Source organism: Meles meles, chromosome 17, assembly GCF_922984935.1.
Source record: "Meles meles chromosome 17, mMelMel3.1 paternal haplotype, whole genome shotgun sequence".
NCBI lineage: Eukaryota > Metazoa > Chordata > Mammalia > Carnivora > Mustelidae > Meles > Meles meles.
This window is the reverse complement of record NC_060082.1, coordinates 20,844,344-20,916,432: the sequence shown is the minus strand read 5'-3', so window position 1 is coordinate 20,916,432 and position 72,089 is coordinate 20,844,344. Positions and strand designations below refer to the sequence as shown.

Here is a 72,089-nt window from a genome sequence, read left to right as displayed (position 1 = left end):
ATTAGATGTGTAATAAATAGTAGATCAAAAAAGAATGTAGTTAATGCAAGGGGTAAAATAGTTGCAGATAACTAAAACACTGGATTAAAAAAGTCTAGATGAAGACACTGGAAGACATTGAAAAGTAAATAGAAACCTGTGACCAGCAGCATTTGGAAAGCCTGTAACAGGAATGTGTAAGAATTGCATTTGCAGATTTTGGTCCCAGGATGAGGTCCAACTCAAGCTGATTTGGCTGTGGAAGATGGTGGTTGGAATACACTACAGTCTTACACTACAGGAAGTGAAATCAAGATCAGAGTTTGGGACTGAAAGCAGCTAGATATTTAAAGGAAAACTCTGGCAGCACAAAGCTCTTCCAAAAAGACACAAATTCAGACCATAAACTGTCCAAATCCATGGTTGACTGCTGAGCCACATATGTATAGACAAGAGGCTTGATGAAAATTAAGCAGATGCTAGAGCGAAATCTGAAATATGTAAATATATATATCTAGATCTGTGAATTGGGGAATTGGGTGTTTTTCTCAACTGAGTGCAGTTTTCAACTGTGCACAGCACAGGTGACAGAAAGCTAAAGCTGGATGGATTGGAAGTATCATGGTCTAGAACTCTAAGGCAGTAGAGCCACTGGAAAATAGGGAAGGGTCCCTAGAACAAGAAATCATAGAGCATGAGCCTTTTCCCTGTCCAGATTTTTGGCTGATCATAGAATTTTGTAGCAATAGGGAGTCTTACAGGGTTCAGGCTAAAAAAGAAGTCGTAAGAAACTATAGGCTATGTACCATAGCGGGTAACTAGTTTTGGTTGAATCCAGGCAAGTTAACTGCATAGTAAAATAAAACTCCAATAGTTTCTGGAAGAACAAACCAGAACTGTGAGTAGCTATGCCATATTATCTACAATGCCAGTTTTCAACCGAAAATTTATAAAATGCCCAGAAAGGCCGGAAATTGTGACCCATACTTGGCAAAGAAGGCAGCCAATAGAAGCTGACCCTGAGTTGGCCCAGGTGTTGGATTTACTAGATAAAGACTTCCATGTAGCTTTTATAAATATGTTTTAAAGATTAAAAGAAAAAAATGGACTCCTAGGTGGCTCAGTCATTTAAGCATCTGCCTTCGGTTCAGGACATGGTCTGGGGTTCCTGGGATTGAGCCCCACATGGGGCTCCCTGCCCAGAGGGGAGTCTGCTTCTCCCTCTCCCTCTGCCAATGCTTGTGCTCACTCTTTCTCTTTTTCGCTCTCACTCAAATAAATAAATAAATAAAATCCTTATAGTTCATACAACTCAACAAATCCAAGGCAAAGTAAACACAGAGAAAGTTACCCCAGAGCCTTTCAGAGTCATGAAGTATAGGGACAAACAATAGTATTAAGAATGGAGGTTATGGGGCGCCTGGTTGGCTCAGATCGTTAAGTGTCTGACTTTAGCTCAGGTCATTCTCTCCAGGTCCTGGGATCGAGCCCCGCATCAGGCTTCTAGCTCAGGGAGGAGTTTGCTTCACCCTCTCTCTCTGCCTCTCCCACTGCTTGTGCTCTCTCTGTCTCTCAAATGAATAAATTAAAATAATCTTTTCTTTAAATTTTTTTAAGTTTTTAATTTTTTATTTTTTTAAAATTAATTAATTTATTTTTTCAGCATAACGGTATTCATTGTTTTTGCACAACACTCAGTGCTCCATGCAAAACGTGCCCTCCCTATTACCCACCACCTGGTTCCCCCAACCTCCCACCCCCGCCCCTTCAAAATCCTCAGGTTGTTTTTCAGAGTCCATAGTCTCTTATGGTTCGCCTCCCCTTCCAATTTCCCTTAAGTTCCTTCTCCTCTCCATCTCCCAATGTCCTCCATGTCATTTGTTATGCTCCACAAATAAGTGAAACAATATGATACTTGACTCTCTCTGCTTGACTTATTTGAGGACGTGGAGATGCAACATGGGGTGTTAGGGGGATAGGAGAAGAAATTAAAATAATCTTAAAAAAAAAAGAATAGAGGTTACATAACCCAAAACTAATATAACATGGTATGTCAACTAATGTAATATTGTATGTCAACCATACAAAGACCTTCAAAGAACAAAAAAAGAAAAAATGTTAATTTTATGAAGGCCTTTACCTGCTGTTTTACAGTCCTTCTTAAAGGTTAAGAAGCAAAAGTGAGGAGCGTAAGAATCATAAAAATACCCCCAGCCCTAACACTGTGAACTAAATTAAAAAAAAAACAAAACCAAAGATGCTACAAAATATCGACGAATACTATGGAACAGAAAAAGCACTAATTAAAAAAAAAAAGAAGAATGGAGGGTACCTGGAAAAAAAATGGAAAGATGAGGAGAGATATCAATTTGCCTATATGCTATTTTCTAGTTTCCCTAGTGTCCAAGCTAACTGACATTTGCAAACTAATAACACCTAGGGTGTGGAACACCGGAAGACTAATTGCTTAGAGTTCATCACCACATTTACGTCATGTATTAATTAGCTAAATTTAACTCCTCTCTTTCTCTGTACATTAATGTATATATGTGTGTATATATGTGTCTGTGTATGGGTGTGTTTGTATATTATTGGTAGACTTAAGAATTGTGATGCTTTCTTAAATTGTGGGGGAAATTACATGTCTTTGGTATGTAAATATAAATTATGACATATATTTACATATATTTCCTCCATAATTTAAGAAGTCATCATAGTTTCTAAAGGTTACCAAAAATACAACTCTTCTAAAGAAAGCTTGATGTTATTAGTAAATACTAAAATATGTGAAGGGCCGATTAGCTATTATTTGAATGTAATTATATGACTTTGTATAAAAAAAGCCACATAAGTACAAATCCTGACAATAATATAATAGTTTGTTTGTATATATAACCTAAAGTTATAAATGCACTGTGAATTTTTTTTCAATCTATGACACTAGTACAGCAATATTTAAACATATAAAAATTTTAAAATATTTAAAATTAAAATATTTAAAAACCTTTTAAATATTTATGTATTTTAAAACTCAACAGGAAAATATTTAGAGAAATATAAATATTTAGCATGTTTAGAATTTCTTACTAGCTCTAAATTCTTTTCCTAATAACTGTTTAATATTGTATTGTCTTTATAGGGTACTGTGCCAGACTCTTGGCAGGTTTGAAAACTATAAACTGTGATTTTTGTTTTTAGGGTTGTTAAACTTATTATGGGAAAAACATGTATTCAAAACAATTAGGAAAGTTCAAAAGTATGTCTAGACAAGCATTTGTTTCAAACAGGGAGTGCTTGGAGCACCTGCATCAAAACTACCAGGGGCACTTATTAAAAACACAGATTTCCTGGCTCTAACTTCTACCTATTGAATGCCAATCTCTTGAGGTGTAGTTTTAGGGTTGGAAAGTTTGAAAACACCCCCAAATGATTCCAGTGCTCATCAAAGTGTCAGCACTGGTGATTCTAGAATGGTAGGGCAGTGAGAGGTTCCTTCCATCTGGGACTATTTAGTGGTCAAGATGGTGCTTTACCTGGACCACAAGTGGAAGCTCGGATTTTAAGAAGTTGAGATGAGGGGCACTTGGGTGGCTCAGTCAGTTAAGCTTCCGACTCTTGATTTTGGCTCAGGTCATGATCTCAGGGTCATAATCTCAGGATCGTGAGATCGAGCCCTGTGTCAAGTTCAGCACTGAGCATGAGCCTGCTGGGAATTGATTCTCTCTCTCCCTATGTCCCTCCCCTGCCAAATGAATAAATAAACCTTAAGAAGGAGAAGGAGATGTTGAGATGAGGATGAGGGTATTCCAAGAGGATGTGGGATGGGAATAGCCTGAAATTTTATCATTTTGTGAAAGAGTGAGTCACAAGTATGATTTATATCCAGTATGGTATATTAGAAGGATAAACGTTTTTAAAAATACTGGAAAATTGGGTTGGTGTCCTACTGAAAGAACCTATAGTTTCTTTTCATAGATAAAAAAGGAAAGAGGGGCACCTGGGTGGCTCGGTGGGTTAAGCCTCTGCCTTTGGCTCAGGTCATGATCTCAGGGTCCTGGAATCAAGCCCCGCATCGGGCTCTCTGCTCGGTGGAGAGCCTTCTTCCCCCTCTCTCTCTGCCTGCTTCTCTGCCTACTTGTGATCTCTGTCTGTCAAATAAATAAATAAAATCTTAAAAAAAAAGGAAAGAGTACTTTATACCTGCTAACAAAAACCTTAAAGGATAATAAAGTAGTTTTAGAACTACTTAGTACCCTTGTTTTCAGTAGCTTCTTTCCCATCTAAACCTACACCATAAACTTCTGCTGTATTTGTTTCCTCTTTTATTTAAGATACCTTAAGATAAATACCAACTACCTCTTACATAACCATTGTACCATTATCACACTTAAAATTCATCTAATTTTCTCATATTACTGAATGCCCAGCTCATATTTAAATTATCTCCCCTGTTGTACCATATTGTTTTATACAGCTGCTTTTTTTCCTCTCCCAAAACAAGGTCCAATTAAGAGCTACTCACTGTACTTGGTTCTGAAGTTGCTTTTAATCTAGAATACTACCCTCCCTGCCAAATTGCTTTCCTTTTCCTCTTATTACCTACATGGTAGCTTTTGAATTGTAACCATCAGGATTAGAGAGATTTTATCTTTTTTCCCATTTAACCATTCAGTTATTCATCCATTCTAACTTTTTTTATTTTTTTATTTTAAAGATCTTATTTGACAGACGGAGATCACAAATAGGCAGAGAGGCAGGCAGAGAGAGAGGGGGAAGCAGACTCCCTGCTGAGCAGAGAGCCGGTTGCGGTTGCGGGGCTCAATCCCAGGACCCCGAGATCATGACCTGAGCCAAAGGCAGAGGCTTTAACCCACTGAGGCACCCAAGCACCCCCTAACTTTTTTTTTAAAAAAAACAATTACTTTTTGAGCCACTTTTTTGTGCCCACTGCATTTAAAGGTGGACATACAACAGGTTAACAGTTTCTTCTCTATGGTACATCAGGAATTATTTTGAAGGAAACATATTGTTTTTCTGATGAAAATAGAAGTACTGAGAATGTCATAAAAAATACATGCACGCATGCATCCACATACCCACATGCTAAACAGATCACAACAAACTTTCAGAGTATAATTTCTGTTTATTAAAACTCTTTTTCAGAGTTTATTATACATAGCCACAACATTTTAACTACAAGAGTCAAATGATGTGATTTTCTAAGTTTGCAGCTTAAAAACAGAATCTTGCGGTCAGGACTAAGAATGTGATTCCTCTAACTTAGGCAACTGGATTTGGAATCTAGACCAAACAAGTAATGCACAACAAGCAAGGCTCATTCAAAAATGAACATCATACAAACACAGTTCTGTTCCAAGTGTGGGAAAGTATCAGGAAGCTGGAAGATTTTCTTGTGCTCTTGGAGCCTTCGCTGAGCTTATGAAGAAAATCCAATCGAGGAATCCTGGCAGAGAAGATGGCAGGGACTGATTCAGAAGAAGTTTATTTTTGCTGTTAAATAATCTTGTTTTCATATAAAAACATTTTTCAAGATGTTCAAGAGTGCTTAGGCCTGTCCTGCACTTCCCGTTAGACTGGGAGCTCTTCTACCCCTCACCCATCTGGACTTTTGTGCAGCTGCCTCAGGAATGGGCAATGGGAAACCTTCCCTGGGAAGGCTTTTAAAATTGGAGCTGAGAAAAGTAAACCCGGCTCTGGACGGGCTTCTGGCATTTAGGATATAAGGCTGATATGTCAGCCCCATGTTTCCCGGCACGGTTTCAGAGAGGAGAAAGCCACTTTGCAAAAGAGAAAGAGGAGAGGGAGGCTGTCTTGAAGAAGGAGGGAGAGAATCTGGTGGTGTTGGAGTTGTCTTTGGTTCTACTGTTCACTGAGGCTCCCCCAGCTACCTTCCTGTCCTGGTGTTTCATGAGATACAGCCCTTCCCCATGCTCTCTAAGCATACTTGCCCCTTAAAAGGTCCAATTTGAGTTGGGTTTCTGTAAATTACTTTAGCTTCATCTAGTTCTCTCCTATTATTTGGATGTTAAATGCAAATTAACATAAATATTAGCCAACAATAATAGTGATGACTCATATCATGCTTGCGACATGCCAGCATTATATTAACTTGTTTGATCCTCAGAATGATTCTATGAAGCAGGTGTTGGCATATGTCCATTTTGCACAAGAAGGAAGACGAAGTAATTTGTCCAAGTCTATATATATTAGGTATGGGCGCCAGCGTGAAAACCGAATGGTCTGGCTAACCATTATGTTATAACCATTAGTTATAACCAATGGTCATAACTAACCATTATGCTTCTCTGCCTTTATCCGTACGATTCCTTTCTTCCCTCCTATGCTTCCGTTCCACCGTGACTGCGATGCCATCTCACCATTTTTCAATGAGCCGATGAAGTGCAAGGGGCTGGTTTGAAAGCAAAGCCCTGTTTCATAGATTTCTGTGTTTGTGACCACCATTGCGTTCATTCTCCTCCTCCACACGGATGAGGCCTGTCCCTGCTCACCTCACAGAGCTCTGATACAGACTGTTCAGTCAGGGAGGTACAAGGATAAACTGGGCACAAGAATTCACTCTGAAAGCAGTGCCAAGTGCATATTCTCAGAAAGGTAAACTCATCATCTAGGAATTAAACTTCGGTAGAAGATAATGTTCTCTGACTATCTGGGACTGCTTGGTTCCAGATTAAGAAATTTCCTGAATTGCTTAAAACTATTTTAACTTCTCAAAAAGCTCATCAATCTCACAGTCACGCGCCCACACGCACAAACACACACATGCGTGTGCAAGCACATACACACAGTTAACGCCTCCCTCTATCCCTCAGCAACTGGGAACTGTCACAATTCATGCATCACCAGAGACTGGCTATGATGCCACTGACGTCTTCAAGTAAAGCCTGCATGATCTTGTCTGTATCTTGTGGCCATAACTTTTGTTGCCTGATCGATTACATTGTTTCATGTGATGCTCCCTATAGAAATCATTCTTCAATTTTTATAAGGTCTTTATTTTAAAAACACATGATCATTAGAAATTTGTTTCAAACAAGTCTGTTCCTTGAATATCGAAGTGTTTGGACTCCAGGGAAATATTCTGATATTCACAATGTAATTGAAGGTGTAATGGCTGAAAATTTTTCCTTAGAAGTGATCTTCAAGGAGGCATGCGTGTCCAGAAGGTGCGGTGGTGGGGTTAATACTTGTTAAGTTATTTTATGAGCTATTGAGAAAGGGGTCTGACTGGCCTAGGAACTTCTGTTTCACTGAATATTTGTCAAATTATTAGCGCCTTCTGTTCTAAAATGTCACGATCATAGTATACTAAAAGCTTATGCATAGGTAATTTAGAGAGTTGCTTTTTATTTTGTTTTAAAGGTTGTCTGTGAGGAAATATCTGTGGAGATCCTTCTCTTAGTTAAGCTTCATCAAGACTAAGGATTTTTACTGTAAGGCTATGTTGGAATCACTCCCTACAATGAGTAGAGTCAGTGATAGGATTTATTGTGTAGAAAGTAAAAAAACAAAACAAAACAAAAAACCACAGGACTTTAGGGAATAAGATGATTCCTAATCAAAGCTGGAAGATAAGGACCTTGCTGAAATTTGATTAAGATAACCAAGGTAAAGCCTGAGGTGTTTAAATATCATTTACATACAAAAAATCTGTAATGATGTGACAATTACATGGCAACCTAATTGAAGAAAGAGTTTTTGAATAGAGGGATTGCAAAGGGGAACAAGGAAGTTTTTAGGGGTGGTGGGTAGAAATGTTCATTATTTTGATTGTCCTGATGGTTTCTCAGTTGCATCAATGGGTCAAAATGCACTTATAAACACACTTAAGTATAAATTCGACACTTCAGATGTATGTAGTTTATTGTACACCAATTCTACCTCAATAAAGCTGTTAAAAAAGAAACAGTAGTTAAGGACCTGAATCATAGTGATGCTTTGAGTAAACTGCTCACCAGTGAGTTCTGACCCAGCAACCAACAGGCCTTCCTTTACCATCAGGCCTAGGAAATGAGCCACACTATCCATTAAACAAGAGAGATGTTTATTAGCCCCACAAAGAGGAACATGTGAAATGCAGTGGGAGTTCCCCAAGGAGGATATTTTTCAGAACCACTGCACATATGAAGACTGGGATTGGGGGGATGAGAGAAATTCTCCAAATCTGAGGGAGATAGATTTAAATTTTAGTGACTTCTCTAGGAGAGCGCAGCTATTAATTGGAACAATGAAGAAAGCAAGTGCTTTTGGAGAAGGGGTCTTCGAGCTGCTCTTGAAGTCTAGGTGGGCTTGAAGATGTGTTGCTGGAATACATATTGGGGAAGGGCCTTGAAGCCAGAAGGATAGGAGACCAGGCATAGAAGCAAAAAGGACAAGAAGTGTATGGACAGGACATTTAGTGCAAACACAGAGATGGAGAATAGCAGTGAGGAATAGAGTTGGAAACTTTTATCTAAAATGAAAGAAAAATAAATGGAATGAACTTCTTTCTATGACCAGGATTCTAGAAGATGGATAATTCTTTCCTTATCTGACAGAGATCACTTTCTAATCAAGAATTCATGTTACCAAATAACATATGCACACAAGTGTCTGTAGATAAGGAGTTTTTGTTTTTTGCTTGAACAAACCAAGCAGTAACATATTATGTAATACTGGTATAAATATTACATATAAAAAACTTAAGAACACAGTTTCTGGTTTATATTTTTAAGATTATTCAAAGGGTCTCTAAGAATATGATTGTTTGTTTGTTTTTATAATGCACCAATTCTCATCCCAACCTGTAAACTCTTGGTTTGAATTTAGTGCCGGGAAAAGTTCTTTAAAGGGTTGACATTTTTCTTTCTTGGCAATTGACATAATGGCAGACACGTAATTTACTATTCTATGTATCATTATTGGATCTTATTATGAGGTTATACAAAACTAAGTTTGAATTTTAGTGGCATCAATGTGTTTTATTGTAGTACAAATGTTTGTATCTTTTTTTTTTTTTGTCCTCTGGAAATTTTCTACTTTCCTCTGTTAGATCTTTTCTCGTCATCTATTTTAAATTCTTTTGGAAAGAGGAGGGATGTAAGTCATTTGACACATAAAAGTAATTTGTGTATAAATGTAAAAAGTACACTAATTAATATAAATTTGAATTTGCTTAGTTAGCATGCAGGGCCACAAGCATTATGCATATCTTTAAATGCTAATCAGCTGAACATTGTCTTATGGCATATTTGATTACAGAATTGAATTCTACTCATACTTATGAATTATTTAAAATTCCCAAAGTAAACTGTATTCTTATAACAAAACAAATAGAGCCAACATTTATTATCTGTTTATCTCTAAATGTATCTATCGTTTTCCTTGTTCTTTCGAATAATCTTGGGAAGTAGAAAATATTCATGAGAAAATTGAGAGAAAATTGTCTAGTGTCTTAGAGTTTAGGGCACCAAGTTTGTTGCATTACACTTTAAATGGAGCCAAGATTATTCACTATTTATACCTTTGTGGAGAGACAGAAATTGCTTCCTATCATCATTTGTTCAGAAACAGAAGACATCTGGTAGAAGACTGTGTTGAAATCATTTGGCTGGGGAAAAAAGTGAAAAAAAAATCCATTTTAACAGCCTGCCAGATGGTTAAAAAGAATGCCTTTACTGATTGGTGGGACAATTTTTCTTAACTACTGGGCTGTTTCTGAGAACAAAATGCTCAAATGAGCAAGGAGCTTCAGAAAAAAGCACAGCCGTGCACCACAATGGCTCAATAGGAGCTTCCAAACTTTTCACTCCTCAACTAAGAACACAGGTTTTCTGAGTGAGAGGAGAATAGCGTACTGTAGATTTTAAACTCCAAATCTTGGTAAAATACACTGTTACTAAATTTTAAGGACTAAATTGTCACTACTTTTCATATTTACCTGAAAGGGAATATATCCTGATAATGAATAACCAAGCACATGATTATCTTTTTTTTAAAAATTTAATTTAATTTTTTTTCAGTGTTTCAAAATTCATTGTTTATGCACCACACCCAGTGCTCCATGCAATACTTTCCCCTCCTTAATACCCATCACCAGGCTCACCCACCCCCCCCCCCCCACCGCCTCCAAAACTCTTTGTTTCTCAGAGTCCACAGTCTCTCATGGTTCATCTCCCCTCCAATTTCCCCCAACTCACTTCTCTCCATCTCCCAATGTCCTCCATGTTATTCCTTATGCTCCACAAGTAAGTGAAATCATATGATAACTGACTTTCTCTGCTTGACTTATTTCACTCAGTATAATCTCTTCCAGTCCCAACCATTGTTGCTACAAAAGTTGGGTATTCATCCTTTCTGATGGAGGCATCATACTCCATAGTGTATATGGACCTCATCTTCTTTATCCATTCATCTGTTGAAGGGCATCTTGGTTCTCTCCACAGATTGGGAACAGTGGCCATTGCTGCTATGCACATAGGGGTACAGATGGCCTTCTTTTCACTCCATCTATATCTTTGGGGTAAATATCCAGTAGCAAGCACATAATTATCTTTGATCGAAGTTCCTTTCAGAACATTTTGGGATGAGAGACCTTTCCATATGCAACTTTGGTTGATGCTCTACTTGTATCATCAGCAACTTTGGTTGATGCTCTACTTGTATCATCCTAGATTGATTTAGAAGGGAGAATTGCTTTACAAAGAAGAAGCTGCTATTTTCCTTTGTCTTGGGACTGAGAAAGGCATCTTATTGTGCTTTCTGAAGCCTTGAATCTAGGCATTGTTTGCTTGCTTTCTTCTCTCTTAGAATTCAGCTGCTCTGAGTGCTTTTCCAGAAACACCCAGACCTATCCATGACCTTCTCTATGATCAGGGCAGGGCCAGAGTTTTGTAGTCAGAGCTAGCGTCTAGTCTTGCCTTGAGGTTACTGCTATGTGCCCTGGGGCAATTACCTAGTCTGCCTAAATTTCAGTTTGGCACAGAGTTGTTTTGAGGACTAAATGAGAAAATATTATGCTCAATATTCAGTAAGGGGTCTCAGTAGTAATAAGGATGATCATTATCTGCCATAATGACAGACATTCATCCTTCCCTATTTACCTTCTCTATTAAAATACATAAATATTTCTAAATGTTTCTAAATCTCTAAGTATGGTTTCTTGCTCCTGTCTGAATCTCTTCTATGAAGGCACAGATTTAAGGGTCTGTCCTGTCTTTGTCATTCAGCACTGTCTGTGTCTGTCTTAGCTCGGGCTACCATAAGGAAATACCATGGACTGGGTGGCTTAAAAACCAGAAGTTTATTTTCTCATAGTTCTAGAGAACTGGAAGTTGAAGATCAAGGTGCCAGCATTGTTGGTTTCTGGTAAGTGTTCTGTCCTTGGGTTGCAGATGGCCACTTTCTCACTGTGTCCTCACACATAAGAGGGAGAGAGAGAGAGGGAGAGAGAGAGAGAGAGAGAGTGACTCTCGGGTATCTCTTTTCCTAAGGCATTCATGCCATCATGAGGGCCCCACACTTATGACCTCATCTAAACCTAATCACTCTCAAAGGTCCCATCTCCTAATATTATCACATCAGGGATTAGGGCTTCAACGTATGAGCTTGTGATATTACAATTCAGTCCACAGCAGTGTCTGAGTACAAAGACCATTCTTGTTTTACTTCTGTAAGTTCTTGGTGCTCAGTGCAGTGTTTCCAAGGGAACAGGAAGTTAAACTTGTGCTTTTGCCTAGTTAAGGGACCAGTTCAATCTTTGAGCTTCTCGAAGTGACACAGGAGCCCTGCCAGCACGAACACAGACTGTAAGGCTGAAAAATCCCGGGGCCATAGCGTCACATGAAAAAATAGGATGCAACAACCCTTCCTTTGGTGGTACCTCAGGGAAATGATTTGAGGTGGGACCTCTGATGTGTGTCCGGCTTGGGGAAATGTTCCCTCTGGCAGTCAGTAGAGTGTAGCAGTTAACGGCACAGACCCCAGAGCTCAGATGGCCCGAGTTTACACGCCAGCGCTGCCACTTCCAAGCAGTATATACCCTTGGGCCTTAATTTTCCCTGTAAAATATCCTGTAAAATAAGGATAATTATAGTAGCTTTCTCAGAGGATTGTTGTAAAGATTATATGACACATCCTCATTCACACACAAACACACATGCACAGAGAGTCTCTCCCTCTCTGTCGGTCTCTCACTCTGTGCTTAGAGCAGTCTCTGGCACACAGTTAGAGTTGCAGAAATGTACCTATTTTTCATATTATGTGTTTTGGGAAACAAGACTTGAATATGTGTCCTTGTCATCTGCTTTCCTAAATACCTACAGGAGGGACCAGAACTTGGAATGCTAGGATCAGGCTGACTTGAACTGACGAAGTACATTCCATTTTTGAGCGTCTCTCATCTTCCAGTCTCTTTGGACAAATGAGAAGGAGTTAGAGTCCAACTCTAGACTCTATGATAAAAGCAAATATATGGTTTTCTATTTTACTTGTCAGTGAACAGATTAGGGTATATGCATAACTGAGGTGTTTATCCAGGAGATAAGCCTTTGATTTCAATTTATTCCACCTTTATGAGCTTTGTCTTTTTTTTTTCTTTTCCAAGAATTTATACAGACAGGATAATTCTAGTTACTAGTGAAAATATGCACTGTTATCATTTTATATTGTTAGTCAACACATGATGGGTACTTACTTGCAAATGGAAAATTTCGAGATGGGGAAAAATAAAAAGCTTGATCTGGACTATTACAAAAGTTTGTGTTGTACTGATAGGTCTGATTTTTACACGAGTGTGTGGACAGCCAGGGAAATGGAAATACATGCTGCTTGCTATCCCATGTGGTTATTTCTGTACCTGATTAAAAATCTGCCCAGCAGAATCTGTACACTACGTGATTGTGTTTCTAACAGCAAGATCTACCTTTCATTAAACATGAGAGCTACCTTTCCTCAGTAAATAGTTACATGCAAGCATTTTATATATATTGTCTTTGAAAAAAGACATTTTAGGGGCACCCAGGTAGCTCAGTCAATAAAGCATCTGCTTTCAGCTCAGGTCATGATTACAGGGTCCTAGATCAAGCCCCACACTGGGCTCCCTGCTTAGCGGGGAGTCTGCTTCTCCCTCTTCCTCTGGCTCATGTGTGAGCGTGTGCTCTCTCTCTCTAATAAATAAAATCTTAAAAAAAAAAAAAAGAGACATTTTAGCTGTGCCAGGATATCTTTCCAGAATATAGGGGGTGGATTTTACTTCACTTTTCTGACTTCTGTTAAACTGTGGCGTTTAGTTAGTGCCAGGGGTCATTGGAAGAAACCCTCCATAATGAATTTATCTGTCACCATAAATTTACACAGAAGTAAAGACATTTCCTCTGAGGAAAAGGACCCACACCAATGCCTTCCTTCTGCAATTCAGAAGTGTTACACATTTTTAATTGACCTATGCAAACTTCATTATAGTTTGCTTGTAGGAAAGAGCATTGAGGATCCTGAGAGTGAATTCATCTTGACCAGAGTGGATGTGACTAGTGGATGACGTTCAGCCTGAGGGTCTGGAGATTGAAGGGAAGTGCTGGTGCTGACTGGGAAGTAGCTGACATTGGAAGTACACAATTCTAGTCAAAACACTCAAACCTGAGAGTAGCGCGTGCGCGTGCATGTGTGTGTGTGTGAGTGTGTGTGTTGAGAGAGAGTGTGTGAGTGGGGAGGATCACAGGAGGGAGAGAGTGAAACTTAAGTAGGCTTCATGCTTGGTGTGGAGTCTGACACGGGGCTCGATCTCATGACCCTGAAATCATGACCTGAGATGAAATCGAGAGTTGGAGGCTTGGGCGCCTGGGTGGCTCAGTGGGTTAAGCCGCTGCCTTCGGCTCAGGTCATGATCTCAGGGTCCTGGGATCGAGTCCCACCATCACGCTCTCTGCTCAGCAAGGAGCCTGCTTCCCTCTCTCTCTCTCTCTGCCTGCCTCTCTATCTACTTGTGATCTCTTTCTGTCAAATAAATAAATAAAATCTTAAAAAAAAAGAGTTGGAGGCTTAAATGACTGAGTCACCTAGGCACCCCAGCAGTGTCTGTGATACTAAATCAAAGACCTTACCACATTTGGCACAAGGTCTATTTTGTCATGGAGCACTTCTGTTTGAACCTACCTTATAAAGAAGTTGCATTTATCCAGCTTTGTTGAGAGCTGACCTTTGCAACATCTATTGGTGAGATCCAAATTTCTGCCATCAGCCGCATGGAGCAGTATGTAAGATCTAGATCCTATTCTGACAAGTTCTGCTTATGGACCTTGTAATGTCCAAGGCAGGAACTCTGATTCTGAGTGTTTATAAAGTTGCCTGACTAGGCTCTGGGAAATATTTTCAGATAGTATTCTGTTACTTCTTATATCCTGAAGAAAGATACTTATTTGAGACATCATTTTAAATGTCATTGTTATTTCATTTGCCTTCAAGGATAATTAAAATTCAGTCTATTTTTAAATTGGAGTGCCATTGTAATTCATGTTCACTGATTTTGGCAAGCATTCTCCTACTGTTAATGATTTTCCACTTACTTACTTGGTACTTTCCAAGACGAGAAACAGAAAAAGATTTGGTATTAAATAAACGTGTTCTTAAGTCACATGTATAGCGGGGGGGGGGGGGAATCAATGGAACATTTAGTGGAATGAATGGAACATTTAGAGAAATTGGGCTTGATCAGTTTATAATGGATAATGAAGAGACAATTTAAAGGTGGACAAATACCAAAAATGAGACAGATGACTTATTGGTCCATAACAAAGAGCTTTTTGGTATTGATCAGAATTGAGGAGATCTGCATTGGGTTTTTGCCTGTGACCTTACAGGAGTGATTAAAAACTGAGAAGATAAGCCAGACATTAATTATGAGTGATATTTCCAGATATTAATCACAAGCAACTCTATTTATAGATCATTTAGATTTTTTATTTTGGTTATTGATTTGGAGTTAGTGATGGTATTTAAACATTTTTTAAAAAAGATTATTTATTTGTTTATTTATTTGTCATAGAGAGAGGGTGAGTGAGCCCACAAGCAGGCAGAGAATCAGGCAGAGGTATAGAGAGAAGCAGGTTCCCTGCTGAGCAAGGAGCCGTTGTGGGACTCGATCCCAGGACCCTGGGATCATGACCTGAGCCAAAGGCAGTGGCTTAACCGACTGGGCCACCCAGGCATTCCTTGTTAAATATTTTTATTCTTACGTTGCTTTACCTATTAACTGTCTCAACATTTTGGCTTAATGTATTCAAAGATTAATTAAAATGAATTCCAGGAAGCTGAAATGATGATGACTGGTTTCCATCTTGATTATGATAGAAACCAGTCATCATCATTTCAGCTTCCTCAATCACCAAAATAAAGAGACATGTAAAGTCAAAGAAGAAGGACTTCTGGATAACCAAAAACAGTAACAAAATCCACATGTGTTCTTTTATTTTGCACATATACTCTTTTTTTAAAAAAATATTTTATTTATTTGACAGAGAGAAATCACAAGTAGGCAGAGAGGCAGGCAGAGAGAGAGGAGGAAGCAGGCTCCCTGCAGAGCAGAGAGTCCGATGTGGGGCTCAATCCCAGGACCCTGGGGTCATGACCTGAGCCAAAGGCAGAGGCTTTAACCCACTGAGCCACCCAGGCGCCCCTGCACATATACTCTTAATGATAGATAAACACTCCACCTGTCACATACAGGCGTTTTCCTTCCATTTTGCACCCAGGACTACCCTTCTCTTCTTTTTTTTTTTTTTTCCATTTTATTTATTTTTTCAGCGTAACAGTATTCATTCTTTTTGCACAACACCCAGTGCTCCATGCAAAACGTGCCCTCCCCATTACCCACCACCTGTTCCCCCAACCTCCCACCCTTGACCCTTCAAAACCCTCAGGTTGCCCCAACCTCCCACCCCTGACCCTTCAAAACCCTCAGGTTGTTTTTCAGAGTCCTACCCTTCTCTTCTTAATCCATCCCTCAGGAGGTTAGAAATGGGAAATCAAAGCAGAGGAGAATGAGAGGTGACAGAGGCACACAAAACACCTTTAGTGAAAACGCAATCCCTAGAGCTAAGCAGGAAAATCATCATCACCATCATCATCATCATCATCATCATCATCATCATCATCATCATCTATCTGTGATGACATCTCTCTCTCTCTCTCTCTCTCGTGCTCTAGCAATCATCTATAGGTCTTTGATAATTTTCTGTATCAACTTGACTAGGTCATGGTACTCAGATATTTGATCAAACACTGTAGATGTTCCTGTGAAGGTATTATTTAGATAAGATAAATATTTAAATCAGTAGACTTTGAGTAAAGCAGATTACCTTCCATAATGGTGGGCTTCATCCAAACAACTGAAGACTGTAAGAAAAAAAGACGGACATTGCCTAAGGAAGAGGAAATTCTGTCAGTAGACTATCTTTGGATTCAAGCTTTAATATTAACTCTCTCCAGAATCTCCATGTGTTGATGTGACTTTGGACGTGCCAGTGTCTATAATCACATGAGCCTTAAGATAAATCTTGGTCTCTTTCTCTGTTTATTTACATACATCCTATTGGTTTTTTCTGGAGAACTAACTCTACCAGCTATCCATCCATCCATCTACTATCTATCTATCTATCTATCTATCTATCATCTATCTAAGATTTACAGCAGTCATAGAAACCTAAAAAGAATTTTGGGAAGGTGTTATTTAACATTAGAGCTAAAAAAATAAGAAGACATTTGAAAGCACTAATTTAATTATAAAACACCATTCAAGTTATTAGCAAATAGTTTTACCTATCTCAGAAGGACCTGATGTTATCAATGAATTAAAGCACAGCGTATTAAGCTAATTGTTATAATAAACATCAAACAAGTATCAGTTGCATCATTACTGTTTAAGGAACATCATCTTATGAATATGTACTTGAATTTATTAGAACTGTGGCTTTTATTAAGAAGAAATTAGATTTTTTTGGCTAAAAGTATATGAATGCAAGCATTTTATCTCAGATGACTCACTTTTTTCTAAACAAGTTAGCAATTTTATTCTTATCACTTACAACATTCAAATTAGACTACATAATAAAATAATCCTATAAAATAATATATTTTATTGCAATTTCCAATTGAAGGACTATCATCTCCTGACCTTTCTCCACAAGCTTTCAGTGTCCATGACAAGTTCCTTATAAAATGCAGCGGCTGTCTTCTCTGCCATAGCTTGGGAGAGACTCATTAGGAAGAAGCTTCAGTCACCACATGGCTCTTTCCTGCAATTTTCATTCTCCTAGAGTCAATAATCTTCAGGTTGAGACCATACTCTTGGGAAAGCCTCTATTTCTTCCGGTGTGTACTCATCTAGACATGTGGGTCATTTTTTGGTTGAGGAAGCTCTTCCACTGAATTCTTACGAATATCTCCTGGTACGTCCTCATTTGGGAAAAGATGCAATCTCTGCATCATCATTCTCCTGTGAAGGTTTTTTGGCAGCATGCCATAAATAGCTAGTTTCGCATTTGCTACTGGATCCTTCTCATGAAGTTGAGCAGCTGTTACTTGTTTAAATCCACCTGGATAGCCAATATGTGAAGACTATGCTTTTTGTTCCCATTTATTTCCAGGAAATGCAATGTGCCTTGTGCTCATTATGACCACATGATACGCACAGTCACTCAGTTGATGGTAGAAAGGTTTAATCCAATCCTTGAAGTTTATCTGATGCCCTAACAGCCAGTTTGCCAGGGGGCTGCATTTTCCCACCTAAGAGATATCAAACCTGAGCAAAAGTGGCCCATTGCTGGAGGGCCTTAGAGAAACTCAAAATATTTCCCCACTAGCAGGATTTGTTTTATTTTTGATTTGTTTCATGCTTAATCAATATAATGTGATTGACTGAGTTCTCAGCGCTCTGACATGTAGTCTGCAATCTGCACGGTATTCCTGGCACTGGTCTTTACAAACTAAAATACATAAACATGTATTCACAATGACCACATCTCCCTGGCTGAAGTATACAAGAGTATTTAAAGCTCCTTGAAGAGTTAATGATAATGCTAGTGAAATGAATGTGTTTTGACTAGAAAGCCTAAGAGCAAATTGAAGAAATAAAAGGATAATAGGCAATACTTATGAAAAGACATCCTCTGAGGAAAAATAATTCAAAAACTCAACTTGTCAGTGGGGCAGATGAATAAAAAGAAACAAAATGTTATTCAGCTAGTATTGTGAGATTGTTGATATATAACAAGAATTTTAGTTTCCAACAGAAAAAGGATGTTGCTAAAGGGTTAAGCTCACTTAATCTTTACATGCTTAATCTTAACCCTTACATGCTCTGAATCTTTATTTGATCAAAGCATATAAAAAATGCTCAGAAAATACATGCCTCTTCTCTCCCTTCCTCCCCCCCCCAATTTTTTAATTAAAAAAAAGAAAGAAAGAAAACACATGCCTCTTGAACAAGTGAAAGGGAGCCGTCTCAATGGCAACCTTCACCTTTCCCCCCACCTCACAAAATAGCTCACTATCCAAGAAGCAGTTGCAAACATTTTTAGATTATTAACTTGTTTGAAACTTTTAAAAAAGAATTTTAAAATAAGGAATGACTAAAAAGAAATATCTCTATTTGATTTTTTTTCCACGAGGACTTACTTCTCTAATGTCTTAATATTCAGCTGGGTATGTGGTTTATTCCTGTGGTCCTAACAGTTTCACTCATGGTTAGCTTCTTGGAGAGAACATGGGAGGAAGGCGGGATTCAGTGATTTGATACTCCATCACTTTACTTGCTTCAGCTGTTAAGAATATCAGTTTGTGGCAAAATGTTAAAAAAACATAGGGTAGAGGTTACAAATTGCCTTTTTCTTTTGTTAGTGTACTGAATTAAATGGTGGCCCTTTAAAGTTTCAAAAATATTTAGAATATAATATCTTTTGTGAAAAAATTCACACACAATTTTAAAACTATTTACAATTGTTTAAGTTCCATAATTGTTTAAGTTCAAATCATGTTTGAAAGGTTTAATTGGTTCATGAGTCATGCTCTATTTAGATATTTATTAGAAACGATTTAAGACTATGTGGAAACTTTAGTAACATTGAGTTGATGAAAGTGACAGGCTCGGGGCTATGAGGGCGTAAAGGGCCCCATTGTGTGAGTTAGTCCAAGGCGCCTCCACTGGGCTTCTGGAGCCTTATAGGTACATGGCTCCGGCAGATGGCTCAGGCTGGCTCTTGGTCCCCACTCGCCCCATTGGCTTTGTCCCTTCGTACAAAGAACAACCCATAGATAGATCCTTGGAGTAGCCCTGACCAGCGTCATTTAGAAATGGAGAAATTAGTGTCTCATAAATGTTCTCACTGTCAGTTGGTCTCTTCACCACAAGGATCATCATTTGAACAGACTGCCTTAACCATTCACACAATTTTATTTGCACTATTTTAATGTTTGCAATAGATTGATTTGTGACCAAATCATCTGGTCACATTGATGTGACCAATCACATCAGTTGATTTTATGTAACTATTATAATCAAGATAGTGAATGAACAGAAAATGTCCATTTAGTGGTCTAGAAATTTTATTTATTTTCCTTTAATAATGTATTTCCTCAACCAATGAATTATACAAAGTCAACTGAGAATTTTGACAATGGTAGAGTTGTTACAAACATCCATCCTGGTGTTCTAGTGAGAACATGGTACCAGTGAAGTCTGGTTTCTTTCAAACTTCATATGGGTAGGTGTATGTCATTATTTTTAACAATCCTAGACAGTAATTGCTTAGGCCTAGTCAGTTGGTCAAATGAAATCTTACATTATAATTGAATCACTAATTGGTAAGTTATGTTTAGTTTCACTTACAACTAATTCGTTACACAAGAGTTTGTATTTTGTTCGCTACAGATAAATAAATGTGGTTCAACATTCTTTCTATGGTGTTCATCACGTCATAGGCTGTGCCATAAGCAATGGATTTGTATTTACAGTTGACCCTTGAGCAAAACAGAAGTAAGAGATATCCGCTCCCCTGATGCCACACGGTCAAAAACCCATGTATAGCTTTGACTCCCCAGTAGCCATTGCTAGTAGTCTACTGTCGACCTAGCCTTACTGATAACAGAAATGGTTGATACATATTTTGTGTCTTATATGCATTATATACTGTATTCTTACAATGTAAAGTTAAGTACAAAGTAAGTAACTTACAAAGTAAGTTAAAGAAAGGAAAATGTTATTAAGAAACCCATAAGGACAATAAATTCACAGTACTGTATCATATTTATTAAAATTGATGTGCATAGAAATGGACCCACGCTGTTCAAACCTGTGCTGGTCGAGGGTCCACTGTATTTACTTTTGGTAAGAAATAAGAATGCTATGCATAGGGTGCCTGGGTGGCTCGGTGGGTTGGGCCTCTGCTTTCGGCTCGGGTCGTGATCTCAGGGTTCTGGGATCGAGTCCCACATCGTCCTCTCTGCTCAGCAGGGAGCCCGCCTCCTCTCTCTCTCTGCCTACTTGTGATCTCTCTCTCTCTCTGTCTGTCAAATAAATAAATGAAATCTTTAAAAAAATGCTATGCATATGTATTTTTAAAAGGTCAGAACATTAAACATTTTTTTCATGATCATTTTGGTATAAAGTCATTTAGAAAGATTTTTGGGGACTGTGCTCTCGAAGAAAGCCCAAATTCAGATCTGCATTAGTAAAACACTATGCCGGACACTGAAGAGTATGGATTTTAGTGATTTGATTAATCAAGCTGGATATAGAGATCCAAACTATTAACAACCCCAAAAAGCTGCAAAAAGGAATATTATTCAAGCTGCTTCCAATGTTTTAAAAAACCTGCTAGAATCATGTGCTTACCTGCAAGTGACCACACAGGTTAATTGAAATGTCAAGCTAATTGCACCTTAATGAAAAAATATACTTGGGTACACACTCCCTGCCTGCACATTTTCTTTAATGCATGGGAAAATAATACACATTTTGTCTGATGGACCAAGCAAACAAGCAAACACAATTAGCAACAAATACCTCTAAGAAGGTAGATAATAATAAGGAATAAATTGTGGCAAAACGACTGAGAATCCTTAATTAAGGTCATGTTTCAGTTTACAGGGTGTCGTAATTCTCTTTGGTTATGTGAACCTCACCCAATTAGACTATTATTTTTGCTTTTATAATGTACAGACCATACAAATTATATAGTTTATTTTTTCAGTTATGTGCTTATTTTCTAGTTAGTTTTCTCTGTGTCGGCTTCCCCCTTCCCCCAGCTATTCTTTGGCTATACAGCATATTAATTTCCTGCACTTTCATAATCAAATAATAGAAACTGGCTGGCTTATGTAAAAGAAATTTAATTCTCACACTTCTGTTGTCTGGAAGTCCAAGAACAAGGTGTCAGCAAGCTTGGTTTCTTCTGAGGCTTCTCTCCTTGGCTTGCAGATAGCCCCATCTTTCCTCTGTGAGCACACATCCCTGGTGTCTCTTTGTATATCCAGATTTCCTCTCAGAGGGACACAAGTCAGACTGGCTCCCGACCCACCCTAACAGTCTCATTTTAATTTAGTCATCACTTTAAAGGCCCTATCTCCAAATACAGTTACATGCTGTGTTTTAGGGGTCGTGAGTTCAACACATGAATTTTGAGAAGACACAATTCAGCCCATAACATGCAGTCCATCTATTTTGATCAATCTACTGAATTACTTTAAAAAATTGCATTCAGTAAATATTTACTGTCTGACACACACAATGGTATGTGTGTATGTTGTGTGTTATTGTGTGAGAGAGGGAGAAGAGAGAGAGAGAGAGAAAAGAAGAAAGAGAAGAGGAGAGAGAAAGGTGGTTCTTGCCTTTTCTGGGAAAGGAAGACAAAGATTTACTTCACTGAAACCTTCTCAGTACCTTGTTTGTATCTTTCTTGTGACACAAAATTTCCTGCTTAGTTGATGGTTTAGATTGTAAATTTTTGAGGAGAGATGCTGTCTGACTCATTTTATTTTTCCCAGTACTGGCTGGTACAGGGAAGACCCTTGATAAATGTTTATTGGATTGAATAAAACCTAATCCAATTTAAAGTGATAAGTAATAGGTACCGTGGCAGAGAGGCAAACAAAGTGTAATGAAAACAAGAGGAGGAAGGCAATCATTCTGACTCAGGCAACTGAGAAGAGTTTCAAGTTAGAGGATATTAGAGTAGCTACAATTTCAAAATGGAAGTTAGGGACAGAAGCAATCAATAATGACAGCTGACAAAAATAGAAGGAGTCATCTCAGGCCATAGAAAGTGTGTGATTGGAATCGGAATAATGATTAATTCACAGGAGAGACCAAGAAAAAGCAGGAGACCTGGAGGTAAAACTGAAAAATTGTGTTGGGGCCACACGGAGAGAGCTCTTGAATACCCAAACTAGACACTTGATTCTTATTTTTTGGATGTTGGGAGACGAGCAAATTTGGGGAGGCATGAAAAGGCCAGATCTTAATTTTGGGAAGGTTAACTGTGACTCTGTGAGGGATAAAGGGATGGAGAAGAGGTCGGTGCTCCTGGCAGGATGGATAGTAGGAAATTTGAAGAGGCCAGGCGAGAGGCGATGACTAGGAAAGGCTAGACTAGGAACGGAGGGTGGGGACACTGAGGAAGTGAACTCAGGGGTCGCCGTTGAAATGGAAGCAACGATTAGAAGCAACTGATTGGATGAGGAGGGTGAAGAGGGTGGGGAGATGATTTAAAATTCTGAAGTTTCAGACAGAGGCAACTGGGAGCCCTGTCAGGAGACGGGTACAGGAAGAAGACCCAGTCTGGGAAGAGGAGGAGTTTGAAGATGTGAAGCACCTGATCTGCTTCTGGGAACATTCATATTGCCAAGGTCCACCTGAAAACTGGGTCTGTGGGCTTGGAGTTAAGGACAATACACAAAAGGAGAGATGTGGGGTTAGGAGGTGACTGTGAATGTGGATAAACGGAGAAGAACTTGTTTAGAGAGTTAAAGAGAAAATTACTGGGCTTTAAAAGTATTTAAAGTAGTTAAGTTAGGCAATTAATCGAGCTGTGCTGTGTGGGTCTGCATATGTTTCTGGGCGTGCGTGCATATGAGTGGGTAGGAATATACGGCAGGTAATTACTACAGAGAAGGTTAAGGAGGAGCAATGGATGCGTGCTTTCAGTATTTAATTTTTCACTAGGGGACACTTCAGCTAATAATTTGTAGCTTAGTCAAACCCACAGTCGAAGGCGTGAAAGACAATAGCTCCAGCAGATCCATCTTCAACATAAAGCAAGTAGTCAGCCATACTGGATTCTACTGCAATGCTATCCAGTTAGTGCTAACTAAAATGTAAATTTTAGGTCCAAGATGCTCTAGAAATCTCAGTGTGAGGCCTAAAGTCCATTATATCAGATTCATAAAATAAAAATGCAGGTAGAATTCCATTTTATGCTTATTGATAGATTCAGATTTAAGTTATCAGTATTGTTAAAATATACCTGGTGAGGGGGAAGTAGAATTGTTTACAAATGCAAAAACATTGCATATATTAAAAAAAACACTTTTGCTAAGAAACTGAAGTCAAATCCTTTTGGTTTCTTCCTTGGACAATGACTATTACTCTGCAACTAAAAATTTCCACACATGAAGGTAACGTCTTTACTGCTGAGATAGAAGTTTGTGAGGAGTGTGTTATTTAATAAAGTTCATTATAATCAGACAAACGAACTTTTTTGTTACTATTATACCGGCACATGAAGGACTGTGGAAATGGTCGAGTTTTATAGAACCGTGGAAGAGTCACTACACACAGAATAGCAGGTGGGTTTCCCAAAGTGCAATATGACCATAATCCTCATTCTTAAGTAATGATTTATCTTCATTTTTAAAAGGGGTTGTATGCCTTAGAAAACACACTCTAGTCTGAGGCCTGAGTTGAATTTCCAGGACACACTTGAGCTTTCTGAGTTATTGTTTACCCATTTAGAAAATGGAGGTTATAATAATAACCGTCTCCTCAAGGAATGACTGTAAAGATGAGATATGTTTGTGCATGAGAAAGATCATGTAATATCACAGAGGATCACTGAGTGTTAGAATTCACGTTATATGACACTGGAATTTAGTTAGTATTTTGAAATTTAAGTGGAATACTGCTGTTTGCTTTTTCGCAAGAATACTCCCAATTTTTTTTTTTTAAAGATTTTTTTTATTTATTTATTTGACAGAGAGAGAGATCACAAGTAGGCAGAGAGGTAGGCAGAGAGGCAGGCAGAGAGAGAGGAGGAAGCAGGCTCCCTGCGGAGCAGAGAGCCCGATGCGGGGCTCGATCCCAGGACCCTGAGATCATGACCTGAGCCAAAGGCAGCGGCTTAATCCACTGAGCCACCCAGGCGCCCCAATACTCCCAATTTTTAAAAAGATTTTATTTACTTTTTATGTATTTTATTTGACAGAGAGCTCCAGGCACAAGCAGGGGGCGAGGCAGGCAGAGGGGGAGGGAGAAGCAGACTAGAGTAGAGAAACCCAGCTGGGGCTCCATCCCAGGACCCTGGGACCAGGAAGGCAGACCCCTAACCGACTGAGCCCCCAGCTGTCTGTTTTTGTTTGTTTGTTTGTTTTTTAATCCTGTTTTGTGTGTACCTCACAATTACCCCTTTTAGTTAGTGAATCAATTTTTCTGAGCTTTATCAATTTATGTAAAGAGCAACAATTTGGGGACTTGGCAAATGGTTGGAAAAGGGCACAGTGATTACAAAAGCATAGGGTGAAACAGGAATTACAGGATTTTGAAAATGTAACGATTGACTGGTTTGTGGTGGAGTGTTGCTATGACTTCAGGTGTTTATACAAGTCTGCTTTAATCTCCAAAAAAAGATGGATTTTCTCAATCTATATTTAGCTTTTCTCTTCTTCCTGGCAAGGGTTTTAAAAGATTGTCACTCACTCATTCCATTTAAAAAAAAAAAAAAGATATTAGCACTTCATGTTTTGAAATATCTTCCAGGACAGGCATCTCTCCAGGTAGAGAAAGTATTTAACTGAAAATAGTAGATGTAGTCATCCCATGCCAAGTATGTGGATTTTGGCTAAAATGCACTCGCTTGTCTATTAAAAGTTGTATTGTAATAGATCTCTGATATGTGAATTTCAGCATACTGCTTTATAAATATTTAGGGAAAAAAAACTTGACCAAGTATACAGGGGGTAAATTTCCATGGCAAAATAAATTTTTTGGTGTAAACTTTAAAACAACATTTAATTAGGCTTAAATAAACCAAAAAACAAAAATACCCCTGAGGGGCGCCTGGGATGCTCAGTCGGTTAAGCATCCAACTCTTGATTTCATCTCAGGTCATGATCTCAGGGTCATGGGATTGAGTCCCTCAATGGGATCTGTGTTCAGCGTGGAGTCGGCTTGCTGTCTCCTTCTGCTCCTTCCTTTACTCATGCTCTCTCTGAAGTGAATAAATTAAATCTTAAATAAAATTAAAAACATAAATTAAAAAACCTGAAAAATTACTACATAATGATTCCTCTCGGTCTTAAACTGGCAGAGTAAACCTTTCTTGCTTTGAAGACCAGATAATTCAGCTGGTTTTAGCATGGTGTCAAGAAAATTGAGTTGTGAGTTTAGCTCAGATAGGCCAGTTAGCTTCATAACATTATAGAATTACATTTTTGTAAGTGCCAAAATTACATTTTGTCATTGCCTCCAGTGGGAACAAGGTAACAAATGGAGACATTAGCAAAATCCTTTCTCTTTCACTTCCCTGGGAATCTCAACATAGTATAGTGGAAAGAAATCGTAGGTTTCATCTGTCCATGACAAGGCACATTTCAGTATGTGAATTATAACATTCCCACTAGAAGTTCAAATTTCCACTTGAAGCATTTTTAAAGACCTTTAATATCCTTGAATTTATGAGAAGTTAGACTTAAGGGAAATTAAGTTCTATGTAATTTAATTTTATATAGCTAAAATTATTTTACATTCATTTAAAGTGGTAACTAAATAAATTATAGAACTTAATTAGATATGTCAATTGTACATAACGTAGAAATTGACAAATTTGATAAGCTCATTAAAATGTAAACCCATTTAGATAGAATTAACCAACAGCACCCCCTGAACACTGTACCTGGAAAACATTTCATGCATAGGAAATATTTGCTCATTGATAATTTGTTTTCATATTGATCCTTAATCTAGAAGTTGTATTCTTCTCCATAGAAAAACATTATCCTTCCTTCCTTTATAGGGAACTGAGCTCCCTATAGCGCTCTTTCCTTTGGCACAAAGAGTCGTTGCCTCATCCAGAACCCAGAATGCCATGTAAACAGTGGAAGGGAACAAGTCTTGGTTGGCATGTGAAGCATGCAGCTGACATTTTACAACGTTTCTTTGCAGAGAAACATTCCCTCCTCAGCTGTACCACAAGGTGGTTGAGTATACAGTTTAGGATTAGACAGTTCTGCATCTGAATTCCAGTCTACCCCCTCCCAGCTGTGTGACGTTAGAATTCATACAGTATCCATAAGCCTCGATGTCCTCAACCACACAGTGACAGTATAAAGATTTGTACTATCCATAAATGTGATATGAGATAGTAGATGTAATATATTTAACACCGATTGGCGAAGTTCTGGTTATCTTGCTCTTAGGCATAAGAAACAAACAGGGTTGCTGGAGGGGAGGGAGTGTAAGGGATGGGGTAACTGGATAATGGACATAAGGAGGGGTTGTGGCGGAATAGATATTATATAAGACTAATGAATCACCAACCTCTACCTCTGAAACCAATAATACATTATTTGTTCATTGAATTTAAATACAAATAAATTAAAAAATAAAGTTCAGTTTATCTCATAAAATGCCGAGAAATTTTCACGCAAAGAACTCTTTAGGATGCTTCTATACAGATAACTGATCTAGATATATACTACTGACCTCTGTACCTTTGTTAAGAATGAGAAAACTAATGAGCAGCATGAGTAGCTTAAAGACCACCCATTTGGAGTCAGGTATGCCTGAGTTTAGGTTCTCCATTTCCTACTTAAAAAGTTAAACGATATTCTTAAATTCTGTGAGATTTTTCTTTTCCCACCTAAAGCCAAATATAACTACCTCCAAGGGTGGTTGTGAGATCAGCAAATGCGATGTTATCTAAGAGGAGGTTTTCTTGGGGTGGGATGTCTGGCTGTGCTGTAACGGAAAATGTTTGATAGAGGAATAAAAGAGGGCAGATGTAGAATGATTTTCACTGGAAAAAGAGAGGGGTGAGACAATCAATGGACATCACTTATATTTACAAAAAGTATGTAATTCACAAAGATCATAACACATGATCTCAGTTTGGGAATATTTCTTTGCACTGTTAAAAAAAGATATTTCCTTATGATGTTGCCAAATTTTTATCTCTTTTGTATTTTAGGAAAAACTGTAAAACCTTCCTCACATATTATAAACTGACTTCAGGTAGGACTACTTTTCCATGATTTAGCCTACATTTATTTTATATATATATATATATGTTATATATATATATATATCACAGATATATCACTGCATTTTCACAGCACTTTGTAAATCATTAATTTGTGGAAACTCCTGCTGTGTTTATTAAGCCTTGCTGAGAATAGCCATGGTTCCCCTAACGTTGTATTTTGTGAACATTTGCTTTTATGATGTTCTTGATGTAATATGATAGGGATTATTTTTAGAAACAAGAAAGTTTTTTTTTTAAACCTAGGAGTTCTCAAATTACATGTACCCTTCACCTAATACAAACAGCTTCATGTATTGCTGTGTAAATGGACCCTCTCACATGAATTTTTTAGAAGATTTTTAAAGTTTATTTTATTTATTTATTTGACAGAGAGTGAGAGATCACAAGTAGGCAGAGAGGCAGGCAGAGAGAGAGGGGAAAGCAGGCTTCCTGCTGAGCGGAGAGCCCAATGCGGGGCTCGATCCCAGGACTCTGAGATCATGACCTGAGCTGAAGGCAGAGGCTTTAACCCACTGAGCCACCCAGGCGCCCCTCACATGAATTTTTATTAAGAACTCTGTCTTCTATGGGCATTGTTGATCCACTAAAAATTACAGGACTGCTTATACTCTGTTTTAACCTAGAAACAACTTTTTAGCCAGCCTACCAACTTGTGATTTTTGTGACTATTTTAAAGAATAAATGACTTTTGTATAACATGGTTCAATAGTTTACTTCTTTTAACAGGAACCAGTTAAGTTGCAGGAAATTTTGGTACCAGCATGTGCTGAATTTTTTTTTTTCCTTCAGAGTATAAAACTTCTCTAAAGAAGGAAGAGGTTAGCTATGGACATAGCCAGTGGGAAATTTCATGGAAGAATGATTTATACTTAATATTAAGGTATAGGTGTCATAGCAAATTCTTATAGGGCCAGGCAGGTAACATAAATGAGGTTAGTAGGAAGAGTCAAGAACTATAAGATAACTACAGCTGTGGGACTACAGTGATGTGGAAACTGTATCACCAGACCAAACAAATCACTTCTGAGAGCTTTGAGGTGTTTGTTGTCTTAGAGGATGGGTCATGTGTGAGTAGGAAAGTGGAGAAGGTAAGCAAAAGTAAAAAAAGAAAAATAGCGAAAAATAGCCTGGTGGCTGGGGATGGCCTTTAGGAGTAAGCCTCGATTAGAGCAGTAGTGTTCAAGTCAGTGTGGTTTTCTTTCTCCGGGATATCTGGTAATGTTTGTAGACATTTTTGCTTACCCCAGCTGGAGGAGGGTGCTCTTAGCATTTCATGCATATGTGTTGAACATTGTATAATGCACATCCCTCACAACAGAGAATTATCTGAGCCAAAATGTCAAAGGTGCCAAGGTTGAGAAACCCTGCTCTAGATGAATGCGTGTGTTGGGGAACAAGGAAAGGTATATTAGATGTTATGCAACTTATTGTTAAATACTTCAGCATAGAAGGTGTAAATTTAGTCTATACCCTAAGGTCCTTTAGTTAACATTTGAGGTATCTTAGAAATATATCCTCCAGAAGTGGTTTGTCAATATATGAAAGATACAATGCAGTGGCCCCAAATTTAGGGCCCCAGGCAGGCAGAGAAATTCACTATCTTTGTTTCAATTAATATCAGTTGCTTTATTAACTAGTATATTGGATATTAGAGATTTTTTTTTAGTCCCCAAAATGAGGATGTATCATCCTCAAAATTTTGTAGAGGCATGGCAGCCAGTATATAAAGAAGGCATGAAAATCTAGTGAATCCAGGAGAACACATACTTTGGAAAGTCCCTGTAGGCTTAGGATTCTGAACCTGTCCTATATCAGTTGTTCAGCAGAGGATATTGTTGCCTGACTCAGACCAGAAAGTTAATTGAATCTTGCCATTAAAATAGAGTAGAGGGTGAGGAGATGGGGAGATGTTGGTTGAAGGGTACAAACTTCCAGTTATAAGATGAATAAGTTGGGAAAATCTAATTTATAGGATAGCGATGATAGTTAATCATACTGTATTATCTACTTGAAAGTGGCCGAGAGAATCAATCTTAAATGTCCTCACCACACTAACAAAAATGGTAATTAGGTGTGGTAGAGGTGTTAGTGGTAATAATATGGTGTTAATAATTTTGCAATATATAAATGTACTAAATCAACACATTATACACAAACTTGCACAATGTTTAATGTCATTTATAACTGAGTAAGACTGGGGAAGAAATAGAATAACACAGAATCTGCTTCAGGGAAGCTTTCCATACAGAACACTGTTGGAACACCAGAAAGAATACAGAGATGGGCCTTCATGAGCTTACAAAGCAGGTGATAGGGCTGTTTCAGGGTCAAATGTTATTTGCCTTAGTAGTAGAACCAACTCTCAATCTTGCTTTCATTTTGAGGTACTGGGAGTGTCAAGGCTTGAGAAAGAAGGTCTACAGTATTTGCCTTTCTCTAACCATTGGTTACAACTAAAAACTACCAAAAGAAAACACTCATTGCGAGTTAAGAATGGGTCTAGGTTGGTTTAGTAGAGTCAAGTTACAGAAAACCTTGAAAGTGGGGCACAAGAATGTGTACAAGCTAGAAACTTGATGGGATGAGCAGTTGAGAAGAGGGGATGATTAATTACAAATGTCTGAGATGAATAAAAAGAAAAAAATCAATGGAAAGAAAACTGGCAGGAAAGCTATTAAAATAATCAGATGTGGGGTGTGAAGTAATGAGGGTCAAGATTCTTTTGGATTCAGCAACATTCAAGGAAAGACAAAATTGGAGAACCATGTTGAAGGCATGAATAATAATCACAGCTAAAATTCATAGTTATCTGTTTTTTGATTACTGTGCTAACAACCTCTTTTCATGCATTATCTTACTTAAGCCTCAGAACAGCTCTACAAGGGAGATATTATTAGTAGCCCCATTTTATAGGTTAGGAAAGTCAACCTCAAGATTTTCAGTGGCTTAGGGTCACAGTATGAGTAAATGATGGGCCAGAACATTTGGAGACAGATTAATGCAGGTTTGCCTGGTGGGTCTGGTGTGATGGCTATTTCCAAAATGGGTATGTTGGAGATGAAGCCAATTTTAGTGGGGGAGGAAGAAGGGTACAAGTGGGCCTGCCAGACTGGAGAGGGCAGAATGTGGTGGGAGTTGTTGGCTCATGGATGACCTGCCCAGAGGATCTGTCAAAGCAGAGCCAAATGGGGCCAAAGCAATAATTTCATGGAATTAAATTGTCCTATTTTCCTGGATTTGATTTTCTTGAGTAGATTTATTCAATTTTTAGTGCTTCAGTAATTCTAGATTGCGGCTGCCAGTGAGATCTGCTTTCCTGTGTGGACAGTATAGGAATTAAGCCCTCTGGACTCCAAAGACTTCTATTAAGAAAACCACTTAGGTATGATTCTTAAACATGCATTCCTGACATTCAGACCTACTAATATGCAACATTTATGAAATCTAAAAACTATAAGTTTCCATAGATTTTAATCCCAGACAATTTGGGTTAACTACAACTAATAGTTTTTAGATTACAGGATTGATCAAGCTTCTATTCCTTGTCTTATGCATGCCTTCCCCAAATCAGAAGGTGAGGCAGGGTCTTCCTTAGAATTCTGTGAAGACTGTTGCAGCTCCTAGCTGGAGCTTTAAAGTAGCTGGGGCAAAAAATCAAATGAAATAATTTAATCTACAGATTATAGTGATCTATAGTGAGCTGTAGATTCCAAAGCTACAATGGAAAGATAAACTATTCCCTCCTGTCTTTCATGGTCAAGGGTAGACACTGAAAAGCCAGTGGACATTCTCAAAGATCCTTCTTATCATATTTTAGAGACCCTTCAAGACAATTTATAAGATGACATTTTCTTATAATGTCCTCATTAATGAATTTGCTCTGATATTTACTTCCCTAGCAACTTACACTTCTTCAAAAGATTCATTCCATGTGATTTCATATTCGAAGTGGTTTTTTTTTTTTTTTTTTTTTTTTTGGCTAGAGTAGAAGCTTCTTGAAGGCAGGGAACTTGTCTTGTTCACAGCTATATCTTTAGTGCCTACATTAACATTTTACATACTGCAAGAGGTGAGAAATGAAATAATTCTCAGTTCCGGTGTTATGTGATACTGGGATCAAGCAAAAATATATATTTTTTGCTTTGCTCTAGGAAGCTAAGACCACAAGCTACTTAAAACAGTTGACATATAAGAATGGGTAGGTTGGGGGCGCCTGGGTGGCTCAGTGGGTTAAGCCTCTGCCTTCGGCTCAGGTCATGATCCCAGGGTCCTGAGATCGAGCCCCACATCCGGTTCTCTGCTCAGCAGGGAGCCTACTTCCCTTCCTCTCTCTCTGCTTGCCTCTCTGCCTGCTTGTGATTTCTCTCTGTCAAATAAATAAATAAAATCTTTAAAAAAAAAAAAAAAAAAGAATGGGTAGGTTGCTCCTCAGGACTGTTTTGAAAAATAGCTTGCTTACCATATTTGTTTTTTTTTTTTTAATTTTAAATTTATTTATTTTTTCAGCGTAACAGTATTCATTGTTTTTGCACAACACCCAGTGCTCCATGCAGTACGTGCCCTCCCTATTACCCACCACCTGTTCCCCCAACCTCCCACCCCTGACCCTTCAAAACCCTCAGGTTGTTTTGCTTACCATATTTGTTTTAAGACCTCAACTTAACTGTGACCACCAATCCAAAATTGTCATTAACTCTTCCCAATCCCCACTGGTTCTCTGCTTTTCAAGAACTACCTTAAAATCATTCAGCATGCATCTTATAACCTTGTAACAGATATAATCTATATTCCTATAAATATCCTTCCCTGATAATTTTCTACCTTTGAAGATCTTAAGACTGCAAATGTGGTGTTCTTGCTTGCTGCGGTAAGTTTAGGAAATTTCTCTTTTTTTGCTCAATAGGTATTTTTTATTGTCTTCATAGGGGGTTTTGATGGAAGTAACAAATACTTGTTAAACGAATGAATGGGCAGGAGATAGCAAATTGATTTCTAATTAATTGATGTGGACACCAAAGTTTCATTAAAGTAAGTAGACTGTAGATTCAAGCCACTCTGTCTTTTTGCAAAGCACAATTTGCACGTGGCTCTTTTGAGATTTCTTTCTTCCTTCAAGATTGCCTTGAGGTTGCTTAAGCCTGAGTCAGCATGTGTTACATGGGGCGGGGGTGGAGAAAAGCGATAAAGTATGTTTGTACCATGTGCATCATCTTGACTACCTCCTTTAGGAAGTGAACATAGACTTGGGGGTTAAGTCTACTAGTATTTCACCAGTTTTTATGGGAAACATAAGATACAGAGGAGTTCATGTGTCCAAATGAGAATATGAAGTATGGAATATGAAAATATGGTGAGGAGGAAATACAATGAAGATTCTGGTGGATGCATTCTTACCGGGGGTGATATTGCCCTCAAGGGGTAAAAATTGGTTCTTGGAGGATCAAAACATCTCAGAAATTATAATGGTTTGTGGTCTTATAAAGAGCTATGGTACATAACCAGATATAACCAGATATGTGTGAGTTATCAACATTTCATGAAGAGGCGGCAATTGGCAAAACAAAGATGTCTAAAAAGGCTGCTTAGGGGGATGAAAACAGAAAAAAGTTTGAGAAATACTGCTCGAGTGACAATTTCTTCTAGATGGCCATGATTGAAAACTCTTCACATTCAGTTCAAATTTTTCAAATACTGGGTCTGGTGCAATTATGCATGGACACACAAAAAGGAATTTGGTTGTTAAAAAAACTGAACATGTTTTAAAAAGATATTCTTTTTTTTTTTTAAAGATTTTATTTATTTATTTGACAGGCAGAGATCACAAGTAGGCAGAGAGGCACGCAGAGAAGGGGGGGGAGCAGGCTCCCCGCAGAGCAGAAAGCCCAATGTTGGGCTTGATCTCGGGACCCTGGGATCATGACCTGAGCTGAAGGCAGAGGCTTTAACCCACTGAGCCACCCAGGTGCCCCTAAAAAGATATTCTTAAGTAGAAAGAAAGAATGTACATATAATAGCTGGGATTTCTTAGTATCTCCATAGGTTTGGTTATATACGTTGTTAAGTTATAAACTTCAGTGTGTGTGTGTGTGTGTGTGTGTGTGTGAGAGAGAGAGAGAGAGAGAGAGAGAGAGAGAGAAAGAGATGTCAACTTTTCCAAGACAGAAGGCTCTGACCTTAATGATGGGTATGGTAACATGAAATTCACAGAAATTTATTTGGTAAAGCGATTAACCTGGATATACCATACCAACACTTGGGCAGATTGTAGAGAAAGCTACCAATGAAATAAGTCATTAGAGACCATGGTTTCCTTACCCTGGGAAAAATCACAGGCCTCAACATTTACTGTATTCTAACATATTAGCAAGATGTACCCATCAAAACTAATCAATCCCAGCTGCTGGAGAGCAAATAATTAACATATCTCATTATACTATTCATCCCATTGGTGACCAGAAAGTCTTGATAATGAGGTCTCTGTGTGCTACTTGACTGCATTTAATTTGGATTGTAGTCAGAAAATGCTCAAATATTCTTAATACATTTATGGCAAAAAATGCTGGTCTGCACTTGTTGACATAGGATCTACTCATTTCTTTCTAAATAATTAATTTCCAGGAAATATGAGGTACTAAAATAAATACCATCTACATACATGTATTTTACTGATAAAATTATCCTGAAAAGTGGTCCTTCAAGCACCTTGACATTGTGTGGGTATGATATGGGAGAGAAGACTTAGTCTATCATGTGATCAAGATCATAATAAACTGAGTTTTTATGACGTTATTTTCTTTTTTTGCAGAATCCCAGAGGTAGATTATTATTTTAAACAATGTAAACTAATAGACCTATACTTGTCTCTCTTTCAATTTGTAAAATAACAATTATTGTGTTTCATATTTCTCAGATAACAGTACTAAATGCTCACACTCTAGGCAGCCATATTTTCCCATTTGCATAAAATAAAAAAATACAGTAATATGAAAAAAACATGTTTGTGAACATTTATTGAAGGCCTATAGTAGGGCCGTCAGTTTATCAGATACACGTGTTACTGAGAATAATATAACTACAACAACTCCATGAAGTAACTTTTATCCACTGATAATCCTTTTTTTTAAAAAAGACTATATTTGAGGGGCACTTTTATGCTTACAACAAAACGAGACGAAGATTAGATAGGTGTGGTGGTGGGTGCTGGTGGGCCTTGTAGTCCATGCCAAGGATTTTGAATTTTTTCCTCAAGTGCAACTGAGATTACTGGAGAACTTTGAAGAGTGATGTAACACAGCACATTTTCAAATGAACACTCTGGTGTGTGTGTGTGTGTGTGTGTGTGTGTGTTGGGGAAAGTGGTAAGAATGGCGAGGTAGAAGCTGGAAGGCCAATTAGGAGCCTATTGCAATAGTCCAAGCACAATATGGCAATGACTCAGAGTAGCTCAAAGTAGAGAAGGTAATGAGTAGTGACAGACTTCAGGGTACATTTCAAAGGAAAGAAGCTGGGATTGACTGATGCATTACATGGGTGATGTGACAGAAAAAGCAGGTTCAGGAGGATTCCAGGGTTTGGCCTAAATTTTTGTGATTCATGCCTTGCATTGACAATGTTTGCTATGAACATTCAAGTGAGAGAGAGGTGATGGGCTAACCTGGGGTAATCATGGAGGACTTTGGGAAAACATGGTAGGATTTGAACTGGATATTGAGGGGCAAGATTTGTTTAAAGTCAAGAGGAAGGGGACAGAGATTTCAGGCTGGTGAAATGTAACAGGGAAACGTGCAGAACTTGGAAGAGGCAATGATGCTTCCTGAAATGAGGACAACTGAGGAGGGATAGACTTTGGAGGAAGATCAAGAATTTGCTTTTGGATATATTAGCTTTGGGAGTTCTTATTGGAACCCAAACTATTTACAGTTCCTCAAACATTTCATGCTCTTTTTATTTGTAAGTGTTGTTTGTCAGAAGCAGTAAACCAAGAACAGATAGTACTGTGCTCAAAGTACTTTATAATCTCTTTGTCTTTATTTTCTTTACTTATGATTCACATGCAAATGATTTCGCCAATTTCAGGTCCTATTAAGAAGTTGTTTTAAAAAACACTTTTCTCTCTCACAGTGATTTAGTTGACAATGATTCTTTTACTTCATGTTTTACTCTTAAACTGCCTGGTTGTTTTTCAGAATTATCACTAGCTCTGATATTTAGAAATCATTGTCAACTATTTATAAAATATTTAGAAATCCTTTTCTACTATTTATCATTATTTATTGTAGAGTTCTGGTTCGTTATGTTTTCTATTCATGTGATTTAGTTTTTCCCCCTGGAAATTTATATTACTTCATTAAAGCCATGAAGCAAATTCAACATCATCTACTTCTTACTTAAGATGCCTATTTCAGAGTGCTTTCTTGGGGGAGACAAATACTTGAATGGAGATTTGTTACTGATAAGGAATGGTTTTCCTAACACAATGACATTAAGAAGAAGATAATAATATTTTGTCTACTTGGTACTAGATGTGAGTTCCTAAATTTAGCATAAAGGATAAAACTGAGTTCTAATTTTTCTACTTGTGTCTGTGTGGCTTGAATAAATTACTTAACAACTCTACAGTCTCAGGAGATAATATGTATGCAGTGATTGGCATCACTGTAAAATAAGGCACCTAGTAAATGCTTAATAAATTATATTATTGCTATTAGGATGATCATCATGACCAAAGGATAAGATATGATATCAAATGTATTTTAAGCATTTACTCCTTGCAAACGACTGATGTGGTTTTTGGTGGATATAGAGGTAGAAAACATAGTTCTCTCTAAAATTTTATAACCTATTTGCAGAAATAGAGTACTAGTCTTGAAAAGAACATAATAATAAAATATTAAAAAATAGTTCAAGTAGTTCAAGAGAAAAATTATGACAAAATAGCACAAGATTTATGACCATGGGTTTCTTGATAATTGTTGCCCTGGGCATTTGGAGAGAGAGATGGGATTCGAACAAGGTGTTGAGGAAGAACAGGAATAATTTAAAGCAAAGAGAAAGGGGGCAGAAATCTCAGGTGGGTGGGTGAAATTTAACAGGGAAAAAGGTAAAACTGGGAAAAGGCAAGCATATGTCTAAAAACAGTGTTTCTAAGTGTGCTATGATTCCTATTAAGTAAAGCAGATTTTTTTGATGAGTCATTTTCCTACAGTTCTCTTAGCAAAACAATGTATAAAAACTAGAAAGGTGAATAAACGGATATAACTCTCAGGAAATAAACTCGAATAAAAAAATTTCCACACTAAAGATAAAAAGTTTAGAAAACTTCAGGAAAGCGAGATTCCAAGCACTCCTTATTCAAAATTTTAAAATTTATTTTTCTAATGGCATAACTATGATGCCTGGCTTTTCAAGACAACCATTTGAAAGTAGAGAAAAGTCCATGCTTGCAAATAAAAAACTTCTAAGATTTTTATTATTGCTACAAGTTTCAGGTCTTTATTTTAGAATTCAAGTCAAGACTGACTATGTGCTTTCTGTGCCCTTTCTAAGTGCTCCCTTGAGCTATTGTTGGTCCCTCACAAAAAAGGGCAGGGTCATAGAAATGCAAGTAAAACATCTTGGTTAATATCTCACCTTTTTTTTTTTTTTGTTACTGCTGCAAATGCTACCTAGGATTGAGGGTCAGATTGATTGAAATACAAAAATAATAAAAGATAAAATACTTGGTAATATTTAATGTAAGCAATGAATTTCCATATTTGGACATATAAAATTAGATGTGCATATTTTAATGATTAGAAGTTCTGCATGCGAGAATAGGTGTTAGAAGGCTGTGACTTTAAAGGGATGACAAATGATTAAGCTTTGGTCTTGGAATTTGGAATTTATGAGGCAAGTAAATGAGAAAAGTGCATTATATATGCAGGAAATGACCCCATGGAGAGAAGGCGCATGGATTTGAAGGGCTTGTAAGCAGTTTGTAATGGCTAGAGCACACTCTGTGTGTGTGTGTGTGTGTGTGTGTGTGTGTGAGGGGTGGGAGGATGGATGTGAGAGAGAGAGTGGGTGGGTGTGAGAGAGACAGACAGACAGAGCCAGGGCAAGAAAGCATGAGAGAGCAAGCAGATGAAACTGGAATGGTTAACTACAGTAAAAGTTTGGAAGAGACCTGTGTCATGGTAGAGACAATGAAGGATTACTGAAGAACTGGATCAGATTTGCTGGGTAGTGTTATGGATGGGAGTCACCTCGGACAGAAGGGTGTTTCTATCTTTTAGAAGAAAATCATAATCCATGCAAGAATGGTGGGAATAAGAACTCAAGGAGTCACCAAGATAGAAAATGAAGACAGCTTCATGAGATAATTAAAGCAGAGCAGACAAAACTTGGTTGTTAACTGGTCTTGGGGGCTGAAGGAAAGGGATGAGTCTTGGATGACTTCCTGGGTTCTGACTAAGGTGACTGGGTAGCAAATATTTAGCTATTAAGTGTGTTTTAAACAATTTGCCAGGCTGACAGATTCTTGGCACATAAAGTTAATTGAGAGTTTAATGGAAGGGTAGGCAACTGAACATGCAATTTTATTACAGGTGATAAGTGGTGCCATCCATTCTGAGAAAGAAAACAGGAAGGAAAAGAAGCAGAGATGAATTACAAGAAGAAACAATGCATTCAGTTCTAGATGCAAAAAATTGAGAGAGCTCTGGAATACCATAGGGGTACCCGGGGTTATGCTGAGAGGCAGCGAGGGCTGGAGAAACAGGAATCAACAAGAATCACAAAGACCTGGGCTTGGATTGTCATGGGGCTCCATCTCTTGTTCAGTTTGTGATTTCAGGGAAGTAACGATTTCTTCATCTGAAAAATGGGATTCGTCTTTCTGAGTCATCAAGGATGAGTGATGATAACAGGGTACACCATCACTATGGTACACCATAAGTGACCCCCAAATGTGGTGGCATTGCATAGAGAAGGTCTGGAGTTCAGGTCAGAGATGTAGGCTGGGGGAACATACATGATCGGTGATGCTCAAGTGGGGGAGAGGAAACTGATTTGGACATGGCGAGCTTATCAAGAGGCACCTCGACGAGTTCTCGGCATCTTTTTCTTATCTGAGTGATCATTCATTTCAGAATATTCTGATTATTCACTTCAGTTGGCCTGAATGATTTTGGAGTGCATTACATGTGCAGGAAATGACACCCTGTCTTCTCCCTGAGAAAAGTGCATTACATGTTAGGGAGTTACTGAAGACAGTAATGTCTTTTAAAATTAGGTCTTGGGCACCTGGCTGGCTCAGTTGGTTAAGCGACTGCCTTTAGCTTAGGTCATGATCATGAAGTCCCAGGATCGAGTCCCACACTGAGCTCCCTGCTCAGCAGGGAGTCTGCTTCTCCCTCTGACCCTCTCCCCTCTCATGTCCTCTTTCTTTCTTTCAAGTAAATAAATAAAATCTTTAACAAAAATAAAATAAAATTAGGTCTTTACGATTTTTTTTCTTAAAGTGCACATCGCAATAGCCGTTGCTTATTTCACAGAAAGAATTTTCTGACTTGCGTATCTTTAGGATAGATGTCTGCAGTCATCATTATGGTGTCCTTTGAATGATGACAAGAGCCCATTTGAGATCCCTCAAGGAGACCAGTCATTACTTAGTTATAGGAGAGTCCCCTCAATGTCAGAGGCTGATTTGCAAGTGTGTGACTGAGAAAAGTTGCAGTTTTGGCCTTTAATAAGCAAAACTTCATTTGATTTTTGGGAAGAGCATGGATGTGAGCTAGAAAGTTCTTAATTTTACTGCTGGCTTTGTTTCTTGGTTTCTTGTTCCGTGAGTGAACTGAGACAAGTTTTTAATCTCTCTGAACCTCAGCTTTCTCAACGTTAAAATGTAGTTAATAATAACTTCTTTGCACATTTATTGTGAGACTTGAATGAGATAAGAAATGCAAAATGACTATCATGGTGCCTGGCACCTCGTAGCTTCCAAGTTTTATTCCTGAAAACAGAACCTCAGAATCCTTTTTGTTTTTTCTTCTCAAAGAATAAGCATTGATGACACCTTTCACCAAAGCTTTAAGCTAATAATAACAACCTTCCTTTGTGGCAACCCTAGAAACAAACTGCCAAACTGAAACATAAAATCTGAGCCAGCGCATACACTCCAATTTTAGGTCTTGCTGCTTGGGAGGTAGCTTGCGTATGAATCACCTAGCGCCCGGGGTGCTATCAGATAGTGTTATGGCATACGGACGGACTATATTTACCTTACCCATCTTCTCTCGTTCTTCTCACCCGTAGAGGCTGGTGAGAAAGAGCTCAGTTACAAGTGCTCTCAGAGAAGCACATCGAGGTGTCTGCTACAGCTTAGCACATTATTAATTAGAAGCAGCAAGATGAGCTGTTGTCCTGTCAAGAAGTCAAATTATCCAGATTTGCCCACCGCTCTCTGTATGCCGTTCCTTGTAAAGTGTAAGTTGCAAACTAAGGATGTTTATAGATCTGGCATATTCTTTGCTTGCATTGGCAACTTTCCTTTCCCTTATTAAGAATGGAAGCTCTCTAACGAAGGGTGTTTATCATGACATGTGCTGCTTTTTAATTTTCCTAGCGTGCTCCGCAGGCAAGGTGCTGGTTTCTTCATTTCTCTTTCCCCTCTTCTAGCACGTGACACCCGAGGCTGCTGCTCCCTGGTTTACACTCCTACTCCCTCTCTTTCCCCTTACATATTTCATTTGTTTTTCCCTTGCATATGAACTCTTCCTTCCTTTTGGATTCTCATAAGCCATTACTTTCTAAAAGCACAATCCCTGTCTTCATTAACTCCTTTTCAAGGATCATAGCACTCTGCCAGGGACCGTGGTCTGCACGTCTGAATGCATCAGCTCGCTTACTTATGTGGTCCTCCAGCAGACAAGTCTCCATTATCCCCGCTGCTACCGGGTTTGTATTTGCCAGCCTGAATCTCACCCCTTGAGCACTGGCCCAGGGAGCAGCAAATACCCTGTTCTTTGGGTCCTGTCACTCTTCCTGTCTGTGTCCTGAGGATGAAAATGCATCCTGGTAGGATGTTTAGAGGCTCAAGTAAAATAATGAAAATGAATTATTCTTTCTAGGGCTCATAGACTGCTAAAATTTGAATGTGCCACTGATCGGAATGCATGGGTGGCTCAGTTAAGCACCTGCTCTCAGCTCAGGTCATGACACCAGGGTCAAGGGATCAAGTCCTGCATCAGCCTCCTTGCCCAGTGGGGAGTCTGCTTCTCCCTCTGTCTGTGCCCCCCCTGCTTGTACTCTCTCTCTTTCTTTGGCAAATAAATATATACAATCTTAAAAAAAAAAGAAAGAAAATGCCACTGATCGAATCCTTTTTTTAAAGAAATATTTTATTTATTTGACAGAGAGAAATCACAACTAGGCAGAGAAGCAGGCAGAGAGAGAGGAGGAAGCAGGCTCCCTGCGGAGCAGAGAGCCCGATGTGGGGCTCGATCCCAGGACCCTGGGATCATGACCTGAGCCGAAGGCAGAGGCTTTAACCCACTGAGCCACCCAGGCACCCCTGATCGAATCCTTTTTATAAATATACTAATTTATACTTGGATCAACAATCTAAGCCCTAAGTGACTGGTTCCACATTTTAAGCAGAAGTGGAGGACCAGGCAACAATAGCAGGTATTAGATATCTGGGGGGTTGCTATGTGTATGGCTGGCAGATAAAACCCATCTCAGATGAGAAAGATGTTGCTTATTAAAATTAAATGAAATGCTTTTATGATTTCCTTTTTTATTTTCTCCAAACTCCTTGGCCATGCATTTTAGATTCTTTATTTTATTTTAGATACTTTATTTCTTTGGCTTTGGTGCTGCTTATGACATTTTTTCACTATTTGCCCATACCTGTTCCTTCAGGATCACAAACTGAAGATACAGGCAGTTAGCCCTGACAGACTATGGCCATGGCCCTTCCTGCTAATTTTTCATCCAGGATAACAGGGACAGCTGTGGGTTGTTGCATGGTGAGGATCATGACCTCCAACCTCTTGGCAGTCTCGTAGCTTGGATCCTCTGCAGTCGCCTTCCTCTCTCACCCATAAATAATGTGTGTGTTTCAATACCAGGTTTAAGCAACATAGTTGCCAACTAAACAGAAGACATTTCATCCTATTACTGGAACCTGGGCATCATTACATCCGTTGCTTGAAAATCCTTCTTTCTAGCAGAGACCCAAGCATCAAGGGCGTTTTAAACCAATTTTCATGAGTTTAGTAGCAGTAACTAGAAATAGTTTTAATAGTGATCTTTCATATTAAAATGGTCTGTATAGTAATGGCATTTTAAATTTGAATGCATATTTTTATATATTAGATCATTGCACACTTACTTTCTATTTAGCTTGTTTGTGGGAGGTTGTACTTAAAATGATTAATGTTATTGAGTTATATGATATGATTATATTGATTATACTGATTAAGGCACTAGATGATTAAGGTATTAGAGTTAGAAAAATCTTGGTTCTAGTGAGAGATACTGAAAGTTATTTAACTTCTCAAGAGCTCAGATTCCTCACCCTTGATTAGGCTTGTCAAAAGAGAGGAGCATATGAATATGGAGGGGGGATTCCTTGACTGCTTTTTCCAGAACATCCACACCTCCCATCTTGCTACTCTCTATCCTATTATGTTGTTTTTTTCTTTATAGCTAATATGACCTTCTATGATTACTATTTTGTGACATAAAGACAATATAAACTCCTTGAGGGCAGACATGTATACTGGTTGGTCTTTGGTGACTCCCTATCTCTGACAACCACATTGGTATATGGCAGATGCTCAATAATTATTTATTGAATGAGTGAATAATGTTTCCAAATACTTAGCATAGTATCCACTACATAGAAAAACTCAATAAATAGTCATTATAATTACTAGATACGATGTGATGAGCTGCCAATGAGAATTTAGGTGTTATTAATATGTTATCTTGTTCCTTAAGGCTTGAGTGGATCTTTTGGGTTTTTGCTGTCTGTCCTGCACAGCTTCACTACAAGATCTCTTCTGGTCATCAAGTCAGCTCTGCTAACAATTCTCGGATCTACATTTCTGCTCTGGAATCCTGCTCTGGAATCCCACTTACGGCATGTAGACACCTCATCCTCAACCTGTTTCCCAAACCCACTCATCCTGAGCTGCTTTTTGCAAATAATGGCATCCTGTACATACCTGATGCTCAGATTGGAAACTTTGGATCAACCCTGATCATTCCCTGTATCTGACCTCTTCTCAATTTCTCCCTCTGTTTTCCCCATTTGCTTAGCTTAGACTATCATTGTCTCTCATCTGAGCTTTTACAGTTACTAATACAATGGTTCGATTTTATTAATAACAGGAACTTAAATGGATTTGACTAGATAAAAGTCCAGGAGATAGATGGTACTCATGCTTTGCTACTATCATTTTACAGGTGAAGAAAAACAAAGTTCAGAGAGATTAAACAGTTCCCTAAATTCACACAGCTGCTAAATGTTAGAGCCAGGATTTGAACTTAAATTGGTCTGATTCTAGAGCCTTCAACCGTCTTTTAAAACTTCCTAATTGCCATGAGATTTCCCCTTTTCTACCCTTGTTCCAATCTACTCTGTTTTCTTCTTACCTCTGAGTGATCTTTTCATTGTTCTTCAAGAATCATCTTACACCTCACCTCTAATTTTCTTTCTAAATTCTGTGGGGGTAGAAGTAGATGCTTCTCCTGGGACTCCACCACACTCTGCACATGTCAACCTTGGCCATTATTATTTTGGATTATTATTTTGCATTTTAATTATCAGTGCACACACCCATGAGAACAGAAGCTTCACCTAATTAATGATTGCATGTACGATACCTATACTCAATAGGAGCTAGGTAAAGATTTGTTCAACGAAAGCCTCTATAAATACTATTTACTGAGGAGTTTAATACTTGCTCATTTATTTCAATAGAAATGCTACTAATATTTTTCCACAAAATGTATAGTTAGCATTTTAGAATATCTCCTTTTTAAGTGAAGCCCCTCTCTCCTTTGGTTTTCTACTAGCAACATAGGAAGATTTTAATAAGTAATCATTCCATTTGTGGCCCCCAACTTCCATGTCCTATTTGGTATCTGCTGACTTCTGCTTACCCAAGTATCTTTGTTCTCTCAGCCTATTTTTTTTAGGCCACCCTATAGGCCTACATTCTATTTTCCTGAATTTTGCTTTCTGCTAGGCAACAGGTATAGTATCAACACAAGTGTTTCATTCTTCACTTACAGCTTGAATTTAAATCCCATTTTTCATCTTCTATGATCAGACGGGAATTTCAGGTCCTAGATATGGGGGAGATATTTTGGGGCAGTGGTATCTTAGGATTTTCTTCAAATCACACCCTATTATGTCTTTGGAGAAAGCTTTACATATCTCTTTCTTGTAATCGTTCTTCCAAAATTGGTAAAAAGTCTTTTGCAGCCGATGAAACTATGATGTGACTGATGAATTATAAATAGGAAAGTGTTCATCTCTGCCAAGATATTTGAATATGAATTGTACAAATCTCTGTCACTATCTTTGGGAGAAGATAAGATTTTATTTTTGGGCAGATACAATGAAGGCTTATCTCATGTATCTCTAGAGTTTGAAAATATATGTCTAAGAAAGAAAAAAATAATAAATATTGTCAGGTTCTGATACCAGAAATCTAACAATATGTTTTAACTTATTAATTTCAAAGCACTCATGATAAAACAAATACCATGTAAACATGTGTTAATGTGGACATACCCTTATAGCGTTTGAGAAGTATAATCAATTTTTGAATTATTTTAATAAATATGCTAGGGAAAATGTAAAAGATCTAGTATATTATTAGACTAAAATGATCTGAAAGCTATTTTAACAGTTACTAACATAAAACACATACTACCACGTAGAATTCTTGAAAAGATAGCAGTTTAAGTTCTCTGTTCCAAAGTAAAAAATTTCAGAATTCCCTCAACCAACATTAAATGCAAAAGTGTTTTTTTATCCACTTCCTAATGAAAACATTTTGGAGGAATTACAAAATGAGTCCAAGCTTGTTACAGAGAAAAAGAATAATGAATACCTTAGTAATGGTACGTAATAAGGCACACACTGTGTGTGGCTCAGTCCAATCAACTAGTCCCACCCCTTTATTTGATAGATGAGGAGAATAAGACCTACTGGTACTAAAGGTACAATGACATCAGGTGAGTGAACAGACACTAATTCGGTTGCTTTTATCTCAGTCCAAAGCATTTTGTTTCACCCACTGGGGGGGGGGGGGGGGAAGAAAAGTAGCAAAGAATGCTGATTATTCCAGTTCCGTTTTTTAGTTATATCAGTGGCTGATTTAGTACAGTTTGAATGAGAAGGGCTCAAGGACTTCTGAAACTGTTCAGTCATGTGTAGTATTACCATGTATGCATAAGACTCCCTAAATGCATATCTAAAAATATATTTATTCCCCATCAGAGTGAGATGAAACTACTTGAAACATGTGGAAACTTTTTTTTTTTTTTTTTGCTTATATACTGATCTTACGTCCCGAAAACAGTCCCTTTGTTTAGCTAGGGATCATCATCAACTTTAGATCTCTAAGATGTCAATCTGCATTTTTATATGGGTATTTTTAAGAGAAAATAAAATACAGCGAGCTACTTAAAATTGGACCACTGCGATAACACTTTCTACTTTAGCTAGAATCTGCATTAATTAGTGATACTTTTTTTTTTTCAAAAGTATCTTTACATTTATTTATCAATAATCACTCTTAAAACAACACAACAAATGATACAAACATATAAAAGTCTCTTACTAGAATGATTCCTCTACTACGAAATAATTTCAGGAAAAGAAACGAAAGGAGGAAAATAAATATCTTACAATAGACTTTTTGTAATAGGAAAATGCTACTGTCATTAGGACTAAATTCACTGTCCCTATGGTGGTTAATTTTATATGTCAATAGGGCTAGGCCACAATAATCAGATTTGGTCAAATATTATTCTAGATGTTTCTGAGAAATTAGTTTTTACGTAAGATTAATATTTAAATCAGTAAAGTTTGAGTTAAGCAGATATAATCTGAGTGTGCCTCATCCAAACAGTTGAAAGCCTTAACAGGAAAAACTACTGACATCCTTGGAGGAAGAGACAATTCCATCTTTGGATTGGGACTGCAATACTTTCCTCAGTGTCTAGATTTGGACTCGCCAGTCTTCACAGTCATGTGAGCCAATTTCTTAAAATCTCAATCTCAATCTCCCTCTGCCCCCCTCTCTCTTTCCCTCTCTCTCTCCACACAACTCCACACATATATACCCCATATCATACTGGCTTTGTTTCTTTGGAGAACCCTAACTAATATGACCCCCATACCAATTAGTGATACTTCTTCACAAAAATATTTCTTGAGTACTTTCTCAGAAACAAACCCTCAAGTATTTATTCTGTGTTATGATAGCCCTTTGCTGATTGAGAAGAATTGCAGTTGATGTTCATTTTCATGTTGTACAGCATGGGTTTGTAGGCGTCGTAAAATAGTCATGTTATTTTAGTCAAATCTGAGACCTGAGAAACACTTCTCATAGTAAAATTAAAAATCTTGAACAATATTGTCCTTGAGTTAATTCTTTGGCAAAATGATATTAAATATTCTATGTATTTTGTTCTTCATCAAAAACAGAATATTTATCCATCTGCGTGTAATGTTTATACGCTATGCTATATGCTAAACAAACAAGTCAAGTAGCTATGACTTGCTTCCTCTGGAATCTCCTAACAAACTCTAAGAAACTGCTATGATAGGACAGGCAAAAAACAGTCTTTTGCTGGAAAAATAACTTCATCGTGTCTTTGAAAAAAAAACAGATTTATTTTTAATTTTTTAAAATTTTTTATTTTTTATTGGCATATAATGTATTATTAGTCCCAGGGGTACAGGTCTGTGATTCGCCAGGTTTAGACACTTCACAGCACTCACCATAGCACATAGCCTCCCAATGTCCATAACCCAACCACCCTCTCCCTACCCCCCTCCCCCCTGCAACCCTCAGTTTGTTTTGTGAGATTAAGAGTCATTTATGGTTTGTCTCCCTCCTGATCCCATCTTGTGTCCTTTTTTCCTTCCCTACCCCCCAAACCCCCACACTGCCTCTCAAATTCTTCGTATCAGAGAGATCATGTGATAATCGTAAAAGCATAGATTTATAAGACTTTAGTTTATATTTAGATTTATTGATTATCAGGACCATGATAAATTCACATTGTGAGGAAACAATACTTAAAATATAGGAACTAAGTTTTCTACCCTCATATCAATATACAAATAAATGAAGAATTTTATACATTATTAATAGCTTAGAATCATCAGCAATTTTTCACATGTAGAAGATATATGTGATATAGAAGTTTAATTATGAATATAATAGGAAAATTTCACAGATAAAATATCTCTCAAGGCACAACTTTTTATATTGCTCATAATATTAGACCATTGATTGTACTTCATATACTTTGTCTACTAACTGAATTATTAATGAGCACTCCATCTGTACAATACACTCATGCTAGAGACAGCTCATATAGCTTCAGTTTTTAAAGAACTGATCTGTGCATTATGACAACAAAATTTCATTAATAAGAAAGCATCATTAGTTGACTACTGTAGTAAAGACTTCATAATATTGGTGTTATGAAGGCCTTCCTTTTTCTTATATGTTATATGAGCTACATAAGCATGCCATAACTGTTCTCATGTTCATGTTATAACTGTTCTAGAGTCCATCCCTTTGGGGATCGGTTTCTCTTTGAGAATGAGAAGAAATTAATATGCATTGATTTCTTCTATTTCATTCCTATTCTATTTCTGATTGTAAGTGTGTGATGGTATGTGTGTGTGGGCGGGGCATGTGTGTGTGTTAATTAAAGAAACAAAGCCAGAACTTTCAATACACCATTTTCAATTTATACTTTGGAGTGTTAGTTAGGAATTGTTGTTGGATGGAAGAGTCTTCAGAAGTCTCTGGTACATTTCTGACTTTAGAAATCTGGGGTAGGAATCCCTTTCCATGTGCATATATACTATCCTTTGAGCCTCTTCAAAACACGTTTGAGTGGGTTCTTGAATATTCCTGATGATACTTTCTCTTGTTGAACTGTCAATGTTAATCTGAAAAGTGAAATTACATGCAGAGCATAAGTAGGTATAATTGAAGATAGAAACCATAATGGAAAGTTTAATTTTTTCCCCCTCTCCCCCCTCCTTTTTTTTACTGGAAAAAGGTATTTTTTTCTGAAATTCTGTAGATATCCAAAAAGACTTTTAAGAGACAAACTTTGCTTTTTTAAAACCAAACATCCACCTTCATATCCCAGGTTAAAAAACAAAACAAAACCGAAAACACACAGCCCAAGACCAAGGAAATCTCGGAAACCATTGCTTACTTAGATGCACTTGTTTGTTAGTGGAGTCTACAAACAAGGAAGTTTATGAGATGAAGGTCTCTTTTAAGGAAAAGGGAAGTTGGTGCTATTTTAAAGTTTATCTTTCTTAGTAGTCATGAATGTTGGTTTCAATGACTATGCCCTGAAATGGGAAGAGAATGAAGAGAAGTGGAGAAATAAAGGAGGGAAGTGGTTATTTCAATAAACCAAGTATTTTCCAGATAAGAGTTTTGAGGAACAAGTCAATAATGTAGGACTGTCCTGTGAGATGGGAATCTCATATATCATTGTCCACCTTTATCCCCTGACAAGAATTTTCATTCCTTACTCTCTCTACCTGGGGGGGGGGGGGGGCGGGCGGTGTCCCAGTGTTTCATGTACTCATGACTCTATTTTCTTGAGGCCATTGTAAGTAATTGGCAGAAATATCAGTGGGAATGTTTGCTGATTGGCTGGTTTGGAACTGAGGACAACAGTGAGTTTGGTGTGGAGGCACAGACTTTTCCCAAACCACTGGGGTATTCAACATGCCAGTGTATGGTATCTGTAGTTCCTTCCAGCAAAGTCGATTCTTCTTTACAAGGACTTCTTCTCCTTCTCTCTCTCTCTCTCTTTAAAGAAACTCTCCCAGGAATTAGGATAATTTAGTGAGAAGCAGCTCTGGGGCCAGACAGGCCTAACTTTGAATCCTAACTCTCTCACTTATCTGCTCTGTGACACTGAACAAGCTAATTAACTTCTCAGATTCTCAGGCTTCTTATCTGTAAAATAAGGTCAACAATACTGAGTTTGTAGCATAGTAGGAGATACTGGATATGAAGTGCCTGGCACATGTGTGTGCTCGAGAGTTCTTAGCGCCCTCCCCAGGATGTACTGATTTCCCTTAGCCGTCACTGTCACGTAGTTACCTCTCTAGGGGACTGTGGCTGGATGTAAATCTTATAAAGTTTTTTTGCCCTAGAAACTCTGCTCCGCTGTGAGGCAGTTTTCTTATAGGTTTCACATGCCATCCAGAATTTAATATTCTCGTCACTGTGCTCCATTTTTAAGTATGCTGCATAGACTGCTGGACCATCTAAAAGTAATGGAGAAATCAGTTTATTTTCATGGATCAAAATCATTAGAAAATCTGAACAATATTGAAATGCAGGTTAAAACTAAAGTCTAAATCAAAGCTTCCAAATTATTCAACTAGTGAATATTATATAATGATACACACACAAACACACACACACACACACACACACACACACACCCCACATCACACTTAGATCTAAAGCATGTTTTGACAATGCTAGTCAGTAGTGGGGTCATCGCTTCATTCCTTTCTTCTGAGTCATTCAGAGAAAAATGTTCACTGAGGTGGGTGCGTTTGGGGCAGGAGAAGTCACTGGGACTCAGAAACAGGGCTTAAGTTGGATCAGTAGACAGAGCTCCATCATGAAACTGACATGAAGATCTAAGTCCTCCAGCCAAACTGGAGGGTCAGAACAAGGTTTAGAATCTCAACAGGCAGATCAAGTTTGAAAGAAAAATATCCAAGTCATGTAGAAGTAATAAATTGATCAGATTGTACAGCCTGGGTGTATCTCAGTATCCAATCAGAGCAGGAGAACAGGGATGGAGGAAAAGTTCAACTTCTTATTATGCTTTATGGTTCAAATGAGAAATGAAGGACCAGGCAAAGAATGGAATTCAGGTGTGGTGTTGGAAACTATCTCAAAATAGAGAACAGGACAGTGGGTATGTGCAGCATGACCATCAAATGGCACTTGATGCCAGAGATGATCATGGGTAGTTTTGGCATTAAGCTATATTTTTGGAGTGGGTAGATAAGGACATACGTGTGAAAGGTGCTTTTCTGACTGAGGCACTATTTTGTAGAAAAGAGTTAGGTGAGCTCTCAGAAATATAACACATTAAAGAAAATCTCTGGGAGGACTAAACATTCTCAGTATTGAGGATGAACACTCTCAGAACTTCTTTTGGTGACTGGGAAGTCTCTTGGCATATCTGAGAACTTGAATTGCTAAAATGATGAAACAATGTAACTTTTAATTGATAGTAAATAGAAGTGTGTGTGTAGGCACATTGAATATGTGACCAAGCATAGGATTTTGATTAACAATATTTTATTCGGTATTATTAACTGCCATAAGATATAATGGTAATGAGATAGAGTACCGATATAAAGTCAAGTTTTCCTAGATCTTTGTGTTACAGATTAGGCTGAGTTTTCCAGCACTAGAAAGCCGTAACTCCTTGGCTTCTACTGGCTCTATCAGCAGTGATACAAAAATAAAGATAGCAATTAAGATATTTTTATTCAAGAAAAATCTCAAAAAGAGGCAGATCCCCTCTTCAATTTGCAAGAAATGTGCCTTCATGGGCACACACAAAATTAGAGCACGTCTCATGAATATCATGAAAGCCTAATCTTCATGACATTCGGTAGGAAATGGTTTGAAAGGAACAACAGTTGAGTTGTGAGGGCAGATGAGATGGGGATGGAACATGTATAAAAGTGTAACATAGGAAATGATATGATTTAGGTATTTCTACCCAATGGGGGAGTACATTTTATCTTAGATTTCAAACAAGAAGTTTCTTTTCACTGCTAAGCAACTTTAAGATGTGCCTTGCCTCATCACAGGCACAGAAAGCTAAGGTCAGAGACAAAGACTGTAGTAAGCGGAGCTCCTCTTAGAGAAATAGCTGAATGGGAAGGCAAACCAAAAACAAAACAAAACAAAACCATAAAAAAACAAATCAAAACAGAAAGCCATTTCTAGCTTAATAAGTAAAGCTGGAAGACGATAATTTGCAGTGTGTGTTGAAAGAAATGGAGTTCTAGTTAAGAAAATAAAAAGCAATTTGACATACTTTGTACTCAGTGGCATTTTGACAGTGCTTCATGAGGAACAGAATTTGAGAGTCCTAAAAGAAAGAAGTGATCTATAGAACAGGGTAAAAAATGAGATACCAGATAAAATCTATAGATCCTGGAATGAGAGTCAGCTTCCAGGCTACTTGGATGGCTTGAGTGGATGGATGGGTAGGGGGGAAGGAGATGACTTAGAAACCAATATCAGATTCTATGTTACAGTATTCTGAATTTGTGTTTATATTTATGTTTAGCTTAATTGCATAGTGAAACCTTTAGAGATTCTCATTTCAGAACCTGTCTGCAATCTGTGTCAGCCTTCTCTAACTTCTCTCCTGATTGAGTGGAGGAAGGATTTTATGGGGCTGGCCAAATGGTTCAACAGTTTTTAATATACCCAGGACCTTTGCTCATGAAACCATCCATGTATTGCTGTTGATATTTTATATAGATACTTGATATGATAGATTGTAGTATAGATCTTAGTTACTTTCCACTCTTCTTACAGGAGGATGGGATTTTATGTCCTATTTATATCAGCCTTGCCTATTGGACTTGTTTTAGCCAATGAAATACATGCAATGTGCCATGGACAGCTGGAAGAAGAAGGTTTTAAGCAGAAAGTTTAAGCATGTGGTCTGCCATTACACTTCCAACCGGTCTTGCAAAGGACACATTCTGCAAAAGAACCTTTTGTCTGAAGGTCAGAATGAAGATATGGAATAGAGCTGGGGCTGAACCTGGTCACTGTGTGACATGAACAAGAAATGAACCTTTCCTGTAAATTAGTGGGATTTGAATGTGGTATTTTACTGCATCAAAACCTGACCTGGACCTGAAAGCTGACATGGATCACTTGAACCTCTCTGATATTTCAGAGAAGATTCTGGTGCCTGGAATCAGTAGACTCACATGGCTGGTATGTTTCATAGAATTTTTATAACTTAGTCAAATAAGCAGCTGAAGATGCATTTGTGTAAAAGTGTTCCAGGAATCTGAGTAATTATTAAAGTTGGAACTGATTTGCTCAATTGAGAATTTCTACTGACTCAGACAACAAGTGAATTTAAAGGTGGAAAAGCCTTTTCCAAATCAGGCGGTGTGGCCCAAAGTAGCCTGTTCTGAAGTTGTAAAGGCTACTCCTTCCCGAGCATTATACTCCAGAGACCGTGATTATGCTTGAGCAGAGTGAATAAGGAGAAAAAACTAGAATTGCTCATTAAATGGAGAAGACGGAAAAAATAGGTTTATGTCATATATAATGCATGCTTTTTTCTTAAGAATGCGAGTGATGCTTTTGGGAGTCTCTAGCATGTTCTTTTTAAGCTAATCTCTGGAATTAGTATTTCTGACACACAAGGTAACACATGTCAGTATTTTGATGCAGAAGGAAAATGTGACATTCCTCCTGGCTGAGTCAGAACAGTCCATCTGTTGCAGAATTGTGTTCTGTAAGGGGAAAAAGCTTACACCACAAATTGAATCCTAACGCTTTACTATGTTACAGTCTTTAATCAGAAATGCACCTAAAACAATTTTAAATTTATTTTATTTTCAATCTGTACCACTTGGGATAATAAATCCCATAATTGTACTAGACTCTATGTGAAGCTTTAAAGTAAACCTGCTTTATTGAGATTCTCTAGTTTGGCTACTATGATATTAATCATTTATGATTTTTCTCTTAATGTCTTTTTGCTGTGTTATTGTAAAAGTAACTTAAAGTACTATGAGTTGTTTTTAAATACAGAAAACTTCTAATAAAGATAATAATGATTATTGACAATTTGATATATTTCCCTTTGTTTTTTCAGTCCTTTGTTAATGCTTAACTTTCTAACTAGTATTCATTCATTGATACAAACACAGATACACATATAAATTACTGGTATTATGCTGTGAAAGAAATTTTGTGTCATTCTTTCATATTTAATATGTAGAAACACTTTCTTCTTTTGATTTTTAAGGGTCACTTACTAGTCTATTGCGAGGCTACCCTATTTTATATTTAGCTACCCTGTTATTGTTGAATATCTATGTCGTTTCCCACTTTTATGTTGTAAATTATCCTACATTGAATGTTTGGTGTATAAATCTTTGCATCTGTAGTTATTTTCTTAGAATTAATTTAAAGAGTGGAAATCCTAGGTTGTCAGGTGTAGTATTTTTGGAGACTCTCGATACTTGTTGTAAAATTGCTTTCAGAAAGATTTCATTATTTTCCATCACTAACAGTAGTGTCAAAGTGTCTGCTCACTCCATCCTTTCCAGTCTGATGGGGGTAAAACCAGTGACTTGCAATTATTTTAGATTTTTAATATATTAATGCTGAAACATTTTTCTTTCTTACTGGTCATATCTTTTCTTTCTGTGAATTTCAAATCATCTGACAATTTTTTTTGCATTATTAGTGTTTTCTGGAATTTTTTCAGATCTCTACATATGAGAGACACATATTTATTGCATTATCTTCTGTTTTCTTTTTACATAGTATTTTTGAGAAAAATATGTAAACCATCTAATCTGAAAAAAACCCTCGTTTTGTCTATCTGACCTGCTTTCAATCTCTTTTGCACTTTTATCAGAGAAAAAAATCTCTATAGCAAAAATATGGCCACAACCCTTTATTAATAACCTTTCAACCTTTTCCCATTATTGCCCTCATAAAAAAAGCCAGACCTTGGCAGTGGCTACAGGGCCCATGAAGATACAGTGTTCTCTACCTCTCTACCTCTTTCTTTGTCACTTCTGGAAACATTCTTGGTTTGAGTGTTGCTCCTGCCCAAACCATGTGCCACCCCCATGCTGCTGTACAGGCAGTTCCTTCTGTGAGGTGGGCTTTGTACTCTGATCTAAGACTCATGTGGAGCATCTCAGTTTCTGGAAAAATTTCTAACACTCCCCTCCCCCAACTAAATAAGTGTTTCCCATCTGTTGACAAATAGCACCCAGCCCATCTTATATAATTAGAGTTCCATCTCACCCTGCATCACAGTCCATTCTATCTACCCCTTTACCTTTGATTACTCTCCCACTGCCGGGCTCATACTTTGCGAATCAGGACTGCAGGTCCGTCTTCACACGCCCAGCGCCTTCGCACTGCCTGGTATACAGCAGGTACTGACTAGACCAGCGTGTCAACCCAGGCTTTCGGACTCTTCATACTTCTATGTTTGAAAGTGATTCTCCGTAAGTTTTGAAAAGTGAAGAAGCAAATCATAATTATTTAGCATCCAGGGAGCACCAAAGACCAGAGGATTTTACCTGGCGTGTGGTTACTTTTGTTTATTTGACACTGAGACAACATGTCCTAATGGAACGGGGATGTGTCTAAAAGGCCAGGTTTTGTTGTTTTGTTTTTCTCCCTCAAGGTGAACAAGTGCACGAGGAGTTAGAGAAGACAAATGGTACCGTGTGGAGGGGCTGCCGCCGGCAGGGGAGGTAGTGTGAGGGCTGCCGAAGGGAACCATGGCAACAGCAAGGGATTAGCAGAGGGCAGAGTAAATGATAGTGTAGGAAGCTGCAGATCCACAGAGAGCAGCACAGAATCTCTTTCAGATGAAGAGAGCTGAGGGAAAGGCTTTGTCTCTGGGATGAAGAGAACATACAAAAACATGTAACTGGACTTTCTCATTTGAAATCATCTGGGCAAATTTTATGTGGGCACTCAACATTACACAGTCATTCTACCCCCCATCCGTAACACCCTGGTTCTTTAACTCTCCAGAAACTATTTCATTTCTTCTCCCTTCTCCCGTCCCCATCTCTCTTCAGCTCTGTGCTGACGACCTTACCTCAGACCTCACACAGAACACTGATTTCATCGGTAGAGATTCCCTCATCTTTTCCCTCCTTTCTAAATTTTCTCCTGAACTGGAAACAATGTCTGAGCCATTCTTTTCTAACTTCCACTTTATTATGCTTTCTCCATGACTGTCCATTTCTTTTTTGCTCTTGAAATTGTCCCCACCCTCTCCTATGTCATCACTTTCTTTCTCTCTAACGGTTGCCATCACCTCTAAGGAAGCTACTGTGTTTCCCAAGTAACACCAAAAATGGCTCTTGACTCTATGTTCTCAGTATTGACCTCATGCTTCCTGCTAACCTCTACTCTTTTTTCTGCTGACCTTCACCCCAAAACTTATGTAAATAATTCCCTACATTCTCTCCCTTGCTTCCTGTTGTCCTATCCATTCCCATGCCCCTAAAACCGTTCTTGTCAAGGCACCACTGGCTTCCATATTGCCATATCCAGTGGTCACTGGTCTTTCCTCATCTTACCTGTCTTCTCAGCAATCTTTGACACAGCTCACAGCTCCCTTCCTGAATTATGCTCTTCTTCACCTTTCATGGTGATGTACTATTTTGGTCATCCTTAATTCACCTGATGCTCTTTTTCCACCTTCTTTGCTGACTCTTCCTCTTCTCTGGATTTGGCAATATCAGCATGCACGTAAGCTCCATTTCTGGATCTCTCCTTTCCTTTCCCTGACACTCCCTCTTAGTGATCTCACAGTCCCATGACTTCTATTAGAGTCCATATGCTAAGTACTCTTGGCTTTGTCTTCCCTGCTAACTTATGGTCTTACATGGTTTATTGCAATAGCATCCCCAACCAGCTTTCTGTTTCTTTTTATCAGAAGAGAACCAGAGGGTTTTTGTTTGTCTGTTTATTTGTTTTTGTTGTTGTTGTTTTGTTTTGTTTGGGGGAAAAGGGGCAGGGGCAGAGGGATAGGGAGAAAGAGAGAATCTTAAGCAGGCTTCATGCTGGGCTCGATTTCATGACCCTGAGATCATGACCTGAGCTGAAACCAAGAGTTGGATTCTTAACTGACACCCCAGAGGGAATGCTTAAAATCAGAGTGACCCTTGTTACTCTGCAATTTAAAGCTTTTTATGTGGCCAATAAGGCTCATACTTATGTTATGGTGAGCATTGCTTATTTGCAGACACTGTCCTCACTCATAACTCCAGGCCTTCTAAACGTGGCTTTCCTCTGCTTGGGCCACTCTGCCCACAGATCCCAGCCTGGCTGGCTGCTTCTCATTGTTCAGCTCTTAACTCAAATTTTACCCCTTCTGACAGTTGTCCTCTAGTCATACAATTGAACTGTCCCCTTATACCTGCCTTCTCTTTGCCATGTCAGCTGGTTTTATTTTCTTCAAAGTACTTACCACTTTTTGGAATTAATTTATTCGCGTGTTTGTCTATCTCCTCCCTCTAGAGGGAGCACATGAGCTGAGCACAGTGACCTTGTAGGTATCTTTCACCTCTGTCCCAGTGCTGGGAAGGTTTACCAGACACATGGAGTGACTGAAAGAATCATCCAAGCAAGTTAGTTGCAGTTTTACTAATTTCTTTCTATTTGGGGTCAACATCATTTAAGGAAAAAAATTTGGTAATTCTCAGGTACTTTTATGAGAAAGTAACAAATAGTTCTGACATTTTTTTTTTCTGATCCATGAAAAAACTTATTACTACTTTTGTGTCCATTTGCAAATAATGTAACTCTCCTAAAAACTTGGGTGTTTGAAAACTTGGAGGACTTTCTATCACCTGCAGACTTGGAAATTTTGCAGGGTACTTTCTGCTTAGCTCATTATGGAGATTTCTTAATGAGATCAATTTTTACACGAAATCCTGAGGAATCCTACACACTGTCTCTCTACTGGACTTCTAAAATAGTTGACTATTTTTAAAGTACTGCCAGTCAGACCTCCTTATTATTTTACAACAGCCTGAATCAAGTCCCAGCTCAGATCTGCCTCTTGTGAGAAGCTTTCCCCAGAGACCTGCTATCCCTCCCCATCTATCTTCACCCCTTAGCACAAACCTAGTATGTATGTGCTGCAGACCTACCTACGAGGTCTTTGCTAGGTGATCTGTTATTTCTAGTCTCCCTTCTTTATAGTTGTTCACAAATTGTTTATGATGCATGTATATATTTTTTTAATCTGTAATTGTGGATGCCTTCAGGAAAGTACTTCCACTGTCCCTACATTGTACGTAGTTGGAACTCACTAGACACTTCACAGCTCAAGGGATCATACTTCACACAGTATGCTAAAACTCAAAGCAGTTTGTTCTTAGCAGTTGTTTGAGAAATCTGGTCAGCCCTCAGATTCTCATAAGATGCTTCCCAAGTACACATTTTTCTTCAGTCACAAACTACACTTTCGGTATATACTTTAAGTGCTGCTCTTCTATAAGGCTGTCCTAACCCAACCTTGCAAGTAATTTTATGTCAAAGAAATGCGTGTCTGTGTTTTTCTTTCTATATCTAGAGCTTCTTTCTGCTTGTCGAATGTAATAATAGACTCTTCAAGGGAAAGGCAAAGCTTTATAAAACCGTCCTTACACTGGAAGCAAAAACCAAAAACAAACCAAATGAAACCAAACCAAACCCTGCCATGTAGCCCTTTCTTCATCCTTTGGTGAAAATGTTGTCAAAGGGTATTATTTTTTAAGTGTGTGTTTGCCTTGCCTTTGAAGTTCCATTCAGGATATTACCAGAAGTAACAATCACCATTTTTTACTTTACCCCAATGTGTTATCAGTTGTAGGCTTCCCTGTTTTCTTCTAGGAGATTTTCAGTTTTTGGAAAAAATGTACACTTTTCCCTGTGTTTTTTCATGTGGTAATTGGTGCATGGAATTTTTTTTTTCCCCAAGCACGTTGCCTGGTACCTAAGTGCTTAAGATTTAGTGAATGGATATTGAACACACATACTGTTTTTAAGAAATTAACTTGTTTGTCAAAAATGAATCAGTAAATAACATCTAGGCTATTAGCATTCTTAATTTCTAATTAAGGTCTTAATTTTGACAGGGTTCTGTTCTTAAATTGATGATATTCTTAGATCCCCTCATCTCAAGAGGAAGTTGAACTTAACTGTATTTTAATAGCTAGTACTTAATGGCTGTTCAGTAAACATCTCTTAAACCGATTCCTGTTCGTCCATTGAGACCATGCTTAAAACCTTTCCTTCCTACATGTAGTTTCTGAACTACATGTTCTTAGAAATAGTCTTTTAATCTCTGTAGAAAGAAGCATTCCCATATCTTAGGTAGAGAACGCATTTTACTAATGTCCTTGGTTAATGTAAACACACCTTATTCTCTGGCACATTGAATGTTTCTTTGTGTTTTTTTTGGTTTGTTTGTTTGTTTGTTTTGTTTTATATTGTCTTTCTGGTTGGATGGTCCAGAGATTGAATTGTTTTATCCCTTTTTTAATTATGTGATTATTAAATTTTACATGAATTTCACAGTAATTCAATTTCTCCTAAGATTCTTATTCTGCTTTTGCTGTTTTTAATAAAGAGCAGTATGCTGCCTTCCCATCCTCATCTTTTCTGTAAACTTTGCTTATTCTCATGACACTAGACCTCTAAATAGCTAATTGTAATTAGGCTATCACTTGAGGTCATTAGATCATTACCAAACAATTAACTGTATTCACTTTGTTTATGAGGCCTTTAGGACTGGCACAGAAAGTTTTATGTAATATGGCTTGATATTTTGATCTTTTCTCACTAATATTTGTCTTATGTTATTATTCATTGAACATTTATTAAATGCCCATTGGATACAAAGCACGTTTTTAGTCTCTGGGATGGGAGATGAAAGATGAATGCTCTGATCTGTGTTCTCAGGGAATTTAAGATCTACTGAGAAAGTGTCTGTGGGAAAAAACCCAGTACGCTAAATAACCATACTTAGAAGCAGAATAAATAATGATACTAACAGCAGAGGGACGGCGAGTATTTCCAAGAGATTGCAGGGGAAAGGTGGAAGTTGAATTTTACTAGCCAGGACAGGCAGATAACAGATTAGACAGAGGACTTGCCAAGAAACCTGGAGCAGGTGTGCCATGGAACAAAGGTCACCCTGATGGAGGGGTACGTCATGTGAGGAGGCGGAGCTGCGGCTAAATCATAGAAAGTGTGTTTGAGTTTGGGGATAAAGGGTCTTGAAGGCCAAGTTAGAGATTTTGAACTTTTTGGTAAGCAGCAAAGAAAAAGGAATGATATTCAGAGACATGCTCTTTATTACTAATTAAAGTAACTACCAATTATTGCATGCCTAATCTGCATCAGCCTTTAAGCTAGGTGTTTTATGGTAATGTAAACAATAATGCTGGAAAGATGGGTGATGTTATCCCCATGTTACAGATGGAGAATTTAAAACTTCAAGAGGGAGATTAATGTGCGATGCTGCAAGACATGGATTGCAGCGGTTGGGACTGAAATCCAAATTATTTAGCGGAGGATCAGTCATATACTAGCTGACTGAACATATGCTTTTGTCTCTTCCTCTCATTCCAGTGTCCTAAAATTGGCCCCCAAAATTTCATTTTTAAAAAAATTCATAATCATGCTGGCACACTGGATCACAAAATATGAGGAATACTTGACAAGTAAAAGGCTGGGGTGATTCACAAGAAAACCCTGGCCTCAGATGTTTATTGGAAAGGGCAGTTAGGCTAGGTCTGGAGGTGTGGATCCCAGTACTAAGGGCCATGAAGTAATTTCCAGAATAGCTGATGGAGGGGTTCCTGTAGAAGGAGCCAGGGGTCTACACCTCTGGCGGTCACACTCTGAGTCAGCTGTCTCTATACCAGGAGGGGCCCTTGTGTCAGAGAGAGCAGGAGTGCCCCCAGAAACATGGCCACCCCCAGGAGTAACAGGAATTACTCTATGCAGAGTCATCACCGACACATCCCATCAATTAAATCATTAAGTAGCATAGCTAGCTCCCTCTCCATAGTCAATAGGTGTAAACAGATGAAATATTTGCAGAGAGTCTGATAGGGAATCTCAAATAAGAAGAGGCCTATAGGCAACAATTAGCAAACATTTGATGGGGACAAAGTCCATTAAAAAAATACTAAATTCATCAAACAAGAGAATTTTCTATGAGTACCTACTACATTTTTTCCCCCCATGTACCTGTCTTCTGGTACTTATCAACTTCCCAATTCTCTACCCCAAATACAAGTGGCTGCTCCCATGAATGCACACACTTTTTTGTATTCCTTGCATTGAGCCTATGACTCTATCTCCCTAATATCCATTTTTGTGAACTTTCATTTATACCATCTGGGTGTTGATACTTCCATGCCACTATATGCAGACTTATATGAAGTCTCACATAAATCAGACACTGATAAAACGGAAAACTAACTCTGAGGCGTTTCAAAACATTAAGACTCAAACTTTTTCTTACTTTTGAAAGCACTAAGAGCAGCACATTGTTGAGTTTTCTAAAATCCTAACTTTAGAAGGCCATGGTAAGGCAGTATATTTCAGTATGTGTTACAATTTAAGCATATTACACGTACACTTGTCAAAACTAAAAATTCCCAGTGACTAATCTTGTTTTAATTAACACCAAAGAAAATAATAGTGGTTGACACGACAAACTATTTTCAGGTTTTCTTTTTTTAACTGGGAGCAGTTGCCATTTAGAAGGCTGTGAGAAGAGAGGCGAACATTCATCATCTAGTGCCACCTTTTCTGTTAGGAGTGAAACTGACTAGTTAGTCAAAGATGAAATATATGTAATACTCACATTTTGTAGCCATCAGCTTTTCAAAAGACTGGCCCCACTGTAATACTTCCTCCAAAGTAATGCTTTGAAAAGAAAAAGAAGGTGCTCATTGCACCAAAGTATTCTGAAGGTTTTGTTGAACTACATAGAAATATATGATCTTGAAAATAATACCAAATTATAGTTGTACTCTATTTGTTGTGGTTTTGGATGGAAATTTATCTTTCTGTGATCTTCTACATTTTTTTACTTTCTAAATTACTAAACTTAACAAAATTGTGAAAGTAGTATAAAATTTAAAAATAAATTTTTAAAAGATAAAGATCCATAGTCCTGTAATTTCCCTATTCCTATGTTACTACTATTCATTATTTTGATTTACTTGTTTTCAGTGTTTTTGTTACTTGTGTGTGTGTGTTTTTAACTAAGAAGTAGCCATACTCTGAATGTCTGTTTGTGTACGTGCATACTTTGAGTGTGTATACATATATATGTATATATTTATTTGTATTAAGCTTTTTATATGTCATCACAATTATCTTAAAATCCATTTGTAGTGTTATGACTTATAACATTATAATCTTTGATAGTCATTGTGGAATGTTCTACAAGGGGGCATTCTTTTTTTCTTTTAAGATTTATTTATTTGAGTGAGAGAGAGAAAGAGAGAGAACATGGATTGGGGAGGGACAGAGGGAGAGAATCCTCAAGCACAGACCCCAATGTGGGGTTCGATCTCATGACCTGAGCTGAAATCAAGAGTTGGCCACTTAACCAACCAAGCCACCCAGGCGCTCCTATAAGGGGGCATTCTATAGTTTACATAATTATTCTCAATGAGCATCTTGACTATTTCTCATTTTTTTAACATAAAACTTGTGATTAAGGCTTGCCATGCTCACACAGGGCAATTGCTTATGGGTGGGATTTGTAGAAGTAGAATTAAAGTGGGTGAAGAAATGCACATTTTTAAGGTGCTTGGTAATCTTGGTATAAACTTGGTATAAACCTTGGTAATGTTGGTATAAACTGCCGAACTGCATTTGGGTTTGCATCATGTGCTGCTGGCATCAGTAATGTGTTGGCCCATGTAACTATTCACATCGTAGAGTTTATCCACAAAGTCTATCTGTATGCATTCATATAGTAAAGTTAGTAACCTTATATTTATTATATGCAGATATTTTCTCTATTATTGGCTATAATTTTTTTTACATGCTGAGGGTTTGCATTTTTTGAAGTGAATAATATGTGAATAAATGGTATAAAAGCTATTTACCATTTCAAAAAAATCTGTGGAAAATACTGGGTTTGAGGCTTCATTTCTGTTCATCTTTTGGGGCTTTGTGAGGTGAATTGGCAAGTGACTATGGATTCTAACGTATCATTTTATTTTCTCTCCTTCCAAATACTCAATGCGTTCATTGCCATTCAGCTTACGGTTGTTTCAGTTTACAATTTGGTTCACTCTTCATCTTCCTGTTTCTGGTGATGTCATGTCATCAGCTCACTATAGATACAAGCAAGCCCTATGCATTGGCTACAGCTGGTGCAGGGAGCTCCGTAACTGGTGTTGAGGGAACAGCTATCAGCATTAGGAGGGACTTAACACAATGAAGGAGAAGATTAGTCAAGGAGGTTAAAAAATGACCTAGAACATGGAAAAATATCAGGAGTCCTAAAAAGGTCAAATGTCTTTTGTTTTCTACAAATTTGGATGGTCCTTGCCAGTTTTAGGTGGACTACGTGCATCAGTACTGAGGCTTAACAGTATACCGACGCTAAGATTGCTTTCAAAAAACATTTCCATGACATGGTATCTGACTCGTTGTTCTTTTCTCTTACTGGAACTTTAAGAACAGTAACCTAAAGTAACCTTTTCCATCCAGTGAAATGGTAAGTACTAGGCAAGGTACGTGGCAGTCCTCTTTGTTCCACCCGTTTGTTCCCATTATATAGGAAAAAAAGAAAATCTACAACATGAGCAAAGATGCTGTCATTGTCTTGGCTTAGCTTAAAATAAAGTGTTGACACTTTGTTATTGAGAGAATTTTGTTCAGAGAATTCTTCTTTATCTAAGATTCATGAGATTTATGGGAATAGATCACGATCAGAGTGATGACGTTTGGGGTTAAAGTTGTAAAATGAAATTTGGTTTTGGTTTAATCCCATTTTGCTTATAATTTTTTTTGAGTAGCTCAAGTTTCATGCTGTCCCATGGCTATTGAGGTGAGAGTATTTCTAAACATCTCTGTCCCCTCACCCACCCGGATTTCCTAATAAAAGCACCAGGTACAAAACGGGAGCATTCTGAGACCTCATGTCATTGTAGAAATGGGAATGAAGAGGGATTGGAGTCTGACAGTCCTGAGTTCTAATTCCAGTGCTGCATTTAATAGCTTTTGGTTTTGCCTAAAATCTTTGAGCCCCAGTTTTATTATCTATAAGATGGAGATAATACCTCTCTCTCGAAGTTATCTTGAAAAGTAGAGAAGGTCATGAACGTACAACACCTATCAAATGACTGTTAGCTACCAGCTTGTCATGACCGTGAATTCTCTTTCCCTGGCCTCCCTCTTCCCTGATGGCTGGTCTACAAGGGGAGTAGAAGGAAATGTGAGCCCCTGGTGGTGAGACTCCATGGGAGTCATCAGCAGAAGAGAAGGAAGCTATTCCCGAATTAGCCTACTTCATCTCCCTCCCAGCACAGCAGCTTCACCTGGTTGTTTAAAATGCTGAGCTTTTGGTCTTCTTATCTCATCCACCCACAACTACAGCCTCCTCCTCACCTCACACAAATGCTTGTAAGTATTTTCAGATATTTTGCTACTACAGGGTAGGAACATGCATGCCAGGAGCTCTGACCATAGCAAGGGAGATGGGGCCAGGACTGAGCAGTCCACATGGACTTGGTTAGGCACTCTGGTTAAACTAACACACAGTGATCCTCAGTGTGGGAATCCTTGAGTGTGTGGGAATCCATGAGGTGGAAAATCCAATCAAATGGTTTGTTACCCTTCTCCGGCATTATGCATTCCATTTTAGCAATCATTGTTCTCATCCAAATGGCTACATGTTTAGTCTGGCAAAATATCCAAGAGACTCGGGAGGTTGGTAAGCATCTGGTTATCCCACCAGTCTCCCTTCTTCCAAATAGACTTGAGGCTTCTGGCACTTTGTAGATGGAGGGTGAGAATCGTGAAAATATTTTGGATAAAGAATCTCATTTGAACATAAATAATATAAAACTTTAAAGAAATCTAAGAGTGTTTATTCATAATAGACCCTGTATAAACATTAAACTTGCTTAATTCTCAAGTGTAAACCATAAATAATGAACATGAAACCTTAGGGTAATACATGATTGCTCTTCTGGTGGAATTGCTCATGTGTAAATGCAAATTTTACTCTCTGAACAAAATATATTAAATTAGCCATTGAATAAATGTACACCTATTTATCATGTGATACATATGCATGAGAATGGCCATCTAATTTAAATGCTACTTACTTTGAAGGAAGCCTCTTAGATTCATCTCTGCACATCTTGCAAATCCAACAATTCCACCTGCTCATTTTTCTAAAGCAATACAAAATGTACTTAGTATAATTTAGTCATTTAAAATAATTATATGCTAGAGTCAATGTCTCAGGAACACACAAAATTATAAATCATGAAAAAATAAGCATGAGTTTTTGAAATTAATGGGATACAATCAGTGGTGGGGGTGGGGAGGAGAGATGAAAATAAAATAACTCATAAATTTTTTTTTAGAAATACAGATACTTTGAGTTGTGACTTTAGAACCCACCTGGGCCACTTATTCATCCTAATCATGTTTAAAAAAAATACAGCTCACCGAGAAAGACCTTCCCATTTAGGGCCCACCAACAATGAATTCAACTCCTGTGTCTTCCCTTTTTTTGGGTAATTCTTAGTTTTAGAAAGATCTCTCAATATATTGCACAAGAATTTGCTTCTTTGTAATTAGCCAAAATAGTGTATATAGCTAAGTAAAAAAATAAGATTCCTTAAGGGTGAATTCTGAGAAGGGGATTGCTTACCTGGTTTTCTCCATTCTTGGCAGCATAACCTTGGCTTTAAAATTTAGGTACAGTTTACTCAGCCCAGGCTTTATATAGCAGTGTATGTTATAGAGGGTTTTAAACTCAGAACATTGAGAAAACAATTCAAAAATTTAAGAATACTTAAATCTACAATTTATAATGAGAGATGGAAATATTTTGCTAAACACACTTACACACAATGAACTATTAAGGATAACAGTGAGTTTTCATATTAGTCTTCATTGATTCATTCGAAACATCTGCTGAACACTTGTTATGTGCCAGGTTCTGGCTGCCAGTGTTCTATGTGGATCCTGTCTTTTCTTCTTCCTATCCTCACTAGCAAGCAGTCAACATCCCTTTGATGGGGACTTTGAAACAGGAAGTCTAGTGGGCCATGAGTACACATAGGAGAAGAACCTAGCCAGACTTGGGGGTGCTTAGAGACAGCATCCCAGTATAGTAATAGCTGAGTTGGAACCCACAGGACGTGCAGGAATGTGCTGAGTGAAGGAGACAGAGCAGCTTGGGCAGTGATTCATGTCCTAATTGAGGAAATGAAAGGAATGTAGTCTTCTCATGGATCTAGAATATGGCAGGGAGAGAGCTGAGAGAACAGGCTAGAGAATTAAGATTGGATCAATAATCATGTTCCAAAATGTTCATTGCAGCAAGAAAGTGATGAGAGATCAATTTGGAAGACCTGCAGAAGCTAAGCATGGTGGGCCATACACACCATCAATTTCATAGTAAGGAGTTGGAAAATTATTAAAGATTTTAAAATATGAATGAGACGTGCTAACATTTGAGATGGGTTTTGTGAGTAGAATTGATTGTAATGGTGCAAGGGTGGAATCTGGAAGACTAGTTAGGAGATTGCCTGCAGGAATGTAGGTGAGGGTCTTACAGGCTTAGATTAGGAAGGTGGCAGGAGAAATGAAGGGAAGGGGACTTTAGACGTGGTGGAGAACTTGATGTATTGGATGTGGAAGGTGGGAGAAATAAAGGAAACAAGTTCAGATAAAAGATCTGAGCTCAAGATAAAGGTGGCAATTTTTATAAAATACATAGGAGAAACCAAAAGAAAAGATAAGATGTTCCAGGAAGAGAATATGAACTAAGGAAAGTAGATGGCCCAAGACAGATGACTCAGAAACACACTGAGAAAGTGAAGCCTGCAGAAAGCTTCAGAGTATAAACAGAAACCAAGGAATGAGTTATCAAAATGCAAAGACTAGTCAGTTGAGTGTCAAGAGCTGGGAAGAGATGAAGTAAAAAAGAATGGGTGGCTCAGTTGGTCAAGCATCCTACTCTTGACTTTGGTTCAGGTCATGATCTCAGGGTCCTGAGATCGAACCCTGCCATGCTGGGAATGAAGTCTGCTTCAGACTCTCTCTCTCCCTCTCTCCCTCCCTTCACCCCTATGCCCGTTCCATGCACATGTGCACACTCTCAAAAAAAGAGAGAGAGAGAGGACAAGGGACTAGCAAATATCCATCAGATTTGCTAACAAGAAGGTCATCAAGAGCCTTGGTGAGAGGGGTTTTGGCAAACAGGGAGGGCAGAAGCAAGAGGGAAGAAAACAAGAGGATATGGAGACCAGGACAAGCTACTTGCACTTTCTTACTCTCCTTTTTCCTCTCTCCATTCCTGCTTTCTTCCCTCCCTTTCTCCCCTCCTTCCTTTCCATTTAATGAAATCCATGGAGCAAACAGTATAACAGAGACAGAGAGGCAGGACTGTGCTCTCTGGCTGTTCTGGCCTGCATATCTCTAAGAGTCTGGTTCACAAAATCTGCAGTGTAATTGACCTGCCCTGAGATTGGCAAATGGTGTCCATGGAAAGAAGTTGTAGACATAGAAGAAAGGAGGAAAATCAATAGATATTAGGTTTCTGAAAAAAAATTTTTTTAAAGGGACTAGAATTCAGATTGGGGGATAGAAAATTGGAAGTGGAAATAGAGGAAGAAATTGCTGATTTTTTGTAATTGGAATAGGTCTAGATCTAAGTATATTTGCAGGTTTGGGGATAAGAATTTGGGGATTCTGTGGTCTGATGGATTTCATTTTCTGTGTGGGTGTCTCCCATAAGGAGGAGCAAGGGACAAGTAGCTAAGTGTATCTATAGGAAAAAAAAAATTTTAGGACTCTTGTGATTGCAAATATAGATTTAAATCAATTTAAGCAAACGAGAGAGTTGATTATAAGGATAACTGTGTGTGCAGACGGATTCTGGATGGCCTAAATGTTGGGCTCTATTCTGTTGTAACAGTAATTCACTGAGGTCTTTGATTAATAGTGTGATGAAAACAAGATGTTTTGTTAGAAAGATAAATCTGACCAAAGATGATTTAACACTGAAATAATTGAGGCTAAAAAATCTCTTACATTGATTGGTTATTCATAGCTGACCCTGTGCATAATTGGACCCTGAATTAAATTTAAAGATTCTTTATCTCTGTAATCACCTCTAAAATGCAGATTACCCTGCTTCTCTTCTAAGTAGGAGGCTGGTAAAGAAGTTCTTTCCATCATGTGTCAATAAAACTAGTCATCCCTGGCTTCTGCTGGGCCGTGACTTCTCCCTTCCCTACTGTATGTAACACTATTTTTTGTATGTCATTGTCTGCTCACTTGATGTATTAGAGCTATGTGCACACAGTAGTGATTTCTGTAACCAAAATTCATGTCTATTTACAAGTTATCATATTTTTAAGAACTTTGTTGAAATTGTTTGACAAAGATAGAAGAGGCTCAGTATGCAACACCCACTGAGGTCAGACGCATGACAAAGGTAAAGTAATTTCGAGATGCTCTAGAGTTTAGAGAGTTCCCACAGCTCTTGATAGGTGGTAGAGTATATTAAAATAATTCTATGCTACGAAGCCAAACAAACACGGCCGTGAGTCCAGGGTCTTATTAGCTGTGCAACCTTGGGCATAGTAAGTAAACTCTTAGATTCTCAATTTCCTTGTCTCTAAAATGGAATTGTAAAGATTAGAAAAATGCTTGTACCAAAAACTTTCTGTTCCAGTTAATCTGATCTTCCTGTAGCGTCTTGCACTCTGTCACTCAGGAAATATTTCCTGAACTCTCTTGTATGTACAGGAAACGCACATTCTGCCAGACTGCATTCCTTCCCCTTTTTAAATTTCAACTCAGACCTCATAAATCTTCCAATTAACCTTACCCATTCTTCAGTGTGTTAGTACACTCCCTTGCACATCTTCCTGTTCTTTTGTACCACGTTCTTGTATTTCTGTTGTTCACACATGATATTAGTACCTGGGGTTCCAGCTTAGAAGTAGCCGGGTCTTCTGTAGCAGGTCAGGCACTTTGGGTGCACACATCATATTGAAGGGACAAGGCTGCCGGGAAGGATTTGTTTGGCCAGAAGAGCTCTGAGAAGACAGGCTAGCCAGAGCTACCCCTTACAATTAGAAGAGGTTGTCTAGTCTATGGACATACATTGTCTAGAGGAGAGAAGAGGCTTAGATCCACCTATAGTCTCTTTGCCAAGCTAAGGGCCTCCAAGTGGGGCTTCATTCATGTAGTGAACGAAGGCCATCATTTAAATTTAAAAGGTCATCTTTTAAGATTCCAGCACAGGCTCTGTATAGACCAGTAGTAGCCCTGTGTTCAGCTATATGACGAATTTAGGTTCTCTTGCCCAAGTGGCTCATTAGTTAAATGACATTGGAAAAAGAGGGTAATAAAAATATAAATGTATAAAATAATATTATTTATATTTCTGACTTCTATAATCCTAATGGACTATAAATTCCCTGAAGTGTTAAGTTCAAATGTTATTTGATAATCATGTTTAAGTAGTTGTTTATATATTATCTAGTATTTTAAGTCAAACATTCATAAATTAAATTATGGAATACCAATATAATGACATAAAAGCATCCACAGTGAAATAAAGTATTTAGTGACAGAATTATGTAAAAGATGTATTATGCATAAATTAGATCACAAAGCAGTCTTGTTTTACAAAGTTCTTTGGTTTTCTAGTCCATTGAGAAATGGAATTTATTGGGGGATTGTCCCAATGTCAGAGTTCTGCTCCATGTCCCTGCCCACCCCATGGAGCCCTATTGCCTGTCTTCTAAAATTTCAGAAACTGAATGTCCACTGCGCCTCCCTTTTCTGATTACTCCTGGATTCACTATGACTATATACTACTTCTTTGCTAAAATCCCGCAGAACATTGTCCATGTCCTCATAATGCCCTCTGCATTGAAACCAAAAGATAAATTCACAAATATTTAACTTAGCTTCTGATAATAGACAGATTGGTTCCCTTGAGCTTATTACTTCTTCTACCCAAAACACTGCTTAAAATTATAGTTAAGGCTTAGACATGGAGAAAAAAAGGAGATTAAACAAAGAGACAAAAACCAACAAAATCTTTTAATTTTGGAAGATGGTAAATAGATGAAGGAATAGAAATTAAAATTCTCATACCTCTAAAATGAGAAGAGAAAAGGTAGCCTTTGGAATTTTGTCTGGAAAAATGAAGAAAATAAAATTCAGTCTGAGGACAAAGAATTTCCAAAAATAACTAGTGGTTTAGAAAGAAATATCTGCAATTTTTCATTCAACAGCATATATCATTAAGTAATAGATCTGCATCTAAATACCAAAATTTAGAGTGGTGGAGTGAAATCTTTTCAAATTTATAATTGAGAACTTTTTAAAAGATTTTATTTATTTATTTGACAGAGAGAGATCACAAGTAGGCAGAGAGGCAGGCAGAGAGAGAGGAGGAAGCAGGCTCCCCGCGGAGCAGAGAGCCCAATGCGGGGCTCAATCCCAGGACCCTGGGATCATGGCCTGAGCCAAAGGCAGAGGCTTTAACCCACTGAGCCACCCAGGTGCCCCTATAATTGAGAATTTTTAAGAAAAAGTTTTGATAATTCCAAAAAAAGTAAATTAATAAATTTACTTGGAATTAGAGCATGCATAGTCATTTACTGGTAAACATAAAAATTAGGCTAAAATATTCTAAAGAATTAAAATTCTATTTTGACAATATTTTATTTTGACAAATAAAATTCTAAATTACAAAATATTCTATAGAATTAAAATTCTATTTTGACAGAGAGTTCTCTGTAAAAGAAGAACCCAAATGGATATGATATAGAATTTATTTAAATTGGAGAAACTCACCAAGTTTCAAATCAATAACAATCATTTTCTTCTCATGTTAGTAGTATGATTATGGAAAAATTCCATTGACCTAAAAAGAAAATAATAACCAAAAATGTTATTATGTACTTCCCAGAGAATGCATATTTGGCAAAATAGTTCTATAAATACTTGTTTTATATTTTAAGTAAATAATTTTTCTACTTGTAAGTGTTAGATTATGCTTATTTTTCCCCCATTATTTTTATTTTTATTTTTTTAAATTAACATATAATATATTATTAGCCCTAGGGGTACAGGTCTGTGAATCACCAGGTTTAAACATTTCATAGCACTCACCAGGTTATCCTTATTTTTTTTTTTTTTTTTTAAAGATTTTATTTATTTATTTGACAGAGAGAGAGGTCACAAGTAGGCAGAGAGGCAGGCAGAGAGAGAGAGGAGGAGGCAGGCTCCCTGTGGAGCAGAAAGCCCGACGCGGGGCTCGATCCCAGGACCCTGAGATCATGACCCGAGCCGAAGGCAGCGGCCCAATCCACTGAGCCACCCAGGCGCCCCGGGGTTATCCTTATTTTTGTTTTAACTTCTGATCTAGAATTTTATTAATTTCATAGATTGATACTATAAAAATTCCTATACATTTTATTTGTATTTTCCATTGCCCTTTCTTTATTTTTTTTGTTTACTTTATGTTAACATTATGCATTAATCTGCCTGTCTTTTATTTATTATTTTTAAATTTTTTTTAATTTGTCTTTTAAATTTTTCCATATCCTCTCGGTAAAACTAGTGCTCACTTTTACACTCTAAGTGTAGAGTATTTAAAACAGGTCTCCAAAATGATTTTGCCTCCAATGTTTTCTCTTGATTTTTTTAACGAAAGCGTACATTTCATCTATACAATCTAATTCTTAGAGTGGTTATAAATGCTTTAGTGACAAATTTAATTAGATATATATTGTGCCAGAATAGATCCAAGTTTTCTCTAGCATTTAAATGAAATCTTTCTCAAAGTAATATGAAACTAAATGAACTTTCTTAAATTTTACCTTTCCACATATTTAAATGTTTCTATTATCCTGATAGATAGTTATAAATTCATTCTATTCAATATAATATCTGCATTTAAATGTGGTTTTTATGTTACGGAATGTCACATGAAACTTAGAAAAACCTCAAGCAATTTACATTTTAGTGAGGTTTTGTTTGCTATAGCACAGAAAATTCTTGCCTTTTAAAGAGCAAGTAATTTGTTTTTTATTTGTGCTTAGGCATAATATTAAGGGATGAAGAAACTCTGTAAAATCAAAATTAACAATGCTACATGTAAATCTTGCAACGATCGATACCTGGAATCAGTACAGCTAACCAAATAATGGAACTAATTATTTGATAATGCATGATTTTTGAAGCAAACGATTCTGAGACATCTGGTTTTATAATATATCCTTATTTAAACACATATATCCATGTTCACACACACACAAACCACATAAAATAAAACATCATACTCTAAATCTATACTCTTCTTTACTGCACAATTTAGAAGCTTCATTTATACATATATGACTGTAAGTATTTTTTAGAAAGCCTAGGCCAGGCAAATATTTTTTAAGTATAGAAAGCCTAGGCCAAGCAAACATGTGTTTAGTAGTTTGTTTTCCTTAGAAGAAATCTAATACTTCTAGCAGTCCTGCTGTTAAACATCCACTCATCATTGATATCAAACCAACATTATTATATTCATCAACTATTTTATGGAATCTCATACTTACAAATATATCCTGTAGAACGGTCCACCATGCTAAATTTTATTTTCGAGCTGTATGATCCTTTTGAAATCAGGTTCTGAAACACTATGAGATACCCAGCATTTTGTTTTTTGCCTGGAATAAAATAACTTTACTGTCTCTGTAATCACCTTTGATGGCACTCTGCCCTCTCTATGAATGTTCTGTTTTTACACATGTATCTATGCAAAGGGAAGTTTTGTTGAATATGGAAAGTAGTGCTGTGGGACTGCCATGCATTGCTGATAAAGAGGTTTTTTCTAACATTATCAGCCTATCTGAAGCAACCAGATGATTGGAAGCAGTAGTTCTATGAAATTTTCAATGTAATATTCAAAATGTTTTCCAAAATAATCAATTTTTCTACTTTTAGAAAAATTTTTCTAGTTTAGCTTAAAGAAAAAATCTACCTTTTAAAAAACTGAGAACTGAATATCAGTAAGTAAGCTGAGCCTGCAAGTACTTGTTATTAAATTATTGAGAACTATTAAAATAATCTGTTTAGAATAGTCAAATTACTAAGGTCTTGTAATAACTGAAGGGTCTAAAAACGGCTCATTTCTGGTTAAACCTTTCTGGTTCCTTCAGCTTGTCTTCATAGGGTGATTTCTGGACTCACCATATTCTTCAGTTAATATACCTATTAAATT

At 37.7% G+C, this 72,089-nt stretch overlaps 1 protein-coding gene and 1 pseudogene across 1 annotated transcript; both read right to left on the bottom strand.

Annotated features, from left to right (window-relative positions):
- Positions 1-17,286: 17,286 nt before the first annotated feature.
- Positions 17,287-19,405, bottom strand: LOC123927588 (annotated as a pseudogene).
- A 27,358-nt stretch (positions 19,406-46,763) lies between these two features.
- On the bottom strand, positions 46,764-71,596 carry RGS13 (regulator of G protein signaling 13). The gene is made up of 7 exons (XM_045983501.1): positions 71,425-71,596; positions 69,671-69,740; positions 68,966-69,006; positions 63,940-64,008; positions 60,450-60,511; positions 48,902-49,068; positions 46,764-47,718 (listed from the first exon to the last, which is right to left on the bottom strand). Exons 4-7 carry the CDS (start codon positions 64,002-64,004, stop codon positions 47,533-47,535), a joined length of 480 nt encoding a protein of 159 aa, XP_045839457.1. The 5' UTR covers positions 64,005-64,008; positions 68,966-69,006; positions 69,671-69,740; positions 71,425-71,596; the 3' UTR covers positions 46,764-47,532.
- Between the last annotated feature and the right edge of the window lie 493 nt (positions 71,597-72,089).

What these genes read in the sequence shown, in the direction of transcription:
- RGS13 (XM_045983501.1), bottom strand. Translation starts at nt 64,004, where the DNA reads ATGAGCAGGTGGAATTGTTGGATTTGCAAGATGTGCAGAGATGAATCT. An exon ending in TCTAAGAGGCTTCCTTCAAA is followed by an intron (nt 60,512 to 63,939) that starts GTAAGTAGCATT and finishes TTCTTTTCAAAG; the next exon opens with CATTACTTTGGAGGAAGTAT. An exon ending in AAAGCTGATGGCTACAAAAT is followed by an intron (nt 49,069 to 60,449) that starts GTGAGTATTACA and finishes CATTACTTTTAG; the next exon opens with ATGGTCCAGCAGTCTATGCA.